Source organism: Gallinula chloropus, assembly GCF_964237585.1.
Source record: "Gallinula chloropus genome assembly, chromosome: 2".
Taxonomy (NCBI): Eukaryota; Metazoa; Chordata; class Aves; order Gruiformes; family Rallidae; genus Gallinula; species Gallinula chloropus.
In genome coordinates this window covers 84,327,444-84,399,532 of record NC_140086.1, presented here as the reverse complement: position 1 = coordinate 84,399,532, position 72,089 = coordinate 84,327,444, and positions in this window count along the sequence as shown.

The following is a 72,089-nucleotide window of genomic DNA, read 5'->3' as shown; positions in this document are numbered from 1 at the left end:
CGTACACCAGAGATGAAGGAGAACAGGTGCCCACCAGGGACACATTTCTCCCATACAGACTCCACAACAAGGGCAAGTGTAGGGTCTGTCATCTAGGGAAGTACAAACCCAGGTACCAGCATAGGTTGGGGACTGGCCTGTTGGAGAGCAGCATAGGTGAGAGGGGCCTGGGGTCCTGGTGGACAGCAGGATGACCAGGAGCCAGCAATGTGTCCCTGTGGCTGAGAAGGCCAATGGCATCCTGGGGTGTATTAGGAGGGGTGTGGTTAATAAGTCAAGAGAGGTCCTTCTCCACCTCTACTCTGCCCTGGTGAGACTGCATCTGGAATTTTGTGTCCAGTTCTGGGCCCCTCAGTACAAGGATTTAGAACTCCTTGAGAGAGTCCAGTGCAGTGCCACCAAGATGATTTAGAGAGTAGAACACCCTCCTTACGAGGAAAGGCTGGGGGAGCTGGGTTTCTTTAGTCTGGAGGAGACTGAGTGATGACCTTATTAATGTTTATAAATATGTAAAGGGCGAGAGTCAGGAGGATGGAGCCAGGTTCTTCTCAGTGGTGGCCAGCCATAGGACAAGGGGCAATGGATTCAAGCTGGGGCATAGCAAGTTCTATGTGAATATAAGGAGAAACTTTTTCATTGTGAGGGTGATGAAACACTGGCACAGGCTGCCCAGAGAGGCTGTGCAGTCTCCTTCTCTGGAGACATTCAACACCTGCCTGGATGCATTCCTGCGTGATTTAGTCTAGGTGATCTTGCTCTGGCTTTTGAGATCCCTTCCAGCTCCTAACATTCTTTGATTCTGTGATTATGTATTTCTGTATCAACTATGAAACTTGAACTGTAAGGTTGCTAAAGCATTTATTGTACTCACAAGTTCTTAACTCTATATATGGTGTGTTCCCTTTTTCACATCTCAAGATTTTTGTGCACCACACCCTCACCAGGCCCATCACCCACTTGATGTGTACTGCTTGATAGAGTCGAATGTTCAAAAGGAAAGGACCATAAAAATTTAAGGTGCCTTTCTCCCATACTTTAGCACATTTTCTCCACATCCTTTCCTGTCTAAAATGTTCTTATTTTTAGTATGAACAGGTCATACCTACTGTCCTGGACAATTCAAAAATGAGGCTTGATCATCAAGCTATAAAGATCAGCTCCTGTGTATTCAATATAGTAATCAGGTTAACAGAAAGAAAAGGATGGCAAGAATATTATTTTCACAGACTGACATCAGTATCTGACAGGAGAGACTAAATAAGGAAAACAGTACAACTGAATGTTTTAGTCACAGCATAGAATCATGGCTTGGGGAAGTAGCTGGTGAATGAGCAAGAACAAGATTTGTGGATGTGTTCCAGACTAAGTGAAGGGAGAGGTGGAGCATGGAGCAAAGTATAGGGCAGTCTGAAGGCATGGCAGTAATGGAAATAAATACACTCACTGCTTGTGCTCACCACCCATGTGGAGGACCTGAGAGAGTGGGTTGGACAAGAGACCACCCACATCCTTTGGGTCATATATACTCACATTTGAGTTTCCTGGTCCTTTCAAGCAGATATTTAAACTAAACATTAATGACATGATGGACATCTGCAGCCTGGCCTGAGACAGATTTGTCCCCAGATATGTCAGATATCAGCTCTAACACCTCTCAAGTTTTTCACCAGCAACAGAGGGCATCTGGCTTTTCAGCACTCTGTCAGCCTGTCAGTCAACCACAGATGTCAGTGGATCTTGAATAATGAAGACAATTGGCTTATTCTCTAGGGGAATGAGAGTTCTCCTTATAGCAACAGAGGCTACAGCTGTCTCAAAGTACACCACGACTACATATCTTCATTTTCCTGAGAAGAATTTCCCACGGTAATATTTTTATGATCTATGTCTTTTTCCTGGACAGGGGCATGTAATCAAGGAGCCCAACACTTGTTTTCTCCCCTTTTTCCTCAGTTCTTTTCCTCCCATACTTCTGCCCCAATCCATCCCAGGAGAACTCATTACTTCTCTGGTAGAAGTGAAAAAAGTCTGTGCAAAGTCCCACAGTATTTTCTCACCCAAAATACTAAATTACAACTATGCCTGCATAGAAGTTTTTGGAGCAAGTTGCATGATCATTTAGCCTGCTGTCAAAAATAGCAGGATACCACCTAGCATCAGTCTGAGCACCCTGCTCCAACTGCTATGCATTTCTCTTGTTACCAGCCACTTGGCTTTTGAGTTCTTTCTTAAACATAGAGAAAATGCAGATATTTTAATTGTTCATCTTTCTGTGAACACTGCATACACATTCTCTATCCTGCAGTCTTTCAGACTAAGGATTTATGCAATAGGCAAAAGTAATAACTGCACCCTGAGTTCCAGAAATAGATAAAAAACATAAGTAGGTCAAATTGTATTCTTAGGTGCTAGGCAAATGTGGGTTTGGTACTTGTTTTTGTTTGAGGGGATTTTTTTCCCCCTAAATAGAAAAATGTTTGCAGTCCATACGTATCATTCCTCAATTTACAAAAATTCCTCAGAAATCACTCTGGATACTGCCATGCACATGCTAGCCAAATGAAACAGTTCAGGGGACAAGTTTTGGAGTGTTCATGTGTTAATGAAGATGTATCGCTTCTTCTTGAGGCCACCTGAAACTGGGAGTTTAAAATCCGGAATAAAGAAGAAACTGTGTATATATTTTCCGTATTTGGATGTTACTAAACTGTAATGCATGAAGCACATTATTGCTCTCATGATTGGAAATAAAAGTAAGTTTAAAATTTGGGTTTAACAGGAACATTTTTTTTCCTGCAAAGTTTGTTTTGCAAGGATGTGTCACAGTTCATACAAAGGAGAAGGGAATTGTACCTCCTTTCACATCTCTGTCTTTTGCTTGCAACTCAAGCTATTCTAAGGTTTTCGAGCTGCCAAGATATTTTAGTGAAAATCTGTCATGCTGAAGACTCTTAAAGCCAGACTTTAAAGGATCAAGCTATGGAAGGATACCCACATTGCTTTCTCTTTCTAACAGTGCTATAGTAAAACTAAGTATCAGTGCCTTAGGGTAGGAAAAGTGTAATGCCAGAGGTATTCATATATCATGTTAAGTACACATTGCCATGAGAAATAAATCCATTTATTTGTAATCAGCCATGCTGCCCTTCAGGATGATGGGAAGAAAATCAGCTTGCAGAAAAATCTGTTAACAACAGCAGCGATCTAAAACTTTTCATAACTATTCATAATTATGTGCAATCTTTCATAGTGAATATTAATTCATTGGAAGATATTTTATTATTTTAATATCATAAGGATCTTTGGAAAATATTTGTACTAAAAAGATTTATGTTAGGAAAATAACCTTTAAGTCTAGAAATGTGTGTCATCTTTATTGTATTATCTGACAGTAAAAGAAGATACCGCTTTTCCTCATGTTATCAATCTTTTTAATGCCAATTTGCAATTACATAATTAATTGCATACAAGCAACTTTATGAAGGTGTTAATGATGCACAGCAGACTCAATAAGCTACTCCCATATGGCAGGAAACAGTTCTAATAACTTCCTCAGACACATATTTGCTCCCTATGAATAATCTTTTTAGATGTCTTCTACAGGAAAAGGAGAAGCGGATGCATGTTGGTATAAAAACAGTGCCTCAACCACCACCCACAATGCCTTATGATTATGAACCAAAATCATAAATTTGAGTCTTGGGCTTTATGCCTACATTTTGCTGCGTTCATCCTGGTGCCATATAAACAGTCATACGCAGAAGCATCATCATTCTGCCTTCAGAAAAGAGGGATTAACATCTCCTGTGACATTCAGAAAAACTGCACTGAGCAACCTGCCTTGCTTGAACCCTTTGCAGAGATCAGCACTGATTCAGGGTTGAGATTGTTGAACACACAGTGCAATAGGGTATTGCTGCATGCAGAAATGGAATTGCATGCTTATCAATCAGTTAACTTCCTTAACTTGGACAAAATAAATCGTTTAACCGATAGAAATTGATGTGAACTATGACAGTGGGGCTCAAAGATTTCTCTTACAGTTCTGCTTTTCTGTTCCCTTGAAGTATAACTGGAGCTGAATGGCAAGCATTCTAGTACTTGAGTTTATTACACATTTGTATAGAATCTGATTGTTGCTAAAATTAACAGGTCCTGTCTGACTTTTATCTACGAGGTGGAAAGACTGCATGTAAAGTGGCCATTGTAGAATAAGGCTTCTTGAAGTAAGTGGAAAAGCCAGGAAACACACATTTGGGAGCACTGAATTAGAATTGCATTATATCATAAGCATTTAAAACCTTTAACTGAAATCCCCAAATATGGTATCATATAATGAGATCATTCTTCCATTTTAAAAAAGTAGATTTATCATGCAGATATGGAATAAAGGACAATGTTCTTTGGAAGAACTGGTACTTCCAAACTCCAGCATCCAAAAGAAAAGGAACTCCTTTCCCATGCAGAGACCAACTCACTAGGGTACTCACCTGAGGCTCAGTAAATCCCATTCTGCAGCCATGCAGGTCAGACAATGGAAAACCACCATCAAAGAGCATAGCATGATATAGAACAAATTATCAGTGTTTCAAAGCGTATGTAATCTTAGTCCTTTGATTATATGCTGCCTTGCAAGGCAGAAATTCAGCAGAGTGTTATTCCCTCCTTATATCTCACTTCTTTCCAATCTCTTTTTTACCTGTATGCTTTTACCTGTGGGCTTCAAAATCCTATCTACCATCTATAAAAGGACTTTGGATGTCAAGAAAAAGAGAGAATACGGAAAATTGGTGTGAGGAAATATACAGAAGGGGGTGTTAGTGTCGACTTGAATGCTCTACTTTTCTGCTTAGCATCTGACCCTGCTCACTGTCAGGCAGCAGTCAATAAAAGAGATGGACCTTAGATCTGTCTCAAAACAGCCATGCTTTGCCTTCCATGTCATTGTTGCCTCATGTTCAGCTCATCCTTTTTTGCCACGCTGCTTTCCAGATGTCCAGCTCCCCGACATGAGTGGGTACCTGGGGTTATTCTTCTTCAGGAGCAGGACTTGGCATTTCCCTTTGTTAAAACTGCTTCTGTCAGTCCATTTCTCCAAACTGTTGAGGTCCCTCTGAATGACAGCACACCTGCATCACTTACTCCTCACAGTTTTGTAACATTTGCTGAGGGTACATTCTGCCCTACAAATGGGTTGAACAGTACTGGCACCTGTATAGACCCTTGGGGTATTCCACTAATGACTAGACTCCGCTGGACTGGACTCCAGCTGGCCTCCCATTGTGTAGTGATCACAAATATCTGAACCTCAGTCCTCCTCTATCTTTTTGCCTGGTTCCTAGCTCATTGCTAGGAACAACATCAAAAGCCTCCTGAAATTCAAGATAAACAACACCCACTCCCGTCTCCATATCCACTAAGCCAGTCATTCCATTGCAGGAGGCTATCAGGCCATTTTAGCATGACTTCCCCTTTAGAAATCCATAGTGAAAGCATGACTTCCCCTTCAGAAACTCATAGTGACTACTCCTAATCATCTCTCTGTTCTTCACATGTTTGGAAATGGCTTTGAAGAGGATTTGCTCCATCATCTTGCTAGGGATCAAGGTCAAGCTGACTGGCCTGTAGTTTCCCAGTCTAAATATTTGCACAAAACTCCATAAAGAGAAGTTGGGGAGCTTTGCACTTTAGCCGTAAACATGAACTATACATACCTACATCTCTGAAAATATAAAGGTTGTGTATGATTTCTTACAGAAGTCATGTGTTAGAAGTCTTAAACACTTACAAATGGAGCCAAAAAATCCAGGTTCTGCTTGCTCTGCCAGAGAAGACAGTCATAAAGAGAAGAAAGCTGAAAAGAACTTTTGAGAAATAAGACATAAAAAGAAAAATATATTACGCATATATGGTAAATTCGCCTTGTGATTCTAAAAATGCCATGAGAGGAAAGATTTCTCATCACTCGAGCATCGTTAAATGTTAACATTGTCTCAGGAGAAAAAATGCTTAATTTTAGTCTCATTAGCATTTTGACAGAAAAAATGGTACAGAGCTCTGTGGCTATACAATTGCACTGTGGTCTGCAGAAACAAACAGACACACCTCTTCAGATCCAAAAAGAAGCTTGAGTGTGACTCTATTATGGACTAAAATGTACTTAAATAAGTTGAAGCATGTACTTAAGCTGACTGTTGCTTTATTGAGCTGCAGCCTGAATCAATATTATAGATTGACTTAGCATTCTTGGTATTTTCCCAAATTATCTTACCTTATCTGTGAGGGTTAAGCTTAAAGAGATTAGAGGTTCATTTCCAAAACCAAAGCTTTTCACTGTCATACTTTACTGTACAACAGAAAATTAGTCTTCTGATACAGTTAGGATGTTTTTTTCCTCTGAAACAAGAAAGTCATTGTTTAATGACTTTTGTTCCAGAAGGAGTGGAACTGCCTGATGTCTGGCTTATTAGCTATTGGACTTTCTGTATTTCAGGTGGACATTTCCATATAATCAATGTTTATTGTCTGTGTGGAGTCTCTGGTGTTTAATGGTGAAATTCAACCACAGAGGTTGCTTTATATCCGGACTGTCATTGGTGTTTTTCATACTGCCTTACGTATTCTCTCTCATATATGTGACTTCATATAAATTATATTGGCCCTTAGAAAGATGATTTAAAAATAAGTGTGTGACGGTTGTGACTGGGATAGAGTTCATGCTCTTCATAAGATGAGGCTGTGTTTTGGATTTGTGCTGAAAACAATGTTGATAATCTAGAGATGCTTTATTTTATTGTTGAGCAGTGCTTCCACAGAGCCAAAGCTTTCTCTGTCGGGACACACCACCCCACCAGCAAGTAGGCTGGGCAGCGTACAAGAAGCTGGGAAGGGGACACAGCTGGGACAAATTACCCCAACTGACCAAAGGGATACTCCACACCATATGATGGCATATTCAACATATAAAGCTGAGGTGAGATGGAGGAAGGCGGAGGGACATTGAGAACGATGGGTGTTTCTTTTCCCAAGTAACTGTTATGAGTGATGGAGCCATTTCCTGGAGATGGCTAACACCTGCCTGCCTATGGGAAGTACTGAATTAATTCCTTGTTTTGTTTTGCTTGAATACATGGCTTTTACTTTACTTGTTAAACTGTTTTTATCTCAACCCATGAGTCCTCTCACTATCACCTTGAAGGATTCAGTTTGAGATAACAGAGTTGATGGGAATGTGTTAGACTGAATTTGTAGCTGTTATTTCTGTTATTTCTATTAATTGGCAGGCTCCTGTGCTTGCCACAGGGGCTTGCTGGCCTTACTGTATAATAGAGTTAGTGGCTGATTTTTGATTTCACTGTGTGCTCCAGTGCTGTACTGCTTATCAGCTTACTGTGCCATGCCTGGGAACATTTTGATAACAGCAGTGGTGATACACCTTGGCTGGCAGATGACAAAGGTATCACTGTTGTTTCTGTGCTGCTGTACTGGGCAGTCTGGAACTCTTGTGTACACTTGAGTGGAAGAGACTCCGACCTGTGGATGAGACACAGAATCAGAGCACAACAGAACATTTGGAGTTGGAAAGGACCTTGAAAAATGATTTAGTCCAACCCCCTGCCAGAGCAGGATCACCTAGATTAAATCACACAGGAATACGTACAGGCAGGTTTTGAATGTCTCCAGAGAAGGAGACTCCATAACCTCTCTGGGCAGCCTGTGCCAGTGTTCAGTCACCCTCACAGAGAAAAAGTTTCTCCTTGTATTCACATGGAACTTCCTATGCTCCAGTTTGCACCCCTTACCCCTTGTCCTATGGCTGGACATCACTGAGAAGAGCCTGGCTTCATCCTCCTGTCACTCACCTTTTACATATTTATAAACATTAATAAGGCCACTCCTCAGTCTTCTTTTCTCCAAGCTAATGAGGCCCAGCTCCTTCAGCCTGTCCTCATAAGGAAAGTGTTCCGCTCCCTTAATCATCTTGGTGGCCCTGCGATGGACTCTTTCAAGAAGTACTATGTCCTTGAACTGAGAGGCCCAGAACTGGATACAATATTCCAGGTGCAGTCTCAATGGGATCCCAAGTCCACACGAGATCAGGACATTGTGAAGTGTCTGTGGTCATGAATAAGTCCATGCCACTGCAGGCATATCTTTAAGTGTCTGTGGCCATGCTTATGTCTGTGCCACAGGAAGGTATACCTCTGAAGGGACTGTGGCTCAAGGATAAATCCACATTAGAATAGGTAAACCTCAAAGCATCTGTTGCTGTGTATGAGGTCATGCTGGAGCACTCAAAGCATGTGGCCATGGATGAGCCCACAATGGAACAGGTTTACTTCTCAAGGGACTGTGGCTGTGGATAAGTCCATGGGTAGACAGTAAGTACATTTTGTGGCTGTGGGTAAGTCTATGCTGTAACAGGTATATCTCTGAAGGCATTATGGCCCATGGATAAGTCTACCCTGGAAAAGGTGCACCTCTAAGTCACTGTGGCTGAGGTTGGTGGCCCTCCGTGCAGCAGGGCGGTTGGAATTCTCTGATCCTTGGGGTCCCTTCCAACCCAGACTATTCTATGATAAGTCTATGGCACAGCAGTTATACTTCTGGAGAGACTGTGGCTTATTTTTAAGGCTCCACTTGGAGCAGGTACACCCCTAAGGGACTACAGTCTCTGGATAAATCCAAGCTGGAGCAGGAGCAAGGGGAGGAGTTCATAGCAATGTTAAACCCGATGGTCTGGTCCAAAGGGACCAGGGGTGGATTGCAATAGAAATATCTGTAGATTGTTGTAACCCAGGATTTAAGTTGCATGCTATGGAAATTACTACAGCAGGAACTCCTTGTTGCTAGACAGACTAGGAGCAAGGGAAGGAGTTTGTTGCAGTGTTAGATGCTATAATCTGGCCCAAAGGGGACAGCAGTGGGGATTGTAATGAAATACCTTTAAATTCCTGTAAACAGAGGTTTGAGCTGCATGTTACATGAATCACTATAGCAGGAACCACCTAAACCAATGGAGGAAAATAAACAGTACAAGTGCAGCAGTTGACCTGACATGAGGTGGCTTTGGTGCACAGTAATCCATGCATCACACCATGTCTCCTGTCCTGAAAGACCATCTGTGGTGGGTTGTCCCTGACTGAAGTCCAGGTGCCCATCAAAACTGTTCTAGCTCTCCCCCTCCTCAGATGGACAGGGAAGAGAAAATACAATGAAGGCTCGTGGGTCAACATAGGGCCAAGGAGAGATCATTCAGCAATTAATGTCTCCATTTTAATACTCATGATAATTTCTCACATTACCAAGACTTTTCATAAAGTACATTATCATTTATTCTTTATATTCTGATTTTTTTTTAAACTGGACAATAGGTTCAAGAACTACTACAGAAGAGATATGTAGGAAGAGGGTTTGCTTGGCCATTGATATCTAAACCGGTTTTAATCTGTATGAATTAATCTAACCGAACAGCTGATGTTTCAAAATGTATATATTGATATTTAAGGTTTTGTTCATATAAGATTAAAAGCACACAGGCATTGAACTTCTCTTAAATATTGTTACATCAAAGTAGCCTTAGATTTCTTTAAATATGAGTGGGGGAATGGAATCTATTTACTTGTTCTGCAAGCAAATATAGTATGATAAAAATTGTATTTGATAACCTTTTGAATTAAACACAGCAAAATATGTTTCAAAGTAGAAGGGAAGGATGGAAGATTAATCCTAACAAATCCTTGTCTCTCAGTTCCTTGTAACACTTTCAAGCACATTCTGCAAACAAGGTCAGTGCTTTGAAAGCAATATCTTGATGTCTTAAAGAAATGAAATACGAAAATACTAAACTAACTTTTTAAATCACTAATTGCCCAAATTATTCTAATTGGAAAAATGCCAATCTCACCTTCCAGGCAGACAAAATAGAAGAGTTATCCCAAGAAAGGATTTAATTGAACACTGAGAAAAATCACATAGTCAGAACAAATGATCAAGCTCATGTGGAGGAAGGGATATTAAGGGTTTTTTTTAATGTGGAGTTAAATCAGAATTTGCCAGTCTCAGCAAATTCTGGATACCCTTGTGTTAGCACAGTAAAAAGTCTTCAGCATGGTAATCTTATGAGTTTATAATCAGCAAGTTGTTATTTAGTATGAGCATCATACGTTTATACTGAAAGAGCTATTTTGTGGGAAAGAGAGCACATTTCACTTAACTGCAATTTCCGTCTATCAACAAAACACACAATTCAGCTTTGTGCAGCAATAACAAGTATGAAACAGTGGGATCTTTCAGTCTGTCAAATTGTTGTTAATTACAGAATGTTGTTAAAGGAAAACATACTATGCAGAGCAGAATAAGCATAACAAAGGGACATTTATAGGCCAATCCAGCTGTCATTGAAATGAGCAGGAATTTTGCTGTTAACTTCAATATGAGTAGAATCAGCTTTTTTAATTTAACCATGAACATAAAATGACAAGCCTCTTGCAAGCCTCCTCTCTCTCTCTGTCAACGAAAATAATGTGATTCCATATTAAGGCATAGAAAGTTTCTAGAAATGTGCTTGTGATGAATGCATGCTTTTCAGCAAATTCACAAGTATGTTCTAAACATTCTTTTCTGATTTCCAATATTCTTCTCCAAATTTGTGGCTGCTAGTCCCCAGACTGGTCCTGTCATGAGGATGAAATAGTCTATTGTACTAGCATACCTAACAGTTTATGCTAATTGCTGACTATACCACCTGGTGTGAAGATCCTGCTCTCAGACTAACAATGCTCATCTTTACAGAGATATCACATACAGAGAAGATTTAGAAATATGAAGAGTGAAAGTATATAAAAACATCCCATTGTGGCATTTTTGCAATATTACAGCAAAGATGTTCATTTTCACCTGAACACTTCATTCCATTCTCAGCTATCAGCCAGTGACGTTTCTCTCCATTTGTTCACCCTCTGCCTGAAGCTGTTCTAGAGGTTGCATTCTTTCCAATAGAAGCAAGCTTCAGAGACCTACTCCTTGTTTCCTGCATAATGCTTACTTATCATCATGCTTTATTGGCTGTATGATACAATGCAAGCAGAATTATCAATAGCTACCTTTCAAGACATAATAATTGTCTTTTAAGTTTCAAAATAGAAATTGAGACACTTTATCTCTTATTTTACCTACTAACTCAGTAGAAGACTCTATTTGCTGACCTTCATCATAGTGGAGACTCCCAACAGAACACTCTTAAGCCACTTTCAGAATAAATATCTCGAAGATTAAAGAGAAACCCTGAAATACCACTTATTCTTTCTTTGTTTATGTCTTCTCGCACAAAGCTAACTGAATTGTGGTCATAAATTCATGCCATAACATTGTACAAACCACACATACTTTAGAAGCCTTTCAGAATCCTACAGTAATATTTTTTGCTCCTTTCTTTCTTCTTCAGCAGCATCAATTACAATATAAACCTTTTCATGGTTCTGTAAAAAGTTGCAACATAAAAATTTAAAACAGTATAGTTTGGTAGTCTGTGTTTCAGTGTATTTTGATTTCTGTAGGGACATTACACATTACTGCAACAAGTAACTCATTAACCACGTGGTACAAATTTTGTCTTCTTTGAGGTATTTTTCCAAGACTTCTAATGGGGAAGATTGATTACAGTCAATTAATTAAAAAGTATTTAATTAATACAACATAGGTATAAAAAGGAATTATTTTATTAAAGCAATTTTGTTCAAAACGTACCTTAAGGAGATATTCTAAACCTGTCAACAAGTTCATCATTACATAAATAAGAATTAATGTAAGCCACAAAATCTTCCTGGATAACTTGCTGGTTTGGATCATAATGAAATGAAGACAACCATTTTCCTTCATTTTTTTCCTGGAAATCACAACTGCCTCTGCAACTCAAACACCAGATTAAAAAGGATGATTTTCATGAAAGAGAGTCTGCCTCAAAGAATTATTCTTCTTATTTTGATGCACCTATTTTTATATCAAAGGGGAGGAATTACATCAGATGAAGTGTACTGAACAAGACCAGAATAAGTTCTTGTGATTAAAAATCAGATTTTTGAGTTTAATTGATAAAAGTCCTTCAATAAAATATGAAGTAAGATTTAAATGAGTGTTAAGAAACATGTCTGCTTTTGTGACATACACTTAATTTATGATGTATTTCTTATTCTCTTTTGTTTGCTTAATTTGCTTATCCAAAACAAGCTGTTAAGATGAACCATATGCATTAATTTCCTCTTTGAAATGTCATTTCTCCTTTCAGAATGCTAGTACCATTCATGACCTTGAAAGCCACCCTTATTGCCACTTTGCAATGTTTTCTGCTGGCAATGGAGAGGAGGCAGCTGCCTTCGGACACCACTAATCATTCCGTGAATTCACCATGTGGTTTTCCAGAAAGCAGTGATATAAGCTTGTGTGCATTTCATCTTTTCAGTACTGACCAGAACCAAGAGAAGGAAAGAAGCTAGATGGCTGTCTATTCTGCAAGTGTCTAGATATTTATGTACCTGTTTACCACATATTGGTCACTATAAAACTCTGAAGCAAGTGGCAATGGTTTCCACAAAATGGTGGTTTTATCAGCTTGAATGAAAATACTGAGCAAAATCTTGATCATTATCTGTCTTAAGAGACAGATGTACAAAACAAATGTCAAACCCATCCAGACAGAAATTTAATGGTTACATTCTGTGAAGCCATCTTGGCCACAAGAGGACCCACCCGAAGTAAAATACTGTGAGCCTACCTTTGAAACTATCAAATGAGCTTCTGTAAGCAGGAAGACAGAAATAATAGAAAAGTGGCTAAATGCGAAGAGTACAACCACATGATTGTGGGCATTGGGAACATTAAATGAACACCAGGCAGTGAACAAATGCATCTGACAAATGACACATGCAGACACGTGCCCAGAAGTTCATCATTGAACTGCCTTGGAAAAGGCATTTCAGAAAGGCTTAGGAAAAAATAAGGAGGAATATGTCATCTCACAACACTATTTGGGGGGAGTGTATACTTAATACCAGATTTTGGACATGAAGCTATAATTTCAGTCTAATGAACACTGATTTTAATATGCTGTGTTGTCTCCAAACTTAGGTATAATACTTTCCGTTTAAAGAAAACACAAAACCTTCCTGTCCCAAGGTTTCTTTGGTTTAACACAACATGGTACGTCTGTAAACTTAATACTGTAATCATTCATATGAGTTTTCTATTGACCAGCAGTTTCTTAGATGAATGCTCAGTCTGCCTTTGAAGAGTTTGGGTTCATGACACTCCTTTATTCCTCATCTTTCCTTGTTGAATTTCAGGTCAATTCAAAGACTGTGGTTATTTGCATATATGCTGCTTTGACCATCTAATTGCTTATATAACAAGTTTAATTGACAGCTTTTGATTATGGGAATGATCACAAGGCTCAACCTTTCCAAAAGGCCTATTATGAAGAAGAAAACTATCAGCTAGATTGAACAGTAACCAGGTAATTAAAAAGGGACTTTTGGAACCAAGAAATCAGCCCAAAAAAGCACAAAAGCAGCAGAGAAATTTAGACTAGTGAGAAACCTCAGAGCAAAACCAGCAGCGATAAGCCCCTGGTTTGACACTGCTGGTAGCCACCCCATGAGCATTGCAATTTCTGCCATGGGTACTGTGGGGCCCTGGGATCAGCCTGCAACCAGCTAAGGCAGTGAGTGTGGGACATGGCAAGCAGGGATACACATCTTCTTCTGCGTGTGGGTGCTTGCTGGTGAGCAAGCAGTAGGAAGATGCAAGAGAACACACAGAGCTGGACCACCCACATCTCTCACAGAAAGGGTGTGCACTCAGAGAACTGGCACCGTTCCCCAGAAGAGAAGGCTTGCTACAAAGGTAGCCCAAATGTAACTGTATGAAAATGGTTTGGATTAGAACTATTTGGGGTATGTTATATACATATATTTCAAAAATTTTAACTGTACTAATATTTTCTAAGTGGCTAACCAATATTGATTATCTATTGAATTATTGATACTCATCCTGAACGCATAGTTCAGTGATTGCCAGTTAATTATGTGTGGCTAATAAATCAACAAACCACTTTTGTCCTAATTTGATTTGAACTATTTTGTTTAAACCAAGCAGGTTTTTTCTGAGATAATGACAAGCTGTTACATTCTAATCACAAAAAGTGAACATAACAGCCAAAATCTAGGTAGTCTATTGCAGATTCTGACAGATAAAGCAACAGCTATTTCATGACTTTATTTTTATATGTGCAATTTTTCATAAGTTTTCCTCAATAGACATTCAATAACCAAAGGAGAGATTTATGGTATTAAACTAGTAATCTAAGACTGCAGTCCCAAGGGCTATAGCCTAACCCCTAGCAAACCTCAATACAACTTTTGGCATTGAGAGAAAGAAACATGATCAGTCAGGAGATAAAGATATTGATACGAAAGCTAAGTAAATATAATCATTAAGGATATTCAATCCCTTAAGGAAAAAATAAAGAAATCCAGGAGACTTAAACATTTCTTCAATTGAGGGCCCTCCAGCTACAACCAAAGCAATAAGCTGTCTTTATGCACTTTTCCTATTGAAATTTTAGAGAAATGGTTGGAACTGGTGTCTCCCCTTCCTTCAGAGACATTTTTTTTTTAGACTTCCTTGAGAATGATCAAAACAGACTGTAAGAGTGTAACGAAGGGGAAAGGCTGCCACATCAGAATATTCTGTTCAGATTTTCCAGCTTCACTTTAGTTAGTAAAAAGTTAATTATAATTTAATCTCCTTTCAGTAAGATTTGTAACTCTTTTAGGGAATATGTTATTAGTGTTAAGTGGTTAAAGGTTCGTTTTCATCAGAAGACTGTAGAATGACAGAAAACCTGACAATCCAAACTTTTTGTATTACTAATTTTGCTGCATATGTAACCTGGTATGAGAAACAAGAAATTGCGATGGAAAACATACAGGAGCCTGTACAGAACCTGGCAGATATATGTTCTTATGACAACAGCTGGAGACTTTGAGCTGGATCTTTCTTTTTCTGCCTCAAACTCACCTTGGGCAATGACTCATTTATTGTGTTTTGGGGTTGTTTTTTTTCAAATGATCAAAGTACAGTTTCCATGCCTTACACAAAAGTTGAAATAACCAAGAGGGATGCTTTAATTTTTTTAAAAATAAAAATAAAGCTGCTATGTGAACTCAAAGCTGTCTTGTTTACTCGTCTATAAAAAACTTTTGTCACACTTTTACATAGCTGAAAAGAACTTGGGAGTATTGGCCAGCATCTGGCTGAATATGAACCAGTACTGTGACCAGCTGTCCAGGAAGCCAGAAAGCTTCTAGCTGCTTCTTGCAGAAACCACTTGTGCAGCCCCCCAACTCTGCCAGAACCCGGCCACGCAAAACTGCAATAGTAGCTGTCAGGAAAGAAAAGTGTTCAGTATTTCTATTGTTCTGGAGTAGAAGGTTTTTGAGGTAACAGTTGGGATATACCTTGTGCTTGCTACTAATATAATTACAAAATATTAAAACGCTATATATATAACATTTGTTCGCAGGTTTGTTTTCTTCTCACAAGTTTGTTTTCTGCTTATTTAAATGCAACATCATGACACTACTTTCTACATCAGATTCTGTTTTTTCTGACCCAGCTCGTCTTAACTCTTCAATAGGATATTTCCAATACCAAATTTTGGCAAACAGTAGTATGATTGAAAGTGCTGAAGTGATAAGTAGGATAAGCAATTGTGTTCAGTCTAAAGGATTTTTACCAGTGAAAGGTAAAATTGCATAGGCAGACAGAACTTGTTTTTAAAAATGAGGTATTATTACCATAAATTCCAATCTCCTTTGGAAGTTAAGAAAAAATAATTATGGTTTCTGGTTCATAAAACTAAATGTTCTCTTGTTCTCCAATTTAACAAAATGCTGACCTTGTGAAATCACATCTTTCCAGAATTAAGCATGGGTTTAGGTTTTATAAAAGTTAAGACTGACTGAAATAATAAGACATAAAACCCAAGACATGCCTAGTTTGTTGTTTTAAATAAGAACTTTAAAAAAATAAAAAAAAATAAAATGTGACCGTCTCAAATTTTTATTCCCTTAAACTAAATCCTTTAATTTATTTTTTTCTTCTTCCCTTTAGATGTGTATACAACCAGAATGTTGGTCACAAAATGGCAAAAACAAATTCTGAATTTCTCTTGAATCTGCAGAATCTAATCTGTTTTCTTAAGTATTCTCATGGAAATCACTGGAAATCAGTTCTACTTCACATCGTATTTGATATTTTTCAGTTATGGAAATTACCCAAATGCTTGATTTTTCCCATCTAAAAAAAATAATCATATGACCATGTTTTCATAATTTGACAGAGTATCAATGGCTCTTGAACCTTCTACCTGTTCCCTAGGGAAATGTGACACAGTCTCCTACACAAATCTTAAAATATCCTGGAAGAAATGCAAATGCATAAACATGAAACATGAGATACATGATGGAAGTTTTCAAAGAGCCAGGTGAGCTGTGTTCTGGTCTGTCATTTGGCTGGAGGTTCTCATCCCATTAAAGCAACAAACAGCCAATATTTTTTATTGTTGTTATTTCAGCCTTGCAGCCAGAGAAATGTAAGTGATTCTTTTAAATACGTGTTGTCAATAATGCAATATAACTAATATTGTTTGAAGAAACTCTGTTAACCTCCACCTTTAGCTACATTCTCTGACAGAACCTGACCCTCTAGTTATACATTCCATCACTCAGAAGAGATTATAATGACCACTCCTTCAGATAGTTTCCTACCAATATTTGTTACAATATTTGTCTTATTCTGTATCGTGTTCTCCGTTTATTTTGTCGCTCTAGTGGAAGAATCATCACATGAATCAGCCTACTGAGAGAAGTAAGTCATTTGTCAGAATTACAACGGTTCGATGGCTGGAGTGAGGACAGAAATATCTATGAGAATCGCAGGGATTGAAACAATAGAAATCGCAGTTCTGTAGTGAACCAATTACAGTAAAGACTCTTGAGGTATTACCTGAACTGAGAAAGTACACACTGAAGAAGTATTTAAAATATTCAGTACAAATATCAATTTCCTTAGGTACACAAAAACATTTTTCTAAATTTAATCTGATAGTTCAGATTCTGTATAGCAACAGTCATTTACTGGAACATATATAGACATAAGGCCAGCTTCTGCTCTCAAGCTAAAAGCTGAAATCCTGCTGGCAGAGACTACAGTAGTGAGATACAAGACAGCCCATGGGGAAAAAATTTAGGAACTGATTTAAACTTTCCTGAGTTGTGTAGAATTATGTCAAAACAATATAATTGGGTGTCGGATTATGCAGCTGCAGTTTCCCACTCTCGCAGAAGTGTGTGGGGCTTTTGCCCCACTTCATACACAACAAACAAATCACAGTTTGTCAGCCTTACCGTATATACTCCTCCAGAAAGAGCCATTTTCAGAAATATTGAGAGTGACCTCTTCTTTGTGTGGAGGTCCTGAATCACATAAACCAGATATTGCTGAAGTCTGAAAGCAATGTAATTTCATTCTGCTCCCTACACTGTGAAATATAGAACCATTTGTGTCATGAAATCGAAGAAGTATAAAAATGAAAGTCCTTACTGATAGAAGCATGTGCAGTTTATATTAAATTAAGAAGGATGGAAACAGATCTGTGGCTTTTGAAGTACATGAAAAACTACAGCACCACCGAAGACACCAGCAGGTCAGGGGTGTAAGTGGAAATAACTACTTTAGGGACAGGCTGTTCAGGACCCATATTGAAAACCTGTGTGTCGCATATTTTCACAAAATCAATTTATTTCCAGCAACTTGGGAGCTTTAGGGTTTATGAAATATAGTTATACCACAACTGTCAGCAAGGAACAAGTTTCCTAAAAGTAGAAAAGCTATTGAAGGCTGTGCCTCTTCAAGAAAAACAAAGCAGAAACAAATTAACAAAATTCCAAACTATTTCCTTCCATAGGATCCTAATGGATGTTTTGTGTTATTTATCTCTTGCAAACAAATTTATTATATTTTTGTATAGAAATATGTGTGCACACGTGTATGGAGGTAGTGTGCAAAGCACAAAAACTGGTTCTACAGGGCAAAATAGTGATATGAATTAGGAAAAGAGACTTTATTTAGTTAATAAGTGATGCTTTTTATAGAAAAAGCTAGGGCATTTATAACATTTTGCAGATGCCTGGTTGCAGCTAAAAAACTTTGGTATTTAAAATTTATAATAAATTCAAGATTTTTTTAAAATAAAAATTTTAAAACAGTTAAAAGTTATTTTCAAGAAAGATATCTTAAATGTCTTGAAATCTCTAAATTAGATAAACTATATTATACAATATATATTCAAGTGCAGAAAGAAACCACTAAGAGTTGTGGGAGAAAAATCTAATTTTAGCCATTCTGTTTGGAAGTTTCACTAACAACAGTATAACGAATAGTTTCATAATTTCATTGGAAGGATGCAAAGATACATTCATTACTACAATAATATGGTCTCTTATTTCTCAACACCTGCTGTGATTCAAAAGACTGAATCAAGTAGGAAATTCTGTCTATGCTTTGCATGGATTTTATTTTTTTTCATACTAGACTGGCTTATCTCCCTGAGTAGCATTTTTGAAGACACATGCTAAAATGCAATGTAAAGTTTATCCTTTCAGACAAAAGTCACTACCTGTACCACACAAATCATGGAAAAAATGTTGGGTGTATGTTCCTTACTCTCCAAAACCCAGTTAGAATGCTGTCTGATACTTCACCACATACATCTACTCTCTTGCAGTGTATTTTTTTTTTTTTTTTAATAAGAGAAGATCAAGGAATAGTCTTGCTACAGCCTGGTATAGCACAAAGGTCTGTATAATTAGGACCTTCAGAAGGAAGAAGTTGCCAAACAAGTCGTTGCTTTTGATGGTCTTTTAGGGCTGTCTGAAGAAAATGGAAATAGCTTTTAGCTGCAACATTTGGGGCACAGTGCAGCATCTGAATTGAAGGTCTTAAAAATAGCTTATAAAGCCCCCTTTATGCCTGCCCCTCGTCTGCCTTGCTTGCTTCCTCTTAACTGTTCAAAGCACTCAGCAGTTGAAGAAGGCAGTCAATAAGAGCAGACTTAAAGACTCAGAGCCTGTAGAAGTGTTCTCATTTACTGGCAGAGACTGGGATGGTTTCACTTATACTTGAATGGTGCTTCACATCAGGCAAATCAGAGAATCTACTGATTGTTTCATTCCAAGCTATGATATATCCTGTACGGGCATCATATTTTTAAGGAAAGTTGTTGCAGGAAGCTCTGTTTGCTGATGTTATAGCGGATATTCAGTTTCTGCTGTGGTCCAGAGTGGGACAGAAAAGCAAAAAAAAAAAGGCCAAAAAGCATCTTCAAGCAAAACTACACTTCTGCAAGTGCTAGGAAAGATGAGAACTCATCAGCGTCTTCACTGTGTGCTCTTTTCACTTTCTGAAACAACCCTCTCCAACACTTAATCTTATCTTAAGGACACAGAATATGTATTTCTATAGCTGTTGTGGTCGGCAAATCCAAGGAATACCTAAGGAATGTTTTTAAGTATACAACTCCACACATACACACTCATGCACACATCTACCTATACACACATACTAATACTTTTTAACCCTACGTGTGTGTTCTTTACATTGACCTGAATATCAGCTCATAAATGTGATTTATTTAATCTTATCTATTAAAGTAATGCAAAGAGTATCCTCACCTGCAATTAATTCCAAGGAAATTGACAGTTCACAGCCGATGCATAAAACTGATCACTAAGCTTATGTCAGGAATATTTTTTCTCCCTGAAAGCATGTTTTCAGAGATGTAAGAGTGCTATCTACCTCTTGCATCTATTTGTTAAAATTTTGCTCTTTACATGATCAAAACAGTTTTCTTTACCAAGATTCACTGCTTCTAATATTTCACAGAAGAAATAATTATAAAATGCAAATATTTGCATTGATTCACAGAAATCTTCAACAAATTAAAATAATTTTTCTCTTATAAACTGGAGAGAAAAATACGAACTACACTGACAGACAGGAGGGCTAAAGGTGTATTCTCATAATTATTATAATTTTTACTGGTTTAGTGCTTGTTTCTCAATCAAATAAATACTGTTTCTTTCCATTTAAATGTTTTGAAAGCATTTCCTCAAAGAAAAAGGTTCCATCTTGTTAATTTTACATTCTTATTAAAATGATTGCATGAAAAAATCCCAAATACATGCATTTCTTTAAATATGAAGTAAAAATAACCTCTTGCAATCCAACATTCATATTAGAAACAAGAAAATGGAATTCTGATAGCTTTTAAAGAGCTGAAGATCAGTAAAAGTCAAGACTAGCTGCTGATCAGCTATGGGAAATATAGTTGCCAGATGAGATATGACCTGGTTTTAGAAGTGTTAGGCTTTAAAAAGCACAAGTAGGAAAGCGGCTTTATTTAAAGACATAAGATAACAGGAAAACATGAAAGTGTGAAATATAGTAATAGGAAGAATTAGTTAAGCAAAAAGCCTTTAAAAATATAGATTTATTCATCTGCCAGTTAAAAGAATTAGAGCTGTAAGAAAACAAAACTTAAATAATTCCCCGTTTGAAAGAAGATGCTTCTACCTTTCTTTTTTAAGACAAAGAAAATAAAAAACTCAAGCCCCAAATCTCCATGCAATATTTGGTTTCTTTGTGATATTGCTATTGCTTTTCTCTTGCTTTTGTTTGTCTTTGTATTTTACATTTGCATCTTGGATTTCTACTTCTTATTATGGGGAGAAAGAAATCACAGTGTTATGGTCCTATTGTTTACAACAATAGCTAATCATTCTTTTCTGAAAAACAGCACTACTAAGGTTCCTGGCTGTGAAACTTAAATTCAGTCCCTGCTTAGCAGATTTGCATGGTTCTTAATGAGAAAGAAACTACAGCTCCCATAAGGCAGTGAGAAATATAATAGTAAATAGGGTTTACTACTGTTCTTGAATTTTAGAAAAACAGATATCTTGGTTCCATTCAGACTAAGTATGCTTAGATAGGATGGACTGATGCATAATAAAATAGTTCCTTTTTACATTATAACCAAATAATCTTATATTTAAATATTTTTTATAAAATTTGTGAAATGTTCTCTTTAAAAATATCATGAAACTGAAAAATTGAAACAGTACTACTTAGATATATGGGGGGTTTTTTAGCATACAAACTATTAATTATGGTGGACTTTGAAATATGCTTAAGAAAACATTCAGAACTTACACAGCCTGATCAGCCAGGCTTTGAGGCATAACCAGATTGTGAAATGCCATATTAGGTGTCCCTTAACCCAAGAAACCTTAGGGAGTAAACTAAGAATGAAAGTGACGACAGTACAAACTGGTTTTTTATCCATCACCATTGAAAAGGGCAACGAAATTTCATTTTATGACTGGTTGATGAAATAGGTATCACAGGTCAAAGAGATGACATAGTAATTGTCAAAAAATGTCAGAGGATATTAGACTATCTATTGTCCTATAAACACAAAATAATTTATCTTTGATAAATTGCCTATCCCTTTTGTAAAGTGTTTGTGGCCACAAACTCAGAGAAACATACTTAGAGATCACTATTTCTTTCAAAATCAAGCTTGATCACATCAGTTATGTAATCCCTTCCTTTTTTTTTTTTTTTTTAAAATGTTGCTATATTTTCTTCAATGACTGCTCCTCCCTTATTTCCACAGTTCCATAAGATATACGTGGGTAAGGACGGTGGGAGTAGTGGTGCTCTTCAGCAGTAGTTGGTGTCATGATCTGACAGCACAATACCTGCCTAATGAGAGCATCCTGTCATTTCTTCTGATCCCAGGGTAGTCTTCCTAGTTTCAAACATCTTTCTGGGTGTTAGATATTACTTCTGAGAAATACAAGAGATTTTGGTAGTGTTTCTAGTCAAAGAAGGCAGAGAGAATCTAGTTTAGCCACACACGTAAGAACTCTATTGACATTCAGATAATATGTGCAGTGATGTCTCTCATTCACATCTTAAAGAAAGTAAATTTTCCACTGACATGTGATACATGACACAGACAAGTATGTATTTGACTGATGTGATAATAGACTTGACCTAAACCCAAAGTGCTTGTACTGGTCTTGATTGGGGTAGAGTTACATTTGTTCATAGTATCCTGCATGGGTCTGTGTCTTAGATTTGTGCTAAAACCACCTTTGATAACACAGAGATGTTGTAGTTACTGTTGAGCTGTGCTTACACAGAGGCCTTTGCTGCTTCTCTCCTCACCCCACCTTCAGTAAGTAGGTTGGAAGTGCACAAAAAAGTTGGGAGGGGACACGGATGGGACATCTGACCTCAACTGACCGAAGAGATATTCCAGATCATATGATGTCATGCTCAGCAATAAATCTGGAAGAGAGGTTGGAAGAGGTCATGGGGTGGCTGTTTGGGGACTGTCAGGTGGTTGGTGGTGAGCATTTTTTCTCATTTGCATCACTTCTTTCTCTTGGATTTTATTTTCCTATTTTTTTTTCTTTTCCTTTTTATTTTTTTTAATTAAATTAAACTGGTTTTATCTGAACACATGAGTTTCTCACATTTACTCTTCCAGTTCTTCCCCCCATCCCATGGTGGGGATATGTGTGTGTGGGGGGTGTGTGTGTGTGTGTGTGTGTGCGTGTGTGTGTGTGTGTGTGTGTGTGAACGAGCAGTGCACCAGCACTGTGTGGTGCTTAGATGCTGGCCATTAAAGCATGACAGAATGAGGAACTAGACTGAATCTGGCTGGGATAAAGTTAACTTTCTTTATAGCAGCCTGTATGGTCCTGCTTTTTGAATTTGTGCCTAAACCCGTGTTGATAGCACACCAGTGTTTTACTGCTGAATGGGATTTCTCTGTTTCCCATTTTGCTCAAACTGTAGTCTTCAGGTGGTCAAGATATTGAGATGCTGGATGGACAGTTGATCTGAACTGACCAAAAGGTTATTCTATGCCATTATGACATCATGCTCAGGGTGTCTGGGCACTAACTTGTTTGTTGGACATGATGAATGATTGCCTTTGTATCACTTAGGTTTTTTGTTCTCCTCCTCCCCCCCTCCCCCCCCCCCCAATCTTTCCTTGTCTTATTGAACTGTTTTTCTTTTGGCCCATGAGTTTTTCTCATTTTTACTTCTCTGATTCCTCTCAGAGTGAGGGAAAGCAAGCAACTAGGTGGGTGCTTAGTGGTTTTCTGTGGTCAGTCCCACACAGGAACTTAACCTGTCTAGTGATTTCCCATTTCACGTAACTTTCTAGTGAAGGTTGCTTGTGTTTTACTATTAACACAATACAATGGTCAAATTACATGTTATTCCAGACAATAATCAAAGCTTCAAATGGAAAATGCAGAATCACAGAATCGCATAATTACAAGGTTGGAAAAGACCTTTAAGATCATTAAGTCCAACCGTTCTCGTTCTATGCTAAACTATATCCCTAAGTACTTGATCTACCCTTTTTTTAAACATATCCAGGGATAGTGACTCAACCACCTCCCTGGGCAGCCTGTTCCAGGCCCCAACAACTCATTCAGTGAAATATTTTTTCCTAACATCTAATCTGAATATGCCCTGGTGCAGCTTCATGCCATTTTCCCTTGTCCTATCTCCTGTCACCTGGCTGAAGAGACCATCACCCACCTCTCTAAAACCTCCTTTCAGATAATTATAGGCAATTATAAGGTCTCCCCTCAGCCTCCTTTCCTCCAGACTAAACAACCCCAGCTGCCTCAGCCTCTCCTCATACGATTTGCCCTCCAGACCCTTCACCAGCCTGGTTACCCTTCTCTGGACTCGCTTGAAGACCTCAATGTCCTTCTTATGGTGAGCAGCCCAGAACTGGACACAGTACTCAAGGTGTGGCCTCACCAATGCCGAGTACAGGGGCACAATTACCTCTTTAGACCTACTGGCCACACTATTTTTATTACGAGCCAGGATGCCATCAGCCTTCCTGGCCGCCTGGGTACCCTGCTGACTCAGCTTGCAGTCAACCAACACCCCCAGGTCCTTCTCTGCCTGACAGCTCTCTAGCCAGTCTCCCCCAAGCCTGTAGCGCTGCATGGGGTTGTTAATACCCTTCACTAAAAATGAAGAATTACATCACAGGTCTAAACATAGTAGACCAAAGAATACCTATTCCTTCCTCCCCCTTTTCAAAATTGTCTTTTTTCCCATTTTCTTTTTAATTGCATTTCCTTCACTTTTCCCATCCCTTCAGTCTCAATGCCATCATCACTGATGCACCTATGTATACAAATACGGAATTTGCATCATTGAAATAAATACAAGGCAGGAATGAAATGTCAATATTCTCTTTGTAACTGATGTTTTATTCCTACCATGTATATCAATGGAAAAACTAAATGTCAAATATCAGCAATTACACAATGAATACATGACATTTTATATATTTGGTGTCTAAACAAGAAAAAAAATATCACTGAAGTCGTATTTTCATTGAAAGTCTGACCAAAAAACATGAAACCCCTATACAAGGAAGAACATAATTAGACTCAGTTCATGGACTATAAAATTTCACTTTGAGTATTCCTGGTACAGACTTAAATACATTCAGTGTGACATTTATGAAAGAAGGGGTACCATGACTGAAGGGCAAGGAAATGAGGCAGGAATTTTAAGTTTTCTACACAGACTTTTAACTCTGAAGGAAATTGATTGACAATAATGGCAAGTAAAATCCTTAGTATTATCTATGGACTTGATATGTATTGCTAATTCAGTTAACATCCCATCCAATTTACAGCTACTGTGCTTAAATTTCTACCTGTGAAAGTATTCTTGGAGCAAGAAGGGAATTGATTCCACCTATTGTATGGCTTCTCTGGTGAGACAGAAGAGAGGTCTGACAGAAACTTAATCACGATATGAACATAAGACATAAAACTGCACTTTCCAGAACAGAGCTACTGTATCCATCACACTGAAAGCTATACACAAAAAAGATTGTGAGGAAATATGCATCTGTTTTAAACACACTGAAATGAACTGAAAGTTCGTCAGAGATACAATGGAAAATAAATAATTGTTACAGTGTGTTGCTTGTTCTCTTAAATGGGGAAAACAGGAAGGGCTAACTAGAAAAAAAAATAATGGCCCAGAGAATGATAAACTTAACATATGAGCCCATTACTAGATCATTAATGAAATCTTATTCTGATAGTTTAATATACATAGCTTGCTTTAAAGAGCCATATTACTCTCTGGAATAAACTCCTTAATTTTAACATTCCACATTTCTACCTTTAAATTCTAAGATTCTTTTTTTTAATTTCTGTTATGTAAGGCCATGAAGACAATCCTCTAAAGATCAGCATTTTAAACATTTGTTAATGACATCTTTTATGAAGACAAAAATGTTATAGACTACTTTTATGAAAGACTCCCAAGATCAAGAAGCAACATATGGATTTGCAGCAGTACTGACTGAACAAGATGAGAACAGCATTGGTTTATGGACCTCACATTAATATTTAATTTGATAATTTTGTCCACATTCATTTACTTAGAAAGAGAAATTCTCTTTCCCTATCTAAGGTTCTTGTTTAAGTAATCAAAAACTTTTCATTTTAAGTTAAGAAATGTGATAAATTGCCCTCATATGCTTCTAAAACACCATTGATCACCTTTGTTTATTCATCAAGTCTACTACTACCTCTCAGAAACATTAAGCAGCTGCTCCAATCAATAGTATTGGGAAAAAAAAAAAGACACATCTTTTCCACTTTTCCAAAGTTGTCATACTCTCCTTCATATTTGCAATAAAAAGTTCTATTGCTTTTATAGCAACAAGTTGAAGATACTGTATTTTCCCTGAACAAAGCTGCCAAGTGTTCGTACAATTGGGAAAGGGTACATTCCAGCTCGGCATTGCGATGTGCACAATGCTGTTATATTGCCCTGGGGAGAGTCTGTCATTATTGTGCTTGAAATCCATTCTGCTTTTTATGTAAGACCATATTTTCTTTTTCCTTGACATTAGTTTGCTGATGATAAAGGTTGAGTTAATGTTACTAATACAATTTTTTTTCATGAAGCAAATATACCCTCTTGTAGTATAATCCAGTTTTCAGGGAGTGTGACTTTACAGATGGCAAGTTAGAGATTCTTTTCATCAGCATTGTTTTTCTGCAGATTTTCTTAAATCCAGATGAAAAGTTCTCGTATTAAAATACCTGATTTTACAAGGCTCTAAATAACTAATATTAGCAGTCTTGGGAGGACTTGTGAATTTGCATGAGATTGCTATCTGTGAATAGGAAAATCAAGTTTAACTCATGGCAGTAAATTTTCATTTTATATATATGCTATTGTGATGTACTTTCCATCAATACAGAAGAAAAGCCTCATTCAAATTCACCTTTTTACACATCCATAGCTTTGGAGCTTGGAATATGACTCCTGGTATCCTTCATTGGTGAAGAAATATGTATCCTTTCCATATAAAAGTATTTATCTTTTGCATGATGAGTGAAAAGTGTTTTAAGATTCCTTTAAAAATATTACTGCATTACACTTTGTCACTTCAGTCACATTCTGATGACAGCATTTTGACCATTTCATTTAAATTGAATTTCTTGAAGAATGAAGACATCATGCAGAATGTAATCTTTAAAACTCATTTGACAGCTGTATTTTTGGAGGATATGTGAAATAAATATTTGAAATATGATGAAAGCTGGACTTTCACATTTTAAAACTGATCTGCTGAAAAAAACTGGATGGTTACTACAAACCAGTTGGATAGCTGGAGTAAGAAGTTGATTGATGACTTCATATGTATTTCATTTCATCCTAAAAACACTTACACAGTATATACTCAATTTTAGAGAGGGTATAGTCTGGAGCAGCGTTCCCTACGTTCTAACTTAGTGACTCATCAAAGCACTCATGAAAATCTGTTTTAGCATCCTAATTATTTTGTCAAAGTGATGGACACAAATGAAACTGTTGGGTAATGCTGAGCACTGCAATTTTGTCACTGATTTTATAATGATGGATGGTACTACTACTTAAGTGGAGAGATTTGATTTAAGTGGAAAGCTCTGATTGTGTTGGTTGTCTCCACATCATTGGCATATGTAGTGATCACACTACTGACACAAGATATACTGGTCAGTGGTCATGACTGGTACACTCTCAAGATTTTCAGAATAAGGGTATGTATTGGAAGGCATTTGAATTAAGACATTAAACTACATGATCTTCTCAATTTTATCTCAAATAATTCCTACAATGTCGGCCCCATATTAGTTCAAAATTAGGTGGAAGAGTTCAGAGAAGAATATTTGAATACATGACATGCCTCAAATATCTGTTTCCTAACAGTTGCCATTTATACCTACTCATTTGTTCAGTTCTGTTCCACAGTGAGTTTAGTATTCGTATTCAAAGTTGACCTCAGTAAAAAAAGTGCATGTTGTGTTTGTGGTTCAGCCTGTACAGTTCTATTGGATATCTTCTGACTGTAACTATCACAGCATGGCTCACAGTGCAATTCACTGAGTCTGTTTCCTGATTATCTTTCTGAACCTTTCTCATAACCCAGTTGTTTTCCAGCTTATATCTGCATAAATGTGTTTAATACAACGAGAAGCATTTTTTTAAAAAAAAAAAACAATTAAATCCTCTCTGCCTAGTGCTTTATGCTACTGGAGTTTAAATGCTACAGTTTTCATATGATGCACAAATCATTTATCATAGAAACATACAAGAGTTTGGGCTGGAAGGGCCCTCCTACCATAGGCAGGGACACTCTCCACTAGAGCAGGCTGTCCAAAGCCCCATCAAACCTGGTTTTGAACATACCCAAGGAGGGACCATCCACAATCTGGGAAACTTGTTCCAGTGCCTCACAACCCTTAGAGTGAAGATTGTTTTCCTTATCCCTAATCTAAATCTACCCTCTTTTGATTTAAGACCATTATCCCTTGTCATATCACTATGTACTCTTATAAACAGTCCCTCTTGAGCTTTCTTGTACCCCTGCCCCTTCAGATGCTGGAAGGCTGCAATAAGGTACCCCTAGCTTCACCAGGGTGAACAACCCAAACTCTCTCAACCTGTCTTCATAGGAGAGGTGCTCCAGCCCTCTGATCATCTTTGTAACCTTCCTTCAGATTTGCTCCAAGAACTCTGTGTCCTTCTTATGTTGGGGGCCCTAGAGTTTGATATAGTAGAGTAGATGCATTGTCCTCACCAGGGTCTTAGTTTGTTGTCATCCCTTACTAAGCCAACTGATTTTTTTGTGTATTTCTTCTTCTGTGTAGGTGTGACTGACACTGGCACAGGTTGTTTTTTTTAGTTCAGCTGCAGTGCCTGTTGTCAGAGTTGAAGTAGCAGCAGTGCTTGTCACTGGTGTTGGAGTAGCCACAGCATCTGTTGCTCTGTTTTCCCTCTCTTCCCCCAAGGGTACTGCCTAATATTGAGCAATGTTTGGTTGATACTGGACAGGGCCAAGTTACCACCAGTGCAGTAACTTGTGCCTCTCTGGAAAAGCCACAGCATTTTCCTTTCAAATGTTCTACCACTTCATCCGTGTCCTGTAACTGTTCAGCAGCGAATTTCCAAACCATTGAGGGTGAGTTCTCTAGATCCCTGGCCATACTTTTCCCATATGCCATGCCACCCCTGACTATCAAGCCTCAGGACAGGTCTCTGGGTGTTATTCTTGCAACATTTTTTTGTAGCTCTAAACAGGACTTGGAAAACATTCAGGAGACATGGCAACAGGCTCATGTTGGGTTGAACATCCCAAGGGCATTCAGAATTCTATAAACCTGTTGTAACCAACCTGAAGAAAAAAAAAGGAGGTGAGAGAGTGGGAGAAGGTATTCCCCCTGGTCTTCCCCATAGATTGGGTATGATTATTAATCAATTCTGAGAGATGCTGTCTGGTGTATGGGCATGGCAGCAATGCCACATACAGATACCAGCTTAATATCATGACCATCAACCTATGATAATACCATAGGTTGATATTACACAGTCCAGCAAAATGAGAATCCTTCTCCCTTGCTCAGAGGTGATAAAGAGCACTGCAGGGATTACATACAGCAAGTAAGAGTTTGCATAGCACAGCCATGTGAACAAATAAAGCACCATTGTGGCCAGTGACTGTTTAAGTAACAAATGCACATAAAACCTTTGTTTTAACACACTCTGATCAGATCTACCATTATGTCAACCCTTTGTGATTCACAGTGGGTGCCAAAAAGGACTGTTGTGGTTTAGCCCCAGCCAGCAGCTGAGCACCACACAGCTGCTCACTTACACCACATCCAGTGGGATGGGAAGGAGTATCAGGAGAAAAAGATAAAACTCATGAGTTAACAACAGTTTAGTAGGACAGAAAAGAAAGAGGAAAATAGTAACAATACTTAGAATATACAAAGTGGGTGATACACAATTTGATCTCCCCATAATCAACCAGAAACTCAGACTGTATTGGAGCATATCACCCCTCCACAACCAGCCCCCTTTTATATTGAGCATGACACCACTCTACCCCTTTGGCTAACTTGGGTTATTTGTCTTGGATGTGTCCTATCCCAACTTATGTTGAAAATTATCCTAGCTGAAACCAGGGCAGCACCCCAGAGCTGGACACAGTACTACAAGTGGAGCTCTCACCAGAGTGGAATAAAGGGGCAGAATCACCTCTCCTGACCTGCTGGTCACGCTTCTTTTGATATAGCCCAGGATACGGTTGGTTTTCTGGGCTGCAAGCATACATTGCCATGTCATATTCAGATTTTTATCAGTCAACAAGTCCATCTCCTCAGGGCTGCTTTCAATAAATTCTTCATCCATCCTGTAGTTGTGTGTAGGATTGCCTTAAACCATTTGCAGGACCTTGCACTTCACCTTGTTGAACTTCATGCAGTTCACACAGTCCCACTCTTCAAGCCTGTCAAGGTCCCTCTGGATGTCATCCCCTCTGTACAGTGTGTCGACCTCACCATGTATCTTGGTCTTGTTGGCAAACTTGCTGAGAGTGAACTTGCTACCACTGTCCATGCCTCTGACAAAGATATTAAACAGTGCCAGTCCCAATACCAAGTTCTGAGGAAAGCCACCCATCACTTGGACCTCAAGAACATAAGATGGAACATAAGATACATATATTCAACTTACTCCAGCACAATTCTCTACTGAATTGCATACTTAGGAAGAAAGGGAAGAGGCTTTAGACAGTAAAATGGGTGGTCAGGAATGGCAGAAATTGGGATGGTGGGGAAACATGGGTTTATACAAATAGGATTATACTACAAAATTTGAGAAGAATACTTAACAGTCAGGTTATTAAAATGTTATTTGATATCTTTCTTCGTGAACAGTTGCATGTGGAGCTTTCTGAAAGACAAGTAACATTCATAAAGCTGTTCGGAGGACAAATCTTTCAAACCTTAGCAACAAACTAATTAACTGCATATTTGTCAAATTCAATAACAAAGTAGATGGTCAAAAGTATTTTCTTCTAGGAAAACATACACCTGTTTGCAAGCACTTTTTCATTCCTACCAAGTCAGAAATATGTTTTGTTTTACAATGAAAAGCTTTCTCAATGGAGTCATAACATAGTCAATATTTACACTAATCGTGGGATGTTTTCTGAAACCTTTGATGGTCGGTAAATTTGTATGTGACCATTAACTATGTGTTTGGGTTATTTTAGTAATAGATGTCATAAAATCATATAAAATATGGATGCATCACTATTTCATTAATTGATCTTTGAAAAACATCACATAACTGAGATCAGCTACTCTGCTGACTAGAAATACATGGTCTGTTCATGCCAATAAAAAAAAGAGGTGCTGTTGGATAAATTCTGTGTCTTAAGTTAGCTAAAATCACTGGTCAGTAAGGAACTTATTTTTTAAACATTGTGTATAGCAACTAACCTATTATGTGCTTGTCTATCCTCAAAGCACTTTGTTCATTACCTATAACAAAAATTGCTCTATTTTCCATATTTGATTCAGATTACTTAATGAATTTATCTCATCACCCTACAGCTATTTCCTACACTCAATACTCATTTCTGTTCTGTTTGAAAGAGCAAGAATAATGTATTATGTAAATCAAGATCTTTTTCTATCTTTCTGTTTCTTTCTAGAAAATATTTTCTACTTCAGATGTCTTCCTAGCTATTTTCCAATTGTGGCAAAGATGAAATTTTGATTTACTATCTTTTATATCTTCATTTTCTCACCCACATGTTGCTTACTGTTAGAAATCATGTGCAGACATGCAAATGTTTAACATAGTAGCTAAATTTCATACAGTTTTGCTAGCCTTCTGTATCATTTGTGTGTTTTCCACAAAATCCAATACCACTCTATCTAATTAAAAAAGTAAAAGCAAAAAAAAAAAAAATTAAAATTATCAGCAGTGTGAGAAAATTAAGTAATAGAATATTTTTGTTAAAAGTGAAGAGCAGTGTCATTCTTGTTTGCCACAACCTACGGATTCCAAATCTCCTCCTGAATAAGATTCATGCGTTTTCAGAGTAAAACCAACCTTATCTTCTTTCCAGGTCAATAATTATAGAAACATAACACAAAATTAAAACATATAAACAAATGAGACAACTGTCCATTGCAAGCTGTTAGTGTCCTTGTTTCTTTGAACTTTTTTCTACTGCTGCGGTGTATAAGCTGTGTACAGGTATGTATCAAGTCCTGTTGTCATTTAATGGCAGTCAATTTGCATAAGATAACTTAAACAAATTGAATAGTATTTTGTTTCTGAACTAAACTCAACATGTATGCTATTGAGTTTCCCTAGTTTCCCACGTTCTAGGAGAGTGAACAAATACGACCCTCCAAAATCCTCAGCTTTCACGTATGTTTTTTACCCCTATATGCTTAGATCATTTGCTCTGGGCATTCAACTCACTTCTCTAAAAATATCTACCATGCTTTTCAGGAGGTGAACAACTTGAAACTTTTGTTTGTCATTTACAGCACAGTATCTTAACTCAGTTGATTAGCCTGTGGTCTTTTCTGAGCACTGCAGTATGCTCTAGGCCCAGGATTACCTCTACTAGAAGACTATCTCTTTCATTTGTGACAGTATCAGCCTGTTAGCAAGACATACAGTAGTAAAAAATACCCTAGGATGCCTATTAGCCCTCAGAGTGAAGACATGAAGTTGACATGTGTTAATTTTGCCTGCCAGTTTGCATCAGTTTGTAATGAATGGATGTGATACATTGTGGTGACATGAAGACAAGCATTGGAGCTTTCTATCAATAGACATTTAAACTGTTTTCTTAACAGTTTAAATGAACAGATCCTCCTTTGCTTTCCCCATCTAGAGCTTGATAACACACATGTACACACTCATTAAAGAAAACACCGGCAAAACATAGACAATATGGGATACAGGAGGGTGTTGAGCAGCCTAGTCAAGTGGAGGGTGTCCCTACCAACAACAGGGGGAATAGAACTACATGATCTCTAAGGTCCCTTCCAACCTAAACCATTCTGTAATTCTTCATCTCTTATTTTATTTCAGATGGACCATTTCATCAGAGGCTTCCTAGAGAGAGCAACAGAACATGACCTCTTTATCATCTCTCCCACATTGTGGATCATGCTTGAGCTTCAAAAACGTGTCCTTGCTTCTAAAGACATACATTGTCTTCAAATGTACTTTTAAAAATGGAACTACAGGAGGTTGCAATTATAGATCCTACTATACACATAGCATCTAATTTCTTTGGTATCTTTTCAGCATTGTATCATTAAATTTTATAAGTACTTCTTTAGATTTGGCTTACTTTGACAAAGGATAGAATGTGCACGTTGTGACATCTGATATCCTTATAACAGGTGATAATTCTTGTCAAGGTTCTCACAACTCACATAATTTCCTCAGCTACAGATGTAGTTTTACCTTTTAAAGGAGGCTGCAGTGGGACAACTGTTTAGTCAGTAATAGCATTTTTTTTTGCACTGTATGCCTGATATCTTCAAACTGATCATTGCTGATGAAAACCTCCATTAATTGTAGTGGGGAAGTTTATTCTGTGAATGCTACTGGGCTACACCAGTTGCTGGGTTTTTTCTGACTTTTAATTAAAAGGTGAATGAATTGGTCTGTGGGTTTTGTTTGTTTGCTTTCTACTAAATGGCTTTTCTAGCTTGGAATCCACTAAAACCTTACATCAGTTTGCCTTGAGCACAAAATGTTCATGAAGTCCAGCCAAAAATACTATGTCATTGTGTCAGGTCTCTGTCAGTTTTAGACATTTTCTCTAGTCCTTTTTTCCCTGATGCAATTGTACAAACCCATCATATTACCACTAAGGCCTTTGACTGCAAATAATTTTGTTTTGTGACCTTTATTTCTCTTTTTCTTGCAAGCTTTTAATGGACTGTATACTCTTGTTTACTTGTCTCTTCTTATTTTTCATATCCAGCCTCATTTATCTTCTGACATATACCTACTTCAATGCCTCCTTTTTTTCCTATTTTTCCTTTTTATTCTTCTACAGAGTATTCCTACCATGAAGCTATGAATTCAGATTTTCTGCATGCAATCCAGCAAACAGAGATTAATTATTATGAGTTACATAATTGTCATGCCTCAGTTTCCTTGCAGTAAATTATTCAGGATTCCGTGATCAAAAATTCCCACCCACTGCTTGTTGTTAAGTTAGGGCTGGACGTGTAGGCATGGCTGAAGTTGAATACTGTGCAAACCTCACTAAGATTAATTCTGTGTGCAACAATTATGGCTTAATGTAGCAAATATGTCTCACTGTCCAAAAAAACCAAAGAATTCTAATGACATGCAGATCTACATCTGTATTTAACAACAAAGACATTAGAGCTATGTAGCAATTAATGAAATATTCACTGAAATATAAATTAACTTGTGTATTTCATCAAACCAAGTGAACGTATTTGTATTCCTGCATTACCATCTGTGCAGCATTAGCTATACTAAATACTGCATAATTCTGAAAATTATGCTATTTTTCCTATCTAAAGATATGCAAAAGATGGTAAAGGAAAATCATGAACTTGATTTTGACTACCTTTTAAAAACTAGCACGTTTTCCAATCAGTGTAGGCTTCCTGAGCTGGGTAGAATGTAATGGACAAGAAATATTCTTGTTCTGAATCCATCCTTATTAGATGTATATGCAAGATGTCTTCATTCTAGTTGGAGTATTTGTTACCAGGTCATAAAGCTGAGCTTGGCAGTATCATCAGCCATATTCATGAGGGAATATGACTCTTTAGCTCTTCTAGTTGTCAGACATATTTGTGAGTAGCTAGATTCTTCCAGGAACAATCAGTCCTAATAGTTAGTCCCTGGTGTTCTTTTTCTCAGTACTTGCTGGGTTACTGTCTATAACAGAGATTCTTTTTTCACTATGGTCAAATTCTAAGCAGTATAAGTGACACAACCATAAAAGAATAATACACTATGACTGCAAAAATCATTACTGAATAGAAAAAAATGGAGGATCAATATCCATAATTTTTCAAATAATTTCAGCCACTTTTAAAATTATTTCTTTTAATACTTACAATGCACTATTAATTATTTTTTTATATGTATGCATTAATTGCAGTTTGGATTCAACCAGTGAATATGTAGAGTTTCTAACCCTATCACCATTTTTGGGATCATTTTTTTAGTTACCTTTGCAAACACTTTCTTAAGCTTCTTCCTTTTCCTTCCTACTTTTTTCCACAGACCCCTGCTAGCTTCTTCCATGTTAAGAAGACCAGAAAGGACTGCAGGTTGGTCCCTGCTGGAAGTCCTAGATTGTCGGTAAAGAAATGGATACTGGAATCCTGCTCTCAAAAGATTATCTTGTTCATCTCACTGTCTTTAGTCATGACCATCTGCAATCTAGTGTATTCTCACAGATGTTTGCGTAGCCTGTTCTTATTGCTAAAAAGATTTTCCAGATGCCTAACCTAAATAGTCCCTCTGCAAACCAGCCACCTGCCATGCATACAGAGAAAACACTCTTCTAGATCTTAAATCTGTTCTCATATCTTGATCCCTCAAGTATTCCCTTTTAGCTCTCATTTTCAGTCTTCTGGGTAAACCAACCACATTTTCTATATTTCCATTGTTTCTAGTTGCTGTCCACTGGAGTCTGACAAAGCAACTCCTATCTTTTCTAAAATGTGAGAGTATCTAGAGGCCTATATATCTGATTTATACTTTCCAGCATGTTGTTTGACTTCTTAGCAACAGTATGACTCATGTTTACCTTGAGATTCATTGTAGCTCCTGGCTGCTACCTGAGTAGTTGATCCTTCCTCTATTTTTATGCAGCTGATTAAACCTAATAATATGTAGTATTTTGTACTTTTCCCTCTTGAATTTAATCTTAGGATTTTGACTCCATTGCTTTAATTTGTAAAAATAATTTTGAATTCTATTCCTGTCCTTCAATATACTTGCTGTCTCTCCTTGCTTGGTATTGTTGGCAAATTTAATTAGCACACTATCTATTATCAATTTCCATAGTCCTGTGGATTCCCCTCCGTATGTCTGAAAGCAAAAAGTAAACTCTAAAAATATTTCTAAAATATCTCCTGTGGCCAATTAAATTCTTACCATTATATTAATGCATATTGAGGTCAAAAATGAGTAATGAAAATGAACAACTTATGCACTTAAATTATGTTTCAACATTACACAGAGAGCATTTATAAAAGTACTGGATAATGCTAGAAATTTATAGTGCAACCTTATACCAATACAAGTAAGAACATGAAATTATATTATCTCTATTTCTGAACTTACTATCAATGAAGTTATAACATTCTAAATAAACATTTGTACAAAATTATGTCCTTTTATCTTTGTTTTAAACTGTGTGGTGCAAGTTTACGGTGTAATTTTCTATTAAAATTGATCCAGAAGAACCATCATCATTATGTCATATTCTCTTTAAATGTATTACTGCAAAGTGAATAAAACCCCCAAAACGCTTACTTGATGGAAATGGCAAAAAATCTTTAGAAACAAAGAGAGATTATTCACCAAACTATCTTGAAGATATGTAGTCTTTCAACTGTTTAGTTATACACCATCATAATGATACTCCAATGCTATGGTTTGATTTTATGTTATTTGTTGGGGGGGGGGGGGTTTAATTTATTTTAGTTCTCACGTGACTTTTGTGCACTTGTAAAGTTGCCAGGATGAGCACATGTAATCATAAATATCTCAAGTCTGGTATCTTTCTGCCAAGGTGCAACCCTCACCAAAATACAGAAGTAGAACAGTGGTCAAGCAATTGAGATATCTCATTTTAAAGAAAGATTTTTTTTTTCTCCCCCATCAATTAGAATGTCGTATTTCTTTGAAGCATAAGGGATTATAGCTCTTTCTAATTTTATCTAAAAGACCTGTGGATGTTCTCATCCCTATAACTGTCTAATCCTTTTTTCAAATCCTAATAAGATCTTGGCTTCAATGATAAACAGCAATGATCCATTCCACAGCGTGTTATGAATTTCTTATTTGTCATACCTTACAGCAGAACACCTCTGACTGAAGTACATGTTATGTTACAGCCAAGGAAAAGATTATTCTCTACTTAATCCTATCTGCTTAAAGCCTGTATTTATCCAAGGGGGACTCCATTGTTTAAGTGAAGCACCATAAAACCCAGACAATCCACTGCTCTATCAATACTGGTCCCTATTTCTTCTGACACCTCTCTAGTAACAATTCAGTTCATGACCTGAGCCGAGTTTTCTGAGCCATAAGAAGGACTTTTACTGTTGGACATAATAATGCAGTCATAATGACTGTCCTACCCAGTGTATACAACAGTAAGGACTGCTACCTTATTTTACAACAGCCCACACCCACACACTGAAAAAAAATTTTGCAAGTGACCTTTCCATATTTCCTCCACTATTCCCTTCCTCTCCTGTGCCAATATGAAAACAGTTAGAAGAGCCTTTCCTACATGTAAACACCTCTCTTTAAACAAGGAACACAATAGGAAAAGTGAGAAGATGTGATTGAGAAAAAAAAAAAAAAGTAGCTCTATTTTTCTAAACCTCAGAAAAATGTTTCTAATAGAGAAACATCTAAATGCTTTGACATATGTAACTGTCCCTACTTACAAACGGACTGCTTTCATGGATCCAAGATCGGATGGAGGCATAATGAATGTGCACGCACTTTAATGCGCTGTGTCTGTGTTTGAACTACCACCCCTGAAAAAAATTAAAGACACTGAGTACATAAAATGCAACATGATGATTGAATTGCTGCACTGATAAAGTACAAAGAACAACCACAGCCTTAGAAAGGGTATTACCAATGACCTAAGAAAATTAACAGAAAAACCCTAGGAGGGGAGACAAAGTAATCAGTTGATTGTCACAGAACTTGAGTGAGTCATTTTTCCATCTTCAATAAAGGAGAAGGACAAAATGAAGCACCCACTCAATGGGTCTGATGGTTATGACAGGAAAATGACATTCTGATTAGCAAAAAAACCCTAATCACCTCTATCAAAGTAACTACCCAACACCTCTTTCAGAAAACACTAACAACAAAAAAAAAATCCTCAAAAATGGCAGCATTTGCTATGAGCAGCCAGGAAGATACTTGGAAGCATAATTTTCCCTACTGTGTGATTTTCCCTCCACCCCCCAAATTACTTTAAGTAATCCAGTTTACCTTTTAGCCCAACATCAACAACAACAAAAAAATCTTTATTTTATTTATTTATTACATATAGACTTCTATATGAAGTTTTTTATCTTTTTCTGCAGAACGGATAATTTTCACTGTATTTTTTTTCCTTCAGCAAAAACTCACTATGGCTACCTTTATTTCCAAATAGTCATACTCAGTAACAGAAATTACTGTATTTGAAGTTCTATAAACTTATCTTTTTGAGGTTGCATTTCAAAGATACATCCATCCCATTTCTTTTCACCAGCATCTTTAAAATGTATGCTATATCATGCTAACTGAATAGAAGTTCATTTCAAGATTAACTACTGAGGTTAAAACACTAGCAAAAGTCATGAAAAATTTAATATAGCTTAAAATTTTGAATAGATTTCTGTACATGTACATGGTTATAAAGCCGCACAGCATTAAAGACCTTCACAGATATGTCTTCCGTTTATAATAGTATATTTTTAGTGTCACCAGAGTTTAAAAATTAATACTCTTTATATTTTAAAGAAACCATTTTTAGGGTTTCTAAATCCTGCTTAACCGAATTTTGCAATTTTCTTCTAGGGAAATAAGATGGACTTCACGGACTCTTCAACTTTTTTTCTTTCCAGGTTTTACTAAGCATTCTTTGAGTGAAATTTTTACTGTAGCCATATAATATACCATTTCATAAATTATATAGCTTACATGTGACATTTTTAATGGAAAATTAAAACTTCTAAAAGCTATGGTTAATATAGATGCCACTAATTCTATACCCAAACAATCCCACCTGCAAACATTCTATCTAGATATGTTCAAATGTAATGGATGGCACCAGAACTCTGCTTCTCCAAATATTTAAATTTGGGATAGACATAATTCTTCCCATGGACTGAGCGACCGAAGAGATACCCATTTTTTTGACTGCTTGGTGTACTGAGATGCTCTAACTTAACCTCTGTATCTAGATAATAAATAAAAAAAACCGCTAAACCATATATGGTAGAAGTGTGTTGTTGGTTTTGTATATCTCAGAACTGTTAAAGTAGGAGTTCAGTAATATACACACTTGGAAGCCAGGCTCTGATACTCAAACAGACGAGAGCAGGAGAAAGAGGAACATTACAGCTCTCTGTCAAACTTAACACCTATCACAGCACAACTCTTCTCTTAAATTGCTCTCACTTATCTGCCTGTCATGATGTGGATCCACCAAAAACTCCAGGACAGCTTTACCAGAGTACTGAGGACCTCTAAAGACTACTCAGCACGGGGAAGTGGTGTGAATATACATTTGGAAATAGCTGCTCTCGTACTGCATCTCCTGGGAAAGGTAAACTTTGCCACTAAGCTTTCCAAATTAGTACCTTTGATGAAAATCTCCTACCTTCTATTACAGTTCTCTGAAACATTCTAGGCAGAAGTGCCCAGAACTACATTTTACTCTCTCTTCAAGTTATGTCACATTGTTACTCAAATGGCAGTTTTTCAGGCTTTGGAACAACAGAAGAGCTGGGTAAGTACTGAAATACAACTTTATTTGCACACATTAATCACTCTGTGTGTCCAACAGTTGACATTTTGCTGTATACTAGTCTTGTGTATGCTCTGAAAGCAACTGTAGAGAAATCCCAGATCTTTATTGGCTTCACATCATAGGAAATGTATTGTCATTACCATGAACTATCTAATGAAAAAACACCAAAGTCCCCTCTACAACCCAAAGATGAAAGATTACAGAAAGGACTTTGTAGTAAGTACTCACAGTAAGTAATGCAGTGGCATAAAAACTAGGTTGTAAGTGCCAAGGAAAGGAAGAAGGATGAAATACTTTGATAATTAAAGGCGGGGCAGGGGGGGAGAAGCATCAACAAACAGACAGTAAGCTATGATGCTATGTCAGGTTTTAAGTTCTGACTTTGATCTACTGCCTTGTCTGGAATAACTTACTTTAACAGAAAACATGAACCAATTTATTTGTATGAACATTACTGAGCCTTGGGAAAATAATTTTGGAGGAGTGGGGGGGATATAAAAAATTGCAACAGTTACAGGGGAAAAATAATACCCCCCCAAAAAATAACATGCATGCACATAGACCTTGAGTGTGCCTAAAAGATGCCGACCTGGATCAAGTGAAAAAGCATCCACATCTTAAAAAAAACTCAGGAAAAAAAAGCAGATACAATTTTCTCTACATTCCAATGATAAAACTAGCAAAACAGGCATTTTTTTTTTTTCAGTTTGAGTCATCATGTTGGTAACTTTTTTGTTATATACAAACTGATATTAAAATTTTAAAGATCAGAGTATGACCATGTGTTTTTTATCTTTTGCTGGTTTCACTTTTTCCCCCTTAATCAACTTTGACTTAAGTTATTGAGATAAAGTTAATTTTGTTCCATATATTTCAGACTGTACCATAGTTTAAAACACAAATTATATGTTGTCAATTTATTGTAACATATTTTTGCAGCAGAAACTTTGTTTTTAAACTTATACACTAAAAAGCATTAATTCCATGTAGCTGTACTTCAGCATACAAATCCTGAGGCATGTATTACTGTTTGCTGCTGGACTGAAACCAAAGTGTGCAGGCTTTACATAAAGCCTGAACCATCAGATGCAGAAGTGAACCTTAATATGACTGCTTCTACAACTCAAGCAAAATACTATTGGCAGTGATATGTGGTCTCAGACTGAGCAGCCTAGATTTGTCTACTGTTACCCTCTTTGCATAACTTTCTAATATGTAGTACAGCTGCATACCATCTTCCTCCATCACTAAACCCCCATTTTCAGGTCTTTACATCTCTATCTCCCCAGCACTCTCACTATAAATCTTATTTTGAGAGCTGATGTCTAACCTTTTCCTTGATGCTCTCATCTCTCCAGGTACCTGTGTCTAGCTCCCATATTACTGCTAGCTGCTGCCTGGTAAGTGCTCATAGTATGCCGAGAATTGCTTATGCTTCATACTAAACTTGAGCTGGAAAAATTTTTCATTTGCTGCCCTAAAAGCTCAACCCCCTCTTTTTGTCATGCATGCATGTTTGCATCAACCCGTACAGAAATATCTTTCCTTCCTCATACCTCTTCCTTCTCCATCAGTATAGCATTTTTTCTCAGTGAAATGCAGTTGTTAACCCCTCCATTTTCATTAAAATACTTCTGATCCCAAGAAGTCTTCCTCCTGAGCACATTACCCTCTTTTACTTGCTGGAGGAGAATTACACGAACCTAAAGTCTTTCTTGAGATTGCCAACTATTTGTACGTGCAGCATCAGTAATTGTGAATGTTGGCTGACTCTCAGTTATCTAACCAGTGAGTACTGGCTCATTCCATCACATGCTCACTGCTGAACAATTGAAACAGAATGAGGCCTATTCTTCTCACTGTCCGATTGACATGTGGATAACTGTTCTTTTCTGAAGTAAGAAAGTCAGGCTGGCTTAAGAAATTGCCTGAACTAGTGTTAAAAGCATGTGGACTGCATGTTTCACATCACATAGGTTTGACACAAAGGATAATGCTCACTTCTGATGGCACTTATTGTCCCCAAAAATATCTTTATGTTGCACATAGATCAATCCATCTTTTTTCACTTAACCATTCTTCACATTTATTTCACTTCTCCATTAGGCAGTATGAAGATGGCTAGAGCAGATTCAAGAAACTTTATAGTTCAATGCTGAACTATAAAGTAAACTATATTCTAAATCTAGATCAGCTATACAAACTCCCTACACATGGTCTGAAAAAGAGTTAAACTTCAAAACATGAAGTACAACAGGCAGCATGTTGAGTGCGGAGCAGGCATTCAAGACTAGGAGTATATTTTGACAGTATCCCTCTCACAACTAATATTAGCAATTTTCTGTATAAAGTCCAGTAAAATCTTTGTTTCAAAGGCCATAAAATTGGGAAAAAAAAGAGGTATTGTATTCTGAAATATGAAAAAGAAATGAAGGAACTGGCCATTACAGTAATATTATCATTCTTTTCTTTGTTTTGCCATTGTTTAGATTATTTACCTAGGATGGCTTGGGAAAGAAATCATCCTTTGCCTATAGGAGGCAAAAAGGCTGGTTCCAGACCCAGCTCTGCTGACATGTACACCGAGTACATTAGATACACATGGAAGTCCTTGACACCATGATAAACTGGCAAGGTTTGCACTATATTCATAATATTGAATGATCTCAGCGTTCTGCCAATCACCCTGGCCTCTTCTAGGTCCCAAACTGTGTCTTGGAAGTGTGGATTGTCTTGGGTGAAACCTCAGCCAGGGACTGCTCTATCAATTCACCAGAACAGATGATAGACACTGGTGCCCAGGAATATTTCACAGCACTCTCTGATTTATTGCTACTAATTAAGATGCAGTATGTAAGTATTTTGTCTAATGATTGCTTCAGGTAAAATTTCTAAAACAGTTTTTGGACCAAATCAGGTCCGTATATCTCTTAAGGATTCTATATTAAAGGGAAAGCAAGCAAATACACACTTAAATAACAATACCACTAAGATAAGAGACAAAATTGTGATGATTAAATTTAGGTTGCAATTAAGATTAAATCAATAGTTTCAAATTATTCCTTCACCTAAGTATTACAACAGGTAATCAAAACAAGTTATGACACTAGAAGAGATGATTACATTGTAGTTACAACTTGGAAAATTTAAAGGAGCCTTACTTCTTCCAGTTTTATATCCCAGCCAGCATTAGAACTAATGCATCCTATTGGCTTGGTTAAGAACAAACAGAATTATCTAGACTGCCAGTGCCACTTTGGGGTTTACTCCATTTCAGCTTGCTTAAGTCAGCAATAATGTTATTTTATTTATTTTGTAAGAATCTAGGCTTCCCTTTCCCACATTGCAGTACTATATGTTTGCTTATTTTCCCACTATTCACATAGATACACATAATATGATCTTACACTGAACCTAAGTGTGGCTGTTAATTTTATGTGATAGGAATCTTTTAAAAAAGCAGTATTTTTAACCCAGAAAGAGCTAATGGCATTTTAGTGACTGACAGATGTTCACTTGCTGGACAACTACTGGATGGCTCACATCTATACAGTCACATATCCGCATAATAATAGAAAAAGGAGATCAAATCAAAGAAAAAATAATTTGATTTTCAGGCCCTTTAATTCATAAGGTTGTTGTTTAACAGATGTCTAAGGCTTAAAATCCAGGTGAGTTTTTCCATCAGTGTTTGGATGGGTGAGACAGCCAATTGAAGTCTTTCACTTTCTGTCCCAACACCTACCAGGAGAAGAAAAACTGCGTAGGTTCACCTGTTGTTATGACCAGAAGAAAAAAAAAATCCCCGGAATTTTGCCATCTTTATTTTATAGGGATAACTCCCAGTTTATTCTTTCTGAGAAATAATCTTTCATGGCTTTTTGACAGATTAATTGAAATATTAGTTTAGAAAAGAGACACCTTCATCACTGTAAAGTATCCCTTTACTCAGAGTTTCCTACTGATAGTTTCCTTCTTGGATCTTTTTGCTACTTCCCATATAATACTAAATTCCAGAGATGTACTTCTTGTTTGGACGTGTTTTGCTTTTGGCTTAATTAGCATATTATGGTGTGCAAAGTCATACATATTAAAAAAGCTCATTTATTATGTCTGATCAGTTTCTTTTATAACCCAAAAAGTCCAAAGTCAAAGCAGAAAATCCAGCTGGACAGGATTTACGTAGCATAACACTGAATGCCTGGAAGTAATTATTATTTATAGTGCATTCTTTTAAAGAGATTCAAGAATCAGCTTTTTTTTTTTTTTTCTTTTTTAAACTGCTCTACGTGGATTTATGTCAGACAGCCAGGATAACAGATATTTTCTTTCCTTTGTTTCAGTTCAAGTGCCCTCAAATTTCTCACGAACTATGTTTTACCATCACTGACTCTAACATTTCAATAGCCCCAATGGAGATGTTTACCATATGATTTAATAATCTTTTCCAATCTCAAATGCATTTACATTTCATAGTTTTATTCACAACAAAAGGACACCATTATATTCTGTTCTCTGAATACTCCAAACTGCTTTGAAACTATGGAATTACTGACGATGATTGCTTAGTAATCTTTTTAGGATTATTAAATAAACTTTTGTGCCACCTGCTATCTTTCAAACTTCAAAATTGTCAAATGCATCCTTTCTAGATATCCCTTCTGGATAGGACAAACTCAGTTGTGATGAACTTGCTTTGTTTCTTTTTTTCTGATTTCTTATCTGGAACAAAAAGTGTTGTGGTTTGGCCCCAGCCGGGGGCCAGATGCCTACCAAAGCTGCTCTATCACTCCCCTTTTCAGCTGGACAGGGGAGAAAATACATATTGAGGAGTCAAGATAAGGACAGGGAGAGATCATTCCCCAGTTAGCGTCACAGGCAAAACAGACTCAACAGAGAATGAAGGAAAGAAACTCTCTAATTTATGACCCTGCACTGCACACCCAGTGACACCAGAGCCGGGTAATGAGAAGCGTGACCAGATTTTAAAGCACCTCCCCCCACCCCTCCCTTTACTTTATTTCTCTCCCTTCCTTCCCACCCAGAAGTGGTACAGGGAGAGATGCGAAATGGGGGTTTGGGTCAGTTCCTCATGAGTTGTTTTCCTTCTTGTGGTGTGCGAGGGGGTTGGGGGCATTCCTCACTCCCCTCCCCTACTCCAGTTTTCAGTCCCGCCGACAGCAGACAGTCCTCCATGAACTTCAACACGAAGCCTTTCCCATGGGGCTTCAGCTCTTCATCAGCTGCCCCAGCATGGGTCACTGCTATGGTGTGCAGTCATAAATCATAGAGTGTCTCTCAGACTCTCAGGCTCAGACTGCTCCAGCCTGGTCCCCCACAGAGACACAAGTCACCCCAGCAAATCTGCTCCAGCGTCCGCCTTTCTCTTCATGGGATGCAGGTCTTGCCAAGAGCTTGGTCCAATGCAGGCTTCTCACAGGGTCACAGCATCCTTCACGTGTCTCCACCTGCTCCAGCATGGGGTCTGTCCATGGCTGTAGATGGGATGTCTGCTTCCCAACATCTTCCATGGGGTGTGGGGGGACACCTGCCTCACCATGGGCTTCTCCATAGGCTGCAGGGGAATCTCTCTATCTGGGACCTGGGACCTGGAGCACCTCATCCCCACCATCGCCCCCACACCCCCCCCCCGCTCCGCCCTGCCGCGTCTTCACTGACATTGGTGTCTGCGCAGCTCCTTACATCTTCTCACTCCCTTCTCTGGTGGCAAAAAGCGGCTGCTTGTGGGGTTTTTTTCTCCTAAATGTGATTGCCAGAGCTGCTGTGACCATCGCCGATGGGCTCAGACTTGGTCAGCAGTGGGTCTGGCCTTGAACCAGCTGGTGTTTGCTCTGTGGGGCCTGCAGAGAGCTTCTGGCTGCTGCTCACAGAACCCACCCCTGCAGCCCCCCCTTGTCCATCAGAAACCAGCCACGCAAAATCACAACAAAAGGCAAAAAGCACAAGCAACATGAAAGGATTATGCAAACAGTACTGAAAAGACCATTTGGGGATTTTTGCACATAGTTACTCTTCTATCCATGTAGCTTTTTTTTTTTTTCCCCTAAAACCAAGCATTAGGAAGACAGGTTTTGTTTTTCATGGATGGTTTTCTCTTAACTTGACATATTCTGACAGGTTTCAAGAGCATTATCTCTTGAGTGCAGGGACTTTCAGCTACAATATTTTTTATAGAAACGCTGACTTAGGCAATTTTACAGCTCACACTTATTTTTGGTGTGAAAAAGCTGAAAAGTAAATTAATTTTATTTGTGATGAAAATAGATAGCTTTATGATACATGGATAGCCTTCTTTCTGTTCAGATCAGCCTGAGAAATATGACTTTTTTTTGTTAAGCATTGTAGTTGCCAATCGATTTATGCCTGAAACATATTCACCTAATCCCTGATGAGGTGTTTTTTTTTAAAAAAAGCATGACTTTTTGCCAGAAATATTTCAGTATGAACAATAGTTAACATAGCTTTCTTGAAATGTTTCCTACATTTTCACTGAAAAAAAAAAAAATTAAAAATGCTTACACACAAGTATACACACTCTTCAGAGGCTTTAAATCAAGGCTATATTTTAGTGTTGTAACCTGTGATAGTCTGCATAATGTACAATAAAGTTTATAATCAGTATTATTATTCAATCTACTTAATGATTTAGATATTAGGAAGAAATTCTTTACTATGAAGGTGGTGAGGCACTGGAAGAGGATGCCCAGAGAAATTGTGGATGCCTCCTCCCTGGCAGCGTTCAATATCAGGTTGGATGGATAATATGATCATGTGTGGGGCCAGGGAGGTTGGAACTTTAAGGTCCCTTCCAACCCAAACCATTCTATGAATAAATCAAATTTCCATCCACTATCTGAAATAGACCGAAAGTAGCAAACATATCAAGTTTTTTCTTACATATACTTTCATATACTTCATGATGGAGAACAAATGAAAGATTTCAAATTACATGAACATAAGATTTAAATTTCTCTCTTTTTAAATGATAGGCATTAATTTATTGTGTTCATTATACATATATAATATTTCACAATATTATATATTGTGAAAAATTTCAATTTTTAAAACTAAAGCAAAAATAAAAGCTTATTATTCATCACTCAAATGTTATAGAATACTATATTCTCTGTTTTAAACTGCTTGATCCTTTAAAACATTTTTATCTAGACATGATTATTAATCCATTATTTGATCAGAGACATATCAACTTCATCATCTAGTCTGCATGTCATCAAAGTAGTAGTTCGATAAATAGGGAGTTCACTTTAAATAAATCAAAGGACTTGAAAGAAATTGTTACACAAACATGTGATAATATGATACATTAATAGTAACAAAATAAGATAGTGTGGAAAATAGTGAAAGTAACTGTACTGCTATCTGGAAAACTTTTAAAAAAGGAAAAAGTATATTAAAAGTATATTAAAGGGAAGTATATTAAGTTTAACTTTGATTGAAGTCTCACTGGAGCACAATTTTGTTCATTACTCAATCCCACGTCCTACTTTTGTTTGATCATTTAATTGAGCATGGTGAGCTACAGGATTCAGCTTACTTTGGTCCATTTAACTATGGCAACATGTGCTAGACCTGGATTTAAAGGAACTGTTACAGATGAATACAAGGGCAGCTTCATTTCCTGCCAAGTGGGTCAGAATTCCAAACATTTAGAGTTTCAGCATATACTTATTTCAAGATAAAGGAAGAAATTACTACACATCAGCTCTGATAATTTCTCGAACTTTAAAATTTTTATAAACATGCATGTTTTATAAATATCCATCAGTTAGGCCTGGGCAGTACTATTGTACAGCAGCCATATGTGCTTTTTATCAATCAGTTGTTTATATTATTTATTTTTTAATCAGAAAGCTTTTTCAGAGTTTTATTTGGGCATATGTTGCAAGATAGTACGGGGTTTTTTCTTTCTTTTTGAACTAGAAAAAGATATACAGACAAACAGACAAGAAAATGACAGGAGATTGCCTATTCGTATGACAGGATAATGAAAGCACTTCGGTTTCAAAAGGCAGCACAGAGAGGAAATGTATGTGCAATTTTTAAGGATTTGAGCAGAACTCATATATGGAGCTTAACATGCTATTTGCCTCACTTAATGTGCAAAGCAATATAGATTACACTTAATAAGGCAGAGGTTTGACAGAACACTGACAAGTAATAAAAATCAATGCAAGTGCTTAGGCTCCATGAAAACCAATGTTACTTAAAGCCAGATCTTGGAAGGCAGTAAGTACCTTTTTTGAACACTAACATGACATATAAACATGCACACACACAAACACACACAAACACACGTGCACACTTGCATAGACTACTATATTCCTGTACTCGCTGGCGTTGAGCATTTTGCAGAAGCTACTAAGTACCTTGCTGGAGTGCAAACCTTCAGCAGTGCTGAAAACATCAAATGCAAGAGAATTAGATGACTCTGACTATTGCATGGCAAATGACATCACCTGCCATGAGATTGTGTGCCAGAACCTGCAGCAGCAGGTGAACACAATATTAATGAAGGAATAACAGCTTTCCACTTAAAATCACATTGGAACTCATTTACCTTCCCCTTCCCAAAACAAATCTCACAGGCCAGGTAAGTGTACAAATGAACCTTCAAGCACTGGAATTTGTTCTCAAAAACAAACACAAGAAGGACAAATTATTTCACTTCCTTTTTTTTTTTTTCCAACAGTGTAAGGTAAATGGAGCTCTGGTAGATTGATCACATGTCAGAAAAGGAGTACAAGTGTGCAGGCTTCTCATTTGTCTCATTTGATACTGTGTTGTTGAGCTATCATCAAAGCTTTTTGTCCAATTAAAGAGTCCATCAGCAGCAGCAGGGATATGGAAGGACAAGAGATCAGCTTGGCAGTGATCTGAGAGAAGAATGGAAGACACGTAAAAAAGTGGTAACTTAGGATACAAAAATGGATAACTCATGATCTCCAGTGATGATGGGGTCTGAGAACTCATGACAATGTGGAAGCAAAAAAAAAAACCCAGTTAAGGGCATGCAAAGAAATAGGCCAGAAGAAAAAAGAACATGGGTATCCTGAGTATTTAGGAAAAAAGGGATAAAACCATCAATGCAGATTCATGGTGATTCTTGAAAAATGTAGGAGAATCAAGACATGTCAGATTTACAAATACTCTTATAAAAATGATGGATGTGTAGAAGATGACTTTCATTGCTGATGAAATAAATAAATAGGTAAGTGCCCTGGTTTCAGCTAGGATAGAGGTAATTTCTTTCTAGTAGCAGATGGAATGTCATGATTAGGAGTTGGGATGAGAGGGGTCCTGACAACACACTGATGTTTTAGTTATTGCCAAGCAGTCAGAGACTTTTCAGTTGTTCATATTGCCTAATAACAAGAAGGAAGGGGACACAGCAAGGACAGGTGACCCGAACTGGCCAAAGGGGGTATTCCATGCCAATTACATCATGCTCAGCATAAAGGGGGTCCGGAGGGAGGAGGAACAGGCAGCTCCAGGACACGCAGTTTTGGGAACAGTCCAGTTTCAGGACGGCTCTGAGCTGTATGGCCTGAGTTGTGCAGTTTGGTGAGAAACTGCATTGTGTATCACCAGTTTCATATATTTTTCTATAAAGTCCTGTTGTCATTATTACATCTATCTTCCTGCTATCCCATTAAACTATCCTTACCCCAACCTGCAAGGTTTTGGTTTCCTGGGTTTTATTTTCCCTCCCTTCCCACCTTGCTCATTCCTTAACCCTCCCCAAACCCCCCCCCTCCCCCCCTCACACACACCCGCCTTAAAGAACAAGCAGCCCAGCTCTCAGCTGGGGCAAAACCATGGCAGTAAGTTTCAGGTCGTGGTGGAATATGGACAAAAGCATCTAGCCAGAAATAAGTCAGCAGTCACATGGGAGACAGGAGAAATGTCTTGAAATTACTGACTGAGGAAGCCTCTCTGTTTATAAACTTAGTCGCCTGTCACCTGTGTGTATATGAATGGTGATAGTCTGAAGTTCTCACCAACTTCCTACTTTGTGAGCACTTTGTGACCATTATTTAATCAATATTGCAGATTAATGCAATGCAGTCATAATACACTCCAGGCTTTTAAAATCGGTAGCAATGGTTTTCCCTTTAAATATGCCATTGTAGTTTATTTCCAGTCAATATCACACTTTTTTCTTTTTAGCTTGAGTGTTCCTAGAGGTTTCTTTTAGACTGCAATGACCACGTGGTGGTGTACAACTTCTTGATCACCCTAGCAAGGTTCTGATTGCTCTATTTAACTTAATCAGCTAAGTATCTTTTCTTGACTCTGTCTCAAAAAAGTGAAAAGCTCTCTGATCTACAGATGATTGACTCAGTGAGCTGATGAAACCTTACTGATAATTTATTTCTAGGGTAACTTTCAAGCATGATTATATAACAAAACTTCAAAAAGCATATAAATGGTCAATATTTTAAAGGCAAAAGTTATAGAAATAGTTACCAAATATTTCCAAAATAAATGACAAGCATTCTATGGAGAACATGTAGTGGAGTTATTTCATGATAGGTCTATTCATCCCCTTACTCTATTGTCATCATTTTGTGTGTGTGTGTGTATTTATTTTTTCTATTGGCTTCAGGAGCTTTCTCTTTTAACTTGGTTTGAAAATTAATTTCTTAATAAAACCATCATGATCAAACCATTTAGTCTGGTTAGAACCTGAACCACAATGTGTTTTTTTTAAGATTACCAGTTAAAAAAACCCTAGTAGTAAACATTCTAAACAAACTGTACTTTAAGGTGCTTTCAATTTCACTGAATTTATCAAGCGACCATGAAGCATGGAGTACATAGTGTGTTAATTTCTCCATTCAAGATTTCTGTCTTTCCATCAAGACATCCATCTTCTTCAAGTTGCTGTTCTCCCCACTGATGCTATATACACAGTGTTGTGAGTCCCATAGCAGCAACAATTATAGTTACTTCATTTATTAGGCAAACTCCAGTGTACATTTTAATTGCCTTCATCCCCTGACAGCATTATACTCTGTTATGTTACACAACAGAGTGGAAAACAAGGCTCTGAACCTCAGCTGTTGCACTGACTGGTCATAACACCTAAAGTGACTTTATGCACCTGCTAGATAGCCAGGTCCTCCACTTCACTATATCACCATGTAGTCCAATGGTACAGTACCAACACTGCTAGTAGCAAGCTGTAAGCTTAGTAGTGAGCTTGTAAGGTCTCAGTACAGAGGCCTGACAGACCTGCTCTGTCTGAACTTTGCTTGATGCAGCTGTACCTCTGTTTTACATGTTTTAGCTTTGACAGCAATTTCTGTAATTCACCAAGTGTCTATTTGCTTTACTTTCTGTTTACGTTTGCATGCTACACTTGAAGGGCTAGGTTGAAGTAACAAGCAGGTAGTCTATGTAGAATGAGATATTTATGACTCTAATATAATAATGTAGTATAGAGAAATGCAGACCTGGTGTGATTGTAAAGGGCCTAAGAATTGGAGACGAGGAAAGCAATGCAGAAGAGTAGAGACGTGGAATGAGAAGGGAGAGGACACAGGTTCAGCACTGGAGACCCCACAACTACCAGCAACTCTCCAGTGATTAAAGAAATGCAGACCCAGGGCTGGGCATGCCTGTGTTTATGGGTAACAAAGAGAACACAGATATAGTATCTGACATGTAGACCGTACCACATATATGAAATTTGGATATAGTGTGGAATTGTAAAACAAAAGAGCAAGGAAGGTATAAAAGCATGTTAGCAAGTACTTGAAAATCACCCTAAGCAGAAGGAGGAAAAATAGATAGATACATAGATAGATAGATAGATAGATAGATAGATAGATAGATAGATAGATAAAAAGATAATAAAGCAATAGGAAGAGAAGAAGATGCCATCAACATGAACATCATAATTTTCCAGATGCTGGTGACTCACAGTAGCAAAATGCACCCTTAACACTAGTGTGAAACCACTGACTTCAGGACCTAGAGGAGCAGAGAAAGGATAAGCATAACACCCAGAAAAGTGTTAGAAACAAGTTACAATTTTAGTTGTATTATTGCTATTGCTATAACTTTCCCTGTAAGTATTCTGCCTGCACCATTAGTCTTTCTTTTTTTCTGTAATAACTTCACTATCAAGATTATACTAACAATAAATTGATGTCTTTAATTAAATATTTATAAAGTGTTGCTCCTTTGTGCCCTTAAACAATGTTTTGAATGCAACAATAATACATTTGAATTGAAGTTTGTAAATTCCATCTGAGAAAAATAATCTGTTATATTCTTTATGCTTACTGGAGGACTATAAAATCCTATTCTGAATGGAACATTGGCAATGATGGCATTATTTACATTAAAAAGTATAGGACTCAATAAAGTATGTTAAGGTCTTATTTTTCCCTTAGCATACATGTAAAAGAGACTTGCAAGATAATTTGAAATATAGAGGTGTGTACTTGTGGCTACTTATATTTTCCCTGTATTTTGTTTTTTTTCCTCAAAACAACCTCCAGTTGGAGATTGTTCACAGCATCCCTGACAAAGCAATCTACACACCTGTTCAAATGGGGTTCCTGGATATATTTTACAATTTGACGTCTATTCAACCTCTAGTACACTTTAAATTCAAAAGCAAAAAAAAAACCCAAATTCTCAACCAACAAAATTGGAGTTAATGAACATTTCCCACTGCTATAGTTATGCTTATGTTTAGCCTAATTTTAAGGTTATTTATGAGATTCACATACTCAGTACATGTCCCTTATCATTTATTTTCAGTGCTACGCTTCTGTTTATGGTCAAAAGCCTCTATAAACAACTTCAAATATTTTTATAAAGCACAGATGTACTGTTAGCATTTTTCAGTTTTTATCTTTAAGATTACTTGGATGTTAGTCAATCTGTTTGACACCTTTGTGAACTATGTTCTAATTTGGAACACCAAATCAAAAAACATAAATAAATTTTCCAAAGAAACAGAGAGAAATTATATGACATAATATTTGCATTCCAAAGTTTCTTGATCTTGCTAGATGAATTGTATCCCACACAGACAAAAGAAAACAGGCACAACAGTTTCACAGTTTCCAATGGAGGTGATTTCTTCCTGTACAAAACAAGGGGGAAAAGAAAAAGCACACACAAAAAAAAAGCAGTAGAATGAAGCATTATGTTAATACCAGTACATGCAGATACACACAAGAGGGAGGGGAAAAATTAAGATCAATCACACTATAAATGTAGGCCTTCTTAATATATGAGCAGTTGCTTTCAGATGAGGAATACTGGATGCTTTTCAAATTCTCCTGAGTTTAAAAATAGAAAAATGCAATAAGTGATCCATCTTTACCTTGTTTTTAATACATCAGTAGGATATGAATTAGTATGAATCTTTAATAAGAAATCTACCAAAGTAAAAGTTATAGCAGGTAGAACAGGGACTTGCTAGCCCAGGGAGAGAATGAGCAATGTGTTGTGTCTGGGAAACAGTATGGGCTTAGTCTGTAGCAGCACACCCTCATTTTTCTTCACCAGCTAGGAGCCAGAGCAGCACATCTTGCATCCTGAAACTGTAGGTAGCAGAGGACACTCCTGCATATGCAAAAGTCTGAATGTCCATTAATTATTTCAGGATTAAAGTTTCTCTGCCTCTAAGACTGGCCCAACTGGAGTTTTCTGCCTGGGCCCAAATATTCACATGTATTCAGTACACCAGGTTAACAGATCCCTGACCGTTGGAGAAATGAAAGAACCCCCACAGAACTGCAAACTATATTCAACAGTAATTCATGAGGAAAACATGCATTCTTGGGAGGTTTTTCCTGTCTGCTAAATTTCAGGTGTCTTTAGCAATTTATAAATGTTACAAATCTCCATTAAAAAAATAAAGAAAAGAAAAATAAATGGTCTTTTACAGTGATAAGTGTTAGTCACACAAAACAAGTGCAATCAGCTTGCCATTTTACATAACATATCCACGCAGTTCTATCTCAGAATGGCACCACAGCTGTTCTGTAGGTTAGTTAAGGCTGATTTAGATATGCAGTTAAGCAGTCATCTCTAATTCCTTTGAAATATTTGGATTTAATCCCTGATTACATACGGATATATTTGTTTCAAAATATATTTTTACAGTCTTCAACAGAGACCATACTTTTGGTTTATTTTCTTTTGCATTGAGATATGTTCAGGTACCACAGTTACAGTTGCTAGAAATTACACAAATAAGCATTCATACCTCTGATTGCCACTTTCCTTCTTTTTGCCTCTGCTTTAATAATTTGCTTGATATCAGATTCTTTTTATGATATACTACAAATTTCCTATCCCAGCTTGGACAGTTCAGCAAAGAAATCCAAGTCAGAAAGAAGTATTCAGGGCACCAGAAAAACACAAATGTGGCCACAAGCAAATGAGAAGTGTTGGGATGAAAATCCTCAGGAAAAAGATCACAGAAGAAACTATTATCTTGTCTCCCGGAACATATAGAACATCACATAATTTACTCTTCTCACATTTGCAGGCGATATTATCTACCCAGACTGTGGTAGAAGCTATAACTTTGCAAGTGAATATTATTTTTCAGGTTTTGGATAAATACAGTGTTGGGGTTTGGTTTGTTTTTGTTTGGTGGTTTTTTTTTCTGTATTATAAAGGTGTTATGAAAATGAGAAAAATGGACTATTTTAGCTATCAGACTATTTCTGATAACAGAACACAAATGATTTTTGGTAGACTACTGGTTTGTTGATTTTAACAGTTTACATTCATAAAGCCTCAACTTTTTTGAATGCTTTTTATACAGTTGTGTGCATGTTTTTATACAGTTGTGTGCATGATACATGCCATATAAAAATGCAGCTACATCTCTTGATATGTAGTTACCGTAATTTCATCATAAATACAGTAGTTCTGTTAGATTTTGAAGTGAAGATTATTAATTTGAGTGTTTCATGAAACACTAGCAATTTGAAGTATCAATATCGTCCGCCAACAAGAAAATACAAAGTAGCCCTGTTGATAAGCTTTTGATACTGTGTTAAATGTTCTCTGCCTACATACTTGTATTTGAGGAATACACAAGATAAAATAAAGACAGCAATATTTTTGTCATGCAGTGGTGAAACCTGAAGTTTGTATTATAAAAATCCCCAAGTGGCTACCATTAGCCATGCATGCTGTGTGAGGGGAAAAATACTGCTGCAAAATGTCTTGAGGGCATTTGTAAGGAAGGTTAATACCTTTCAGTGCTGCCTGAACCTGGCAGCACATGAAGAACAATTTGAATAGATGAAAATGACAGTGGATGCAGCTGATGATACAGTACTACTCATAATGGAGAGCATACCAATTAGATTAATATTTAAACAAACACTTAAAATTATTATTTTCAGTATCTAAACCAAAGTACTATTTTTTCTTTCTAACCAGAGTTTAATCATGCTTTGCAATAAATGCTAATCAATAACGAGATAGGTAAATAGGAATTTATTTAATGGATTAACTGGGTGAGTTGATACTGGTCTTGAATCATAACAATTCCAGTGCAGTTAATGGTATTCTGCATTCCATTCTGTACTAACAATTTGAAACCCCCATTTGCCTGAAATTCTCTGACACACAATGGGTTTCACTAGTGTGGTTCAGGGAAACTGATATTATGTGATGTGATTGTGTAACTATCAAATTTTTCCTCACTCCTCTCCCCTGCTTTCCCACTGTAACATATAAGCAATATACAGCTGCACACAGTATTTAAGAGGAATGGTCAGCAGTGTAGACATGACAATTTTGTAATTTTGGACTCCTTTCTGAAATCCTAAATACCTATTTAATTACACTGCAGTTGTCTACAGCAATTCCTCTTCCTCTGTGGTACCAAAACTTTTTACATACAAAATTATTGTATCTGGGTTTTCAAGGGAAAAGAATCAGAAAAAGACAAGGGAAAGGTAAAGCGCATGACTGGAGATTCAGTCTATTTCTGGGCTCTTCAGTACAAGACAGATACAAACATTCTGTAGCACGTCCAGCAAATGGGCCACAAAGACCTTTTAAGAACCTGGAGCGTGTGTCATACAAGGAGAGGCGGAGAGCTGGGATTGTTTAGCCAAGAGAAGATAAGGCTCAGGGGGATCTTATAAAATACCTCTTGGGATGGACTGAAGAAGATGGAGCCAGGCACTTCTCAGTCACGTGCAGTCACAGAACAAGAGTCAATGGTCACAAACTGAACCACCAGAAATGACATTTAAACATAAGAAAAAGTTTTTTTACTGTGAGGGTGGGGCTAGATGATCTCCACAGGTCTCTTCCAACATCAGTAATTGCATGCATTTGCAGTTGTAGAATTGAAAATAAAACCAAACCCACCAGTGATCACGGATAATTATTGGAACATTCAGAATTTAATTCAGAACCAATTAATTTCATCCCCAAATAAAATGAGGGAACTTTATCTGTCAGTTCTGTATATTAAAAGTCAATCCCAAGCTCGTACAGAAAGATATTTACTGTAAATCTCGGAGAGATTTTTCATAATTTCATGTAGTTATGGTTAGAAATGCACATGCAAAATTGGACAGTTAGTATACTGTAACTGAAATGTCATTTCTTGCCTGTTACTGAAATGTCAATTCATTCTCAGAGAAAGGTTTGAGTCATATAATAAAAATAATGTTTTGTGACTTTGTGTTATTGGGATGTGTAAGTATGTATAAGAGTCATATAAAAATGCTATGGAGGAGAGAAACTGATATATTTTTACCTAGAAAATAAATGCAGTATTTGCAGTTCTAAATTACTACAGTTCAAGTAATACCGTGGTACAGGGCGGACAGCTGTGAAAAATCAAATTGGCGAATAAATTATTCCATCCAACCAAAAAGTATGTTCTCAATAAAATGCTTATGTTTTGCAAAATTGCTTTTCAACTCAGGTTTTATTTTTAGAACCCTTTAAATGAAAGATTCCACATTTTTTGTAATAGTGAACAAATTCTAAATCTTATCCAAACAGTGTTCATTAAAAAAACACATGAGTTAGGAGCTCAGCAAACATGAAATTGTTCTGTAACTGATGTTTTCATTATTTTTTTTGACTTGGGCAAGGTGCATTTTTAGTCAAGAACAATTTTAGTTTAAGGTATGTTCTTTTAATTATAACAGAGTGAGCTAAATTACAGTATCTAGTGGGATTACTTGATAGGGGAGATGCACATAGATAGAAAAAGAAGAAAAAAGTCCTCTTTGGCAGTCTTATTGCAAGTGGAATAGACAAGGTTTCTCAAAAAATTAGTCACTAAATTATATTGGGTTCTTCAGTTCCCCAATTTTGTAAGTCAGTCTTTTTCAGCCTCATATATAGCAGAATCATAGCATTTCCACCATTACATGATCCTTCCTGTCCTGCAAGAAAAGCCAAGCTACTTGCTAAATATGTTAATTACCACCAAGTTCTAGCTAGATTCTTAATATTACTTGATAATTGATTGATTTTCTATCAGTGAAAGGTTTTGAAGATCACTGGGCAGGAGGTGATATGTTGACATATTTGGAGGTGTTTTGGACATAACACTGCTTTGTTTTATTAAATATCAATTACTGCATAGTGCTACAGTTGTTTTGTAATGAGAAACCACACTGTGATAAGTGAGTACTTTTCCTTTAGCCCCTTACCAAGAAAAGCAGAAAGAGTGCCAACTCAAAAGGCAAACCATTCAATAAACTCTCAAGAAAAGATCCAGATATACTGAGCTCTCAGCTGGTTAGATTAGGGAACCCAAACAAGAGGGAACTTGAGAGACAAAAGGCTTCTGGTCAATCCGGCAAGTTCTTTACTGGTTTCAAGATTTTGAAAGCTGGAATTACAAAAGCTTCATTCATACTTCATAAAAGAAAATCACCAGGATATCTGTCCAGCAGTATAACGTGACCATTGTCCTTATTTCCTTCAATTTTGTTCACATGCCAAGGTCATCCACTCAGTCCCATCCATGGGCCTCCCCGATCCTAGATCCAGAGTGGGGGGAATGAAGAATGAAAACAAGGCAGTTCTGGAGAGGCTAAAACAGCAACTACCTTAGACACAGATGTGTGCTACAGAGGGCTCCCTTAATTACCACAAAAGGGTGGTTCGACATAAGCTGCCTATAGCAATCTGAAGAGTTGTCCCTGGAACAATCTAATTCCTTGACTAAGATGGAAAATTCTTTAGCAGAGATGCAGTTAGCATACACCAAAACTGTGCCAAGACTTGTTTTACCGTTTTAATATTGTTGCTAGATTAATTACATTCTAGTACCTGGGAATATTTAATTTACCAATATAAACACAGCCTTAAAGGTTAGTCTTAGGGTGTAAGGGAGGCACAAATCAACAGAAGACACAAATTTGTTCAACAAATGGTTGATTGTGAGAAATAAGAATTCAGGGACAGCAGAATAAATGTAAAAAGCATTAACGGCTACATTCATGGTATATAAACCAAACAAGCGTCAATAAAATTAAAATAATCAGGTTTTGAACATGGCAGTGTAATTAGTTCACCACAGTAATCTGAACTCCTCCCTATGCTTTGTCCACAAATGACTTGCTGTTCATTTCAGTTCAAGAAGCAGAAAGAAATAACTCCCAACAAATTACCAACAGTATGTGGAGGTATTATGGAGAATTTAAAAATCTACCCATTTTAGTCATTACACTTAGTCATAAATACCTTATAGTGTCCAAGGTCTACCTCCGTTACCTTATTAGCTTAACTAACTGATCAAAGTATGAAATCATAGGCCAGCTGAGATGAACTCATTGAAAAGTGATCATTGATTCTGTTATTCGTAATGCAAGTACTTTTATACCATCTTGCTTCCAATGGACTATATATATTTCAAACGTAAATAACAAAAATGCTGAAAATTATAGTCAGTATGGTAGATTAAGACAATATAATGACCATACGGGGACTTCTGTGACCATAGGATAAGTGTATACTTTCTTTTATTCTTATATATATATATGAGTATAGACGTGGTAAGACTATAAATTCAGACACAGCATGGATTTTAAAGGTGCTAAGAAATCTTCTTTCCCAATGATTTCAGATTCCATTTTGGATTATCCTGACATGCACAATAAAAAGTTTAGTGTTGTCCCTAGAGAGCATTTTTAGAGCTACATATATAACAATTACTCTTAAATTTACTAACAGACAGTGGAAATGTAATGCACACACACAAAATCTTTTTATGTGAAGCATAATGTAGATGATAGGTGAATAAAGAAAGTCCTATACAGTGCATATCCTTCAAAAAAGCAATGGCCTCAAGTGGGATTTTAAATCACAAATCATTAAATGAATAACCCAAAGAAAAAGAAAGCAAATCAAACTAAATACATAGATAATCTTGCCTTTAATAGACTTTAACATATACTATATCACCTAGAATGCAAAGTAGAATGGCAAATCTCTATAAAGTCCAAATGACTGGGTAATAAACAATCAGTCAGTCATTTAAGGCAAGGTATGTAATCATTCATAGATCCATATAGGGTTGTTTTTGCATACTGCCAAATGCACTGATGCTTTGAGCAAAAACAGCCAACATGTACAAATCATGACCTATTTCAGGCAATATGACAACAGTATTTGTTTTGTTTTGCTCCAGAGTGCATATAAACAAAACCACCTGTATTTTACTTCAAACCTGTAGTCATTTTTTTACATCATAAAAAGCCTCTAGTTGTTCCTCCCTATAGTGCATTTAGTTAGATGTTTTATGTGAGCATGGTATAGTTAATGGTATTTTTTTTTTCCGATATGTGCAGAGAGTTGTGTTCAAGGAAATTTTTAGATCAAATTAATCCAATGGGAAACCTTACTTCCAGGTTCAGGTTTCTTTCTAATTCCTGATATGTTTAGAAAATAATAAACAGCTTCTGCTCTTTCCTACTGTGAACAGCATCAGTTGCCAGCGCTACAGAAAAAGTAGAGGGAGAGATGTGTGGAAAAAGCACCAGTTTCCTCAATTGCTTCTGCTGACCTCAAAGAAGAGCTGCAGGTTTGTAATGGTAAGATGAATGTCAACAATAGCTGAAAGAAGCTTCAAAAAAATAGAGTCAAGGAGCAATTTATGGCCCAAATGACTTGTAATTACAGAAATGTACAGAAAGGTTTCTTGTCAGCTCCCTAGGAATCGCTTCCAGGCTATTAATTTCATTTTTCTACCTTGTATAACCCATTTTCTGTTCTTTTCTTCACCAGACATCGACAGGACATTAGAAGAACTAACAAACAACACCACCCTAACCCCTCTACTCGCCCCACTCAAATCTTGCTTCTGCCCCTGGAGTAAAAAACCAAAAATTTCATCCCTATTATTTTCTCTGTTAGAAAATATAAGGCGAATGCACAGAAGGACTATAAAATAGAGAGTGCTGAGTCTAACATAAAGAACAGATGCTACAAGAGTACAAAAAAAACCCCCTAAAACACTGCAGACATCAGTGCTAATACAAACACAGCCTAAGTTAAAGGGAAGGAAAAATGGAGGGAAAAAAATAATGGCAATATGATAAAAGGCAACAGTATAGAGAAAGAAGCAAAGACAAACAAAAGAATAGTTGTGTGTCAGACAGCAGGTAGAGTCAAAGCAGGGCAGTTTAACCCTATGGACATTAAAGACTATTCTTCTCTAACTGGAAGTATGTTAGTTTTAACTTTAAGAATGTCAAAAATTGGAACAAAGTACTTTGTGTCCTATAAGAAGGGTGACCTAAAAATCTTACTTAGCTTCCCTTACAGCACATATAAGTTGGAAAGGACAAAAGTTTTAGGCTAAGTTGGAAAAGTTCTAATTTAAGACTGTATCTAGTTCTTCCCCAATTCAAAGCAGGGTGTGATTTTTTTTTTAAATTGTTTTTATTTTTTAGTATTCTTTTCAGCTCTTGTTTGAGTTGTGCTGTTTATAGCATTAGTCTGTTGTAGTAGGTTTCAGAATGGAAAGTATTCGTCTGCCAGTCCCACCTTTGCGATTAATGCTATCTGGGGTGAACATAGAAATGTTGCCACAAACAGAATGGTCCTAGAAGACACTTCATGTAGAAGTCATTTTGCTGTAAGATTATTCTTCTAGTGCAGAACAGTTTGACATCAAGCACAGTTGCCGGTGGGAAAGAAAAACACAGAGAACATGGAAACAGGGAAAACATTCATGCTGTGTTTTACAGGGAAACTTCAAAAAGCTATCAGATAGCACTGGGGCTGTGTTAGCTCCAAACTCAGAGGTTTTGTGCTCTAACTAGTACTGAAGATGAGTATCTTTACCAAAGAAGGGGAAAAACAAAGTGATGCCACTGAGCAAAGATAGGCAATTCCCAAAATCAGCAGCTGTGGCAGCTGAGCTCCAAGAGCAGGGAAATACAGTTAGCATAATCAGATATAGCCATCACTAACAAGCAACCTCATCTACAGGAGTCTGCATGGTTACCTTAAACCAACCAGTCCCCGGACTAGTGTTTCAGCAGGCAGTATTTATCCTGCTAGCGGCAGCCAGTGATCCCAAGTGAGTTCTTTCTTTGTCACTATCATTTCTGTCTTTGCCATCCCATAACGTATCTCTCTGAGCGGTTGCCATACCCATTTTTTATTCGCTTAAGCTTCTATTTTTGCTGAGAGGTAATATAGCACTGTCTGCCTATGCCTCACCCTGACAGAGAGCACATTTCTGCCTCTGGTAGGTGTCACTTCCTAGTAAAAATGAAACCTCATGCTTAGCTGCATCTTTGCAGAACTCTGTGACAAGTCAGGCTGGAGACAGTGCTCATTGAAAAGGCAGACAGGTAGAGGAGATGCTCGTGCCCAACAGCTGTGTGTAATGGTATCTGCACTAGTTAATTCTGATCCCTCCTTGCATGCCTATAGAGATCTGCACTGGGTTTCATGGTGAGGTTTTGGTAGTGGAAGGGTATACAGGGGTGGCTTCTGTGAAAAACTGCTAGAACCTTCCCCCATGTCCCATAGAGCCAATGCCAGCCAGCAACGGTAAGCCCATCAGTGACAGTGACAGTGCCTCTGGAATAAAATAGCTAAAAAGAGAAAAAAACCTACCAAACTACCGGGAGTTTTTGTAGCCACAGAGAGGAGTGACAATATGTGAGAGAAGCAACTCTGCAGACCCTAAGGTCAGTGAAGAAAGAAGGGGAGGAGGTGCCTCAGGAACCAGAGAAGATTCCCCTGCTGTCCCTGGAGAAGACTGTGGTGAGGCAGGCTGTCCCCCTGCAGTCCATGGAGGTCCATGGTGGAGCAGATATCCATCTGTAACCTGTGGAAGACCCCATGCCAGAGCAAGTGGATGCATTCAAAGGAGGCTGTGACACAATGGGAAGCTCATGCACCGGAGTAGGCTTCTGGCAGTACCTGTGGCCCCATGGAGAGAGAGGCCCATGGCAAAGCAGGTTTTCTGACAGGACTTGTGACCCCATGGGGGACTAAGGCTGGAGCAGTGTGATCCTGAAGGACTGCACCCCATGGAACAGACACACACTGGAGCAGTTTGTGAAGAACTGCACCTCATGGGAAGGATTCATGTTGGAGAAATTTACCTAGGGCCCTCGCCTGTGGGAGGCACCCTACACTGGAGCAGGGGAAGAGGGTGAGGAGTCTTCCCCCTGAGGAGGAAAGAGTGGCAGACAAAATTGGGAATAAAGTTGATCCTGGGAAGAAGGGAGGGGTTGGGAGACGTGTTTTTAAGATTTGTTTTTAAGACGTGTTTTTAAGATTTGGGTTTTTTTCTTGTTATTTGACTCTGATTTTAGTGATAATAAATTAAATTAGTTTTTTAAATTGAGTCTGGTTTGTCCGTGATCATAATTGGTGAGTTGATCTCTCCCCATCCTTGTCTCAACCCATGAGTTTTCTGTTGTATTTTCTCTCCTGTGCAGCTCAGGAGGAGAGAGACAGAGCAGCTTTGCTGGGCAGCTGGCATCCAGCCAGGGTCAACTCACCAAAAAATCTACCCCTTGCACCTTGCACATACTGGCACTGATTTCCAGGGTGCCTGGAAATCTCCACAGCTGAAGCAGGGAGTTAAGCACTCCCTAATGCTACAGAATTACTGGTACAATGCAATATACTCAACAAGCAACATGCTCCAAGATTTCGCAGCTTCTGATTATAAAGAATACAAATGCAAGTCCAAGGAACAATTTGTATGAAATTACTGTGATATCTTTATGGTAAATATTCCTTCCAGTGACCATCAGGTATGATCCCTATTCCTCACCAGAAATTATTTTTATTAAATAATTCATTCAAAATGAGAAATCTCCCATAGGAACTTATCTTTGACAAGGGCAGTTATTAAAAACAAGCACAAAGAAATGAGCATTAACTAGCAGCAGGTATGGTAGCATACAACAGGCCGCTTCCAACAACAAATATATTCTTTTTAAATTAGGGTTTTTTTCCGTGGGTACAAAGCCTACTTCTTAAAGGAATAATAACAATAAACAATTGTGACATGGTATACTTCTTAAAATATTCACAATGTAACTAAGTATAAGTACTCTTGTGTACCTTCTTTCACAGAAGTTTAATGTGAATGTCTGAAGTTACGGCAGCCATTTTGAAAATTAACATGAGCCACCTGAAAAGAAAGTCAGCCACAAGGGTGCAATGAAATAAATACGAGATGCCTTAAACATTTTCACGGTGGTAGCTGCGAAGCTAATATGCTACTTCTAGGCAGTTAGTTGCCATTTGTTAATATATGAAACACAAATTACTACATGTTCTGGAGTTTATGAAATCAACCCCTTGAGTGAATTGTTCTAGAGACTTTAGGCACGCACAAGATAATTAGCAATTAAATCTGGCTTTAGTGTCATTTAGCAATCCCAGCAATACTTATTATTTATACAAGTATCACGATTTTCTCCATAAATTGGATGACATTATGGGAAATGATATTGTCAAATACTTACTTTACAAAGAATGATTTATCCTTCTTAGCAGCAGAGATTAAACACTTCTTTCAGGACCCTATTCTTCCTTTTGGGCAATGCTTAATGAGGCCACCAGTACCTCTCCTTCTTTCCCCTAAGTTTAAGTAACACACATGTACAAGTAGAGGGATATTTCTAACCACAAAACATTTTAGTATTGGACTCCCCTGAGGAAAAAGTGGTGAGTGTGAACTGTGCTGCCTGATGGAGAGAGGTTGAGATCACCACTTAGGACACTTCAGTAAATTCTGGATTCCCTTGTAAATTCAAATCAAATGGCAAAAGTCTGGTTATTTTCAAGACGAGATGAGGTTTTCAAAATTTTTTAGTGAATAGTAAAATCCTTACACCAGTTAAAGTCTAACTCCAAAGGTTGTTCAGTATTTGGCTTCTCATTTTATTAACATTCTGTAATAAACGTCCAAGGAAGTATTTATATTTGCCTAAGGTTCACTTTATTTGGAATCCTCTCTCATACCGGATTTGACCTTCACAAATTCTGTTCCATAAGGGGTGACCTTTAGATTAGCCTCCCGTGTAAAGAAGTGACTATGTTATCTGATGTTTTTCATTCTGCAAGTTACTAAACCAAAAATATATGAATAATTTTAAATATCTGTTACAAATATCCCTTTTTGGAATGTATTCCTAACAAAATATCTTCTTTTGTAGTATGTTCAAGGTCCCAAGAGTATTTTAATTGTTTGTTTCTTAATAACCTCAAAAACATTTAAAACTTTTTGCTATACACAGACTTTTTCCTATGTTAACCAGAAATATGAGCACGTTTGCAGTGAAAAGAGTTTCATGAACATAAATTCAACTTAAGTGTTTTTCTATTCCATTAAAATGTTAATAATTTAATAGCATTTCATTATAAACATATTCAGATGCCAAAGAAACTGGAAAAAAAATTAGTCTGAGAAATGTGCACATGTTGCTGTTGAGTCAAATGCTGGCAATAACACAATGACATATTTAGAGGGTGTTCTCTGAAAAATATCACTTTAGAAATGTTACCGCTCTGAAATATTTTAATAATTAAAAGACATTAAATATGGAAAATTAACAGACATAAGTGAAAAAAAAAGTGGTTCTGAGTTGATACAGTGAAAAAAAATAAATCAGTGAACAAAAACAGGGGGAGGCGAGTTGGCCAGGTGAGGGGGTTGACTGGGCATTGGTCACAGCCTAGAAAGCAATTGCATTGTGTATCACTTGTATTGTATATTACCATTATTATTATTCCTCCTCCTATTATTTCCCCTTCCTTTTATCTCCTATTAAACTGATTTTATCTCAACCCATGAGTTCTGTGGGTTTTTTCTATGCTTCTCTCCCCCAACCCACTAACATGGAAGTGAGTAAACAGCTGTATGATTAGCTGCCTCCCGACTTAAACCACACCAACAGGCCATGCAGTCTCCATCCTTCTTAAAATTTTCAGGACACAGCTGGACAAAGCCCCAGGGAACTTTGTCTGACCCCATAGCTGACCCTATTGAGCAAAAGGCTTGACAAGAGACCTCCTGAGGTGGTCCCTTACAGGCTGAGTTACCCTCTGGTGCTATGAAAATTGTTACAGTTTTGTCTACTGGTGAGAAACCATCATCAAGTATGAAGATTAACTCAGTCAGCAAGGAATGCAGCAGTGGCAATGGGAAGTTCTGTGGCCAAGAGCTAGACTGAGGTGGACAGTGGGTTCTTGGAGCTGGGCAAACCTGAGGAAGAGTGGAGAGATCCACTAGGAGCCAGCAGCTCTGGTGAGTGAGGCTGACATGGTTTAGGTTTTGCCAGGAGCCACTGTAGGAGATTTAAATAGCCCTAGGGAGAGCTAGTGACCTGGAGGACTGCCAACATCAGCCAGGGCATGGCATAGCTGTTTTCATGGCAAGGCAAACAGGCAGAGCAATGCAACCTGCTTGTAGGCTCACAGCCCAGGAAAGTGCCCTAGGTCACTGTCAAAATGACAGATACTTGACTTGGAGCTAAAATGAGTGTTCCTCCATCGAACAATTTTCCCTGAGATGTCTGATGCACCCACCAAGACAGACCTGGTAAGGAAGGAGACTTCAGTACAGGGGGTAGGTCACAGCAACTGACCAATGCACGCAGCATGGGGAATAAACAGGAAGAAATAGAGATCTGCATGTGGTCTCAGGGCCATGATATCATTGTGATTACAGAGACATAGTGAGACAGCTCACATGCCAGGAATGTTGTCATGGGTGGCTACATGCTTTTTAGAAAAGACAGACCAGCAAAGTGAGGTGGTGGAGTTGTTCTTTATGTGAGAGCGCAGCTGGAATGTATTGAGCTGTGCTTTGGCAGGGATGAAGACTGAATCAAGAGTTTATGGGTAAGAATTAAGTGGTAGGGGACACTGTTGTGGGTGTTTACTACAGCCCACCTCATCAGCAAGAAGATAGTGAAGTCCTTTACAGACAGCTGAAAGTAGCCTCATAATCACAGGTCCTGGTTCTTATGGGGGACTTCACCTGACATTTGCTGGAAAGGCAACATTTCCTCGATCTTCTTTTTCATTACAAGCTGAACAAAATATCGAAGACATTTCACTAAGAGGAAAAAAATATTAATGTGCCAATCCCTTTAAACCATCTCACAGAGAACAGTATGACCAAGTTTGTGTCTACAAGAATCAGGTATTCGGCATATAGAAAGATTTTACCTCTTGATATCATCTAAATGTTGTGAATACCTGATACCAATGATATACTTACCCTATGTAAAACCCTAGAGCAAATGTGGTCTTTCCCAATGATGCTTGAGAGACACAGGCATTTTTATTGTCTACCTTTTTGACACATATTTTAATATCTCCCTGATTTTCTTCCATCTTTTGGCTCTGTAAAGCTTTATTCATCCTATTGAAGAGGCCAGTGGTCACTAGTAATCAACTGCTTTTTCATTCCAATAAATGATTACTGTAATTTTTCTGACAGAGTTCTATAAATAATCTTGAAAAAACTGCATATGAGGACAGTGATGATTCTGTGTATATTGCAGCAATATATATATTTGATTTGTATTTGTATAAAAATCCAGGTATATTAGAACTAATAAATAGAAAGGTAATTTATTACTGAGATATCTATTGAGATATATACTTCATAATCCTACTAACATTCAGTTTAATTAGCTTTTAGCAATCTCCAAAATATATTTTCCTGACCACAAAATATTACAGAAAGTAATTTACTTAAATTTTGTTTGAAAATATGTTTTGGTCAGCAGTCCTACTATGAACTGCTGAGAATCTCAAAAGCCTCGATCTGAGCAGGTTGTTGGTTTGGATTTTTTTACTAATAAGAAAAAAATCCAGTCTTTAGTTCTGTTTAAAGATGAAAAACTATGAACTTCTCTTATAATTCTTATTATCCATCATCTGGCTCCTTTTAATAGACCTAGTAATTCAACCAATGAGAGCATTTTTTGCTTTTGAGAATAGCAAATCTCCTTATTCAGCTGCTGCTATCTGATATCCTATCACACCTTTAATTAAAAATTACAGAAAGAATGTTAAGTATCATTTAATATGCTGTCCAGAACATTAAGGAAATCTATAAAGCTTTTTTTTTTTTGTTTTAAATACAAGGTTTTCTTGTTTAATACAAGTAACTGTAACTATTCCTGTATGGATAGACTGTGGCTCTAAGATGGACAAAGATATTTAACAAACAGTGGCAGAACATTTTTTATTATATTTATACTGAATTATAATGAGAAACTCTAGTACATCCAGCTTTACTAAAAAAAAAACACAGCAAAGGGATTTTTTTGTCTTGGTGTATGCATATGAAGAAACATCATTGCTGTGGGTGTTGATATAAGGCAAACAGTTCTGTTTCTCAAGGTGCTTTGAGAGGATACAAAGCCTTTCAGAACTTTGTATAATTATCCAGAGCAGAATGAGTTAATGAAGGACCATTTTATATGAACAGATTTTTAAATGGCAGCCCATAAAACATGGATATTCTACAAAACACTTATGTACAGTTATAAGATCTTCATAGTCTTGCTGTTACTGCTTGCTTTAAGGTAAATCATAGGCAAAGAAAATAAAATGTACTGAAGACATTTTGCGTATGAGCTTTTCATGCATCAGTTGCTATTATTGCTAGAGGACTCTCTGAGATGGTAAAATGACCAGAAAAGGTAGCTAAGCCAAGAGAATCTCTCTCTTAGGAGATGGTTTAAACATACTGAGAGCTGAGAAAATTCTTTAAACTGTTAAGATAGAACCTCTGCCCAGTCCCCTATTAATGGACAGCTTCTGCCTTGCACTTGTCAAAAACAATTGGGTCATAAAAAATATCAGCAACTTTAAAAATACGAAGTAATAATATCATATTTCTCTACAATTATGTCAGATCTCTGATGCTATGTACAAACACTTCTTCATGCTCCTTTATTGTTATATACTGAAATGGCAAATGCCGATTGTTGCTCAGTGTATGAACTTTCTGCCTTGTTATAATCTTTCAGTAAGACAACCCTCTGGGCTTGTTTTAAATTCCAAAGAGAATTCCCCAGACAGGTGAAATCAGCTGAAGAAAATAAATTGAAACCTACATTGTAGAGATACCTTGGGGTTTGACTTGTGTAATGAAGTGAAATATAAAGCTGCTGTGTTCTGCTTGCAAGTGCACCTGAACTGTAAAGAAAGGTGTGATGTATATCTGAAACACTAATCTAGATAGAAATCTAGACAGAAACAGTAATGATGACGTTGAAGTCAGGGTTCTTTCTCTACCAAGTATTCCATTGGCTTGTACAACTGATTCTGATGTCAATACCATGGACAAACATTAGCTTGACAAGGCACACCATAGCCTTGTTAGAAATGTACAAATAACCTGAATCACACAGATTTATACTTAATTTCTATAGGCACAGTTTAAACCTAGGAACATAGAACCTTGGACTTTTAACATTCATTAAGAAAGAATAATGTTTCAAAAACTGTGAAACAAGGTTAGGTGAACTGAGCTGGTTTCCTCAGTCTCATTTTTGGTTTAGGCTTTCAAGTAGCATCTAAGGGTCTGTCAAGATCCAGCAAAATATGCAGATTCAGTATATGCTCTTACTTGACTTGCTCTTGCAAACTTTTCCGAAGACTTTGGCGCTTACTCCACCCAAGTTTATCAGAGAGGTGTACCATTTGTTTACAAAGGAATGAAAGAATATGAACTGGATTTTGATAAATGGAATAGAGAGGAATTAATTTATGCATCTCTGGATAAATTTTTGAAACTAACAGAATATTTAAGAATATCTATTACGATGTGTGTATGGACTGGTTTGTGTGTAATGTGCAAAATGAAGAAATAATAACCTGCTTTGAGTCTACCCTGATCTGGTTTTAACGCATTCATTAGAATTATGTTAGCAGTGGCAATAACATCTAGTAAAGGATAGCAAAACATTTCAATACCATCTATGATTTCTGCAGCAAAATACTATATTTCAAAGCACAGTATGGACAGTATTCAAATACAGTAGTTTTACCACGGGAAACAGGCACAAATAGAGCTGAGCACTAAAAAAAGTAAATGTATTTCATGGAAAGTTTTGATATTTCGTAACTTGGTGTCATTTCCATACAAACCAAACTATTACAACTTTTAAATTCTTCATGAAAGGTAGCAGTCTTGGCTATGTGGATGCCCCTTGAGTATCTGGTACAATAGGATCTTTGATTCTGGACATGTGTTTTAAAACTTCGACTTTATAACCACTGACTAAATCAATTTGCAGGTAAGTCAGAACATTGCTTGATAATCATGCAAATTTCATTGAAATAGAACAAGCTCTGAAAAATGATTGTATTTTGGCAATGTCCAGGCCTAGCCATAAAACCATTGGTTGCTACTGTGACTGAATTCTATATGTGTCTACTGAGAACATATGTGATCCTGAAAGAAGCATTTAAACAGCACTTCTTCCAAGCACAGGAGAGGTGCATCCCTTTAAGTAAGAAATCGGGAAAGAGAGGCAGACCTGTGTGAATGAGCAGGGAGCTAATGGGTAAACTCAAAGGGAAGCAGAAGGTTTATGAACTGTGGGAAAATGGTCTGAGCACCTGGAAAGAATATAGGGATGTTGACAGGGCGTGTAGGGACGCGACTAGCAAGGCTAAAGCCCGCTTGGAAATGAAGCTGGCAAGGGACATAAAGAATAATAAAAAGTGTTTTTTCAGATATGTGAATAGTAAAAGGATGACCAGGGATAATGTAGGTCCCTTGCTGAATGAGGCGGGTGTCCTGGTAACGGGTGATGATGAGAAGGTGGAGATACTGAATGCCTTCTCTGCCTCGGTCTTCACTCCAAAGGCCGCTCAGGACCCTAAGACACTGGATGAAAGTAGGAGTGTTTGGGGAATGAAGAGCTTCTCTCTAGTTGAGGTAGGGGTGGTCCAGGAGCGTCTCAAAGGGATTAAAGCACACAAATCCATGGGAGCGGATGGGATGCATCCACGTGTGCTGAGGGAGCTGGCAGAAGTGATTGCGGAGCTGCTCTCTATCATCTTGGAGAACAGGAGGATAGCCAATATCACTCCAGTCTTTAAAAAGGGCAAGAAGGAGGATCCTTCAATTATAGGCCAGTCAGCCTCACTTCTGTCCCTGGAAAAGTTAAGGAACACTTGTTCTGGATGCTATCACCAAGCAACGGGAAGAGAAGAAGGTCATGAGGAGTAGTCAGCATGGATTCACCAAGGGAAGATTGTGCTCGACCAATCTCATAGCCTTCTATGATCTCATCACCGGCTGGGTGGATGGAGAGAGAGCAGTGGATGCCATCTAGCTTGACTTCAGCAAGGCCTTTGATACTGTCTCCCATGACATCCTGATAGCAAAGCTGAGAAAGCATGGTATAGATGAGTGGACAATGATGTGGGTTGAGAATTGGCTGTCGGACCGAGCCCAGAGGGTGGTGATCAGTGGAGTAGAATCTGACTGGAGACCTGTGACTAGTGGTGTTCCCCAGGGCTCAGTGTTGGGTCCAGTCCTGTTTAATACTGATGACCTTGATGAGGGAATAGCATCCACACTCAGCAAGTGCCGATGATACAAAGCTGGGAGGAGTGGCTGACACGCAGGAACACTGCGCTGCCATCCAGCGAGACCTGGACAGGCTGGAGAGCTGGGCAGGGAGAAACCAGATGAGATTCAACAAAAGCAAGTGTAAAGTCTTGCACCTGGGGAGGACTAACCATCTGTATCTGTACAGGCTGGGGGATGACCTGCTGGAGAAGAGCTCTGTGGAGAAGGACCTGGGGGTCCTGGTTGACGACAGGTTGGCCATGAGCCAGCAGTGTGCCTCGGTGGCTAAGAGAGCCAATGGGATCCTGGGGTGCATCAGGAAGAGTGTGGCCAGAAGGTCGAAGGAGGTGATTCTCCCACTCTACTCTGTTCTGGTCATGCCCCACCTGGTGTATTGTGTCTAGTTCTGGGCTCCCTGGTATAAAAAACACAGGGATCTCCTGGGGAGAGTCCAGAGAAGGACTACAAAGATGATTAAGGGCCTGGAACATCTCCCCTGTGAGGAAAGGCTGAGTGAGCTGGGACTGTTCAGTCTAGAGAAAAGATGATTAAGGTGGGACCTGATTAATGTTTATAAATATCTTAAGTGTGGGGCACAGAGGGAAATGGCCAGCCCCTTTTCAGTGGTCTGTGGAGACAGGACAAGGGGCAATGGCTGCAAGTTGGAGCACAGGAAGTTCCACACCAACATGCGGAAGAACTTTTTCACAGTGAGGGTGACAGAGCCCTGGGACAGGCTGCCCAGAGAGGTGGTAGAATCTTCTTCTCTGGAGATATTCAAGACTTGTCTGGATGCCTATCTGTGCAGTATGAGCTAGGGAGTTGCTTTGGCAGGGGGGTTGGACCCAGTGATCTCTCAAGGTCCCTTCCAACCCCTACAATTCCGTGATTCTATGATTCTGTGTAGTTGTCAGGGCCTGGAACAGGCTGCCCAGGGAAGTGGTTGAGTCACCTTCCCTGGATGTGTTTAAAAAAAGGGTAGATGAGGTACTTAGGGATATGGGAATTGTTGAACTCGATGATCTTAAAGGTCTTTTCCAATCTTGTGATTCTGTGATTCTGCAAAGCAGTCACTAGTCTGTGACAGCATTACCTGTATCATTTACCTTTAAATGAAAAAAAAAGTCTGAGTCTCCAGCTCTGTATGCAATTACAGAATCACAGAATGATAAGGGTTGGAAGGGGCCTCTGGAGATCTAGTCTAACCCTCCTACTAAGGCAGAATTACCCAGAGCCAGGTGAAGAATTTTTTCCATATATTCAGGTGGAACTTACTGTGTTCTGGTTTGTGCCTCTTGCCCCTTGTCCTGTCTCTGGCCCCCTTGTATTGTCATTTGCCTTTTAGATATTAATAAGCATTGATGAGATCACCTCTCCTGTCTAGGCTAAGCAAACCCAGCTCTCTCAGCCTTTCCTCATAAAAGGGATACTCCAGTCCCCTCATTATCCTTGTAGCTCTCCTAATTCAAGGAGTAGTGCTAACTTTGAAAGCAAATCAAGTCTGTACAACTCATATTCATTGCATGCTTCAGGTATCAGATAAGTAAAACTAAAATATCACAGGAGAATGAATGCTCTAGTTCTCATAACCTAAAATATCCAGACCATATTCATTCTTGAAGTGTGGGGTGCTTAAGCTTTCTATGAGGG